General features: G+C 42.2%; 1 protein-coding gene and 1 pseudogene across 1 annotated transcript; both read right to left on the bottom strand.

The window, feature by feature from the left end:
* Positions 1 to 614: 614 nt before the first annotated feature.
* Positions 615 to 16,288, bottom strand: LOC147894833 (sorbitol dehydrogenase-like). Its single transcript, XM_087384785.1, has 6 exons — positions 16,097 to 16,288; positions 15,937 to 16,004; positions 15,602 to 15,838; positions 15,142 to 15,432; positions 1,958 to 2,145; positions 615 to 1,151 (listed from the first exon to the last, which is right to left on the bottom strand). The coding sequence occupies exons 1-6, from the start codon at positions 16,206 to 16,208 to the stop codon at positions 959 to 961; spliced, it is 1,089 nt and encodes a 362-aa protein (XP_087240911.1). The 5' UTR covers positions 16,209 to 16,288; the 3' UTR covers positions 615 to 958.
* A 3,806-nt stretch (positions 16,289 to 20,094) lies between these two features.
* Positions 20,095 to 21,179, bottom strand: LOC147894832 (uncharacterized; annotated as a pseudogene).
* Between the last annotated feature and the right edge of the window lie 39,769 nt (positions 21,180 to 60,948).

The raw sequence follows: 60,948 nt of genomic DNA, 5'->3' as shown, positions 1-60,948 counted from the left end.
AGGCAACCTAGAGAGAGAGAGAGAGAGAGAGAGAGAGAGAGAGAGAGAGAGAGAGAGAGGGGGGGGGGGGGGGGGGGAGAAGGCTTCTCATTTTGACATGTGAATTTAAAAAAAGGAGGAGGAAATAATGTTATGAAGCATATCTTTAGCTTTCATAGCCTAGGAAAGCTTTCATAGCCTAGGAAACCCACACGCATTTATAATTATCTATAAGAATTGCAAAGGTAAAGTTACAACCTTCATCTTGAGTCAAGCTTTTAATTAACAGGTGAATTTTAACATCATGAAGAAGGAGGAGTTCTCCCCCCATTGCTCTTAAGGCTGAAAGTTTAAAGGTCCAAGAGGCCTCCTATTACTTTAGATTTATTTTGTATGGGACAAGCCTTTTTTTATATTTCTTATTTTGGGCCATAGGGAGAGAGGAGGCAATCTTGCCATTGCCATAGGTATTTTCCTTGTAGCGTAGTGTACACATCCTCTTGGTTGTAGGTAGCTTAGATTCCAGGTCATAATTTTGCACCTATTTTGTACCAAGCCCAATATACATATGGACATGGTAATACAAATTTGGTTGCCTATGCTGCCATGCATACTTTTAGATGGCAACCTGGAGAGAGAGAGAGAGAAAGAAAGATATATTAATGTCCTCGGAAGACCTCCGGGGTCTATGGGACAAAATACACACACCAAAAAACTACAACATCAGTTAGCGACTCAGATTATTATAATAGCATAACATAACTACATTCAGGTATTATGTAAGAGTGATCTGAATAACATCAGTTTAAGACTGAGTCTTTAAGTTTAGGTTTGAAATCTCTTATCAGTGCTTGCCCATCTCGGTAGACCGCCCATTTACCTTCCTTCCTTGCTTCATTGAGAGAGAGAGAGAGAGAGAGAGAGAGAGACTTCTATTAGTAGTCTAGCATCGCAAAGCCAGCTTCATAGAGAAGTTAGCTCAGATGTTGAACATCACCTTGATAGCATTCCCACCTTGGGCACTAGTCTCAAATGCCTCTTCGACCTCTTTTTGGGAAAATCCAAATCGATGTGTGATGAGAGGCTTTACGTCAATCTTGCCCGTACTAAGCATATCAATGCAGAGTTGGTAAGTATTTCGATATCTGAATACACCCAGCACATCAACTTCCCTGCATTTAGCCATTAGAAGCAAATAAGTTTAGTATTCTGCATCTCCGAAATCCTTTTCGCAAGAGCACAAATTTATGAATACATTTTTTGGTGACCCCTCCCAGTTAATGTAATGCGTCACCCTGCAAGGAAGACAAATCTGGGATTGCATGTGAAGCTACTAGAGAAGAAGATATGAGAAGGGCGCCCTGGCAATAGTGACAGAGAGTTCCTCAACTACAATTGTTGCCTTAAAAGATTCTGCAGGGGAAGTTTGTGAATTGAATAAAAATTCTTCCAGAAACGCTCCCAGAATGGAGGGTAAACAGTCCAGGGGATAAACCAAGAGACGGGCCATGAATGCATAATCTTTTTTGTTTTCAGAGCCGTAGGCACAAACAGCCACCAGACAACTCTTTCCCCCCACCTTATGTATTCAGCACCATAATAGTGCGAATGATAAGAAGAGCCCAAGCCCTCAGCCCATAACTCTTTTAGAAGCCCTTTCATAACCACAATGAGTTACCCCAGGATGCTGCATGCCGTTCTGTATGCTCTATTAAGAAAATTCGCTATAAATGTCTCCACCATGTAACAGCAATTTAACTCTCAGTTTGAAACTCATCCACAAGGTTACAAAACCATCAATTTCATCATGCATAACGAAGGAAGACCTATTACATCCAATGACATATTTACAGACAAACCCGGGGATAATGCAGAGAAGGAAACAAGTGAAACCTGAGACAATTGCTCTAATTTCCATGAAACCTCTACTGCAAGATACAATTTGTAAAGAGAAGGCATCGACATTGTTGAAGCTTACCTAGCAGCAGCTGGCGTTAAAGGCACCTGCATCACCGAGTGTCCCATGCCTACCAAGCAAACTTTACCTCCAGATTTGGTAGCCTTTAAAGCGGTTGTCATTGTCTTCTCAAACCCAGCACAGTCAAATGCAAGGTCTATGTTCCCTCCCATGGTCTTCTCAATAACAATCGCCTCATCATCCACATCCTGTGCAATGTACTACAAGAATTATATGCATAAACCTTTCTTTGTAACCCTATGATTGATTTTCAGCACAACTTTGTTATAGCTTGGCGTTCTTAACAAAACTACGATGACCTCTAAAGGAGTGAAATCCTTTATATGTCTAAAATACCAGAAATGTAGCTCCTTTGGCAAAAGGTTAGGGAAGCTTCCAGGATGCCCTCAACAAATTCTGCAGATCTTTCAATATAAAAAAAGGGAGAAGGATGAAGACATTGCTTCTATGGTAATAAGTTCAAAGCTTTCCGGCAGGAAAGATAGAAGTAATCCGGAAAAGGTTCCTAATATCAGTGAAAGGGAAGATGCATTATCATGTTATATTAGTTGGAATGAGTATACGTCCAATAGGAGATGTACATTTATGCCTGTAATGTTTAAAATTATCGCACAATATTCTGACAAGAAACAAAAAAGACTATATACAAGCCTCACTGCAGGGATTGGGGGAAGAGGTGTGTGTGTGGGGGGGAGGGGTGTGTGTCCTAGATCCAAACTGTTTACCTGATCACTGGATGCTTTGTTGGAATAAACCTGTCTTAAATACAGAGTGTGGAAGATTGGAATGCTGACTGGAGAGAGAGAGACTTTTTTTTAGTGAAAACTGGAGAGAGAGAGAGAGAGACACACACACACACACAACCATAGACATTGCTTGGAAGACATCACATCAGGGGTTATGCTAACTACGGACTGATTACCCACTGAAGAGCTAAGCTAAGGCTATGAAACTGACGATAACTGGGGCTATGACTCAAGCTATGGCTATAGAGGCTAGGGGAGAACTGGCTCCATGAGAGGAGGGTCACTGGAGAAGCTATGCGGTCTGCCATGAGAGGAGGGTCACTGGAGAAGCTATGCGGTCTGCTGCTTACGGACTGAGTGCTGCTACTTGTTAGAAGAGTGGTCACTAACCCAACTGTAAGCCCTATATGTTAGTCACTAACCCAACTGTGAACCCCATATGAGGCAGACAACGGGTTAATATACCAGGGTAGGTAGACATACCTGGATCAGGCTGGTGCACAATGTTGATCTGCATCACAGCAGATTTATAGGTCTGGTACTAGAGCAACTCCAGCAACAGTTCCAGGGTCAGCAGAAGCTCAGTCAAGCTGGTTGCCTACAGGGTCGGCCAGATTTTGGGACAAGTGTATGGGGCCCCCACCTCAAACCCTCTCCTCTCCTATAAAAGAGCCCCTTTCAGCTTGGAATCTGGTCTATTCCTTGCTTTCAACCATGCTGCTCCCTCTACTTCCTCTCCAGCCCTGCTGAAGCTTCTCCACAACCCTGCTGCTGCAAATCGTCAACAGAGCAGAATCGGGCTCTATCTACGCTGCTGCCCACTGTCCAATGCTGGTCCAACTCTCTCTACGCTGCTGCCCACTGTCTTCTTGGCAAAGCAGCAGCCCATCAATTTGCAATCTACCTTGGAGGACAAGCCTGCCGGCAACCACCCTGTTTCCCTTTGGCGGATCAGTCAGTCCATGCCTGGCCTCTACCCTCATCTGCGATCCCAGGCCAATATAATTAGCCTACGGGCAGGGCCCCCCACCTTGGCCCAATCAACCGGTGTTGGACTTAAATCTGTTTCGGGCCCTAAGTCTTTAATTGTGGATTTTAAAAAATTGTTGACCCTAAGATCAGAACCTCAACACAATCCCCAAGCGGCTGATTCTTGTACAGTCAGGTTAGTTTAGCACAGGTTAGATTAGTCAGGTTCGTTTAACTAGTTAGGGTTAACTCAGTTGGGTTGGGTAGAATTAACTTAGATTGGTAGATGGTGTTGGGCACATTTAGCTCTAGGTTGGTTAGAAAAGTCTTATCTGTCCTAAAAAAGAAGGGACCTTTACAACTTTTTTGAAGGCCTTTAAGGCTGTCCAGCCCCACTTGAGCACCTTTTCGAAGCTTCTTCATTGACCTCTCTCAAGCCTCTCCATTGACATCTGCACACTATATCAGCCTCATCGTGGACCATCATCTTGAGCCACTTCATCGACATTTTAAAGCAGCAAGTTTGTAAGATTGGGACCTTCCTGCATGGAGCTAGCCTAGTGCATTCCAGGCCATGGAAATGTCATCCTCTGTAGAACACAGGGCTATGCGGCCTGTGCATGAGAGTCAATGTAGAACTTTAATGCAAACATGTATGCTGTCAGTGCGTAGCATGGACAAGAGACAAATGCAATAAAGGTTCTTGACACCGTTCTCGACAGAGATGCAAGCAAATGAGATGACATTCTATTCGGAAAGTGGAGATACAAATGCCATAGAGCAGCCAACTACTGATGAAGCTACCATGCCTAGAGCAGTTATGACAAACACTCAGCAGGCCTATGAAAATAGATGCCAAACAACTAAGGAGAATGCACATCTGCCAATGCTTGTACTGCAATTCAGCCATGTTATGCCACTCCCTAGCATGCAGCCAAACCATGGATGCAGGACAAAAATATGATTATTGTCAGTGATTCCAATTGCAAATACTAAAGGATTTTGTAAGGATAAGTGTTCTAATGAAAATAGCATCTTAAATGATGGGAATGAATATGGATAGCGAGAACCAAACACTGGCATTTCGGGAGCACCCAAGGGTACTATGAATTTACGAAAATACCTCCTAGCTTTGCAATGCACATGTTTAATGGAACAAGGGCTAAATTCATGGATGCTTATCAGTGATGCTTCAGAGCATGGCCCAAGATCAAGCCGAGGCATGTAAGTTGGCCTAGGAGGGACAATGACCATTTTTTGGGGATCCAGTAAAGAGCAAGGAGGCCTCCTGCTAGCAAGGATGATGCTCCTACATTGACTGGCCACCAGGTCCCCATGTTCACTATTCCTATGGAAGGCCAACCCCATTTACCTACGCCAATGGAAGGGACTTTGGTTGTGGGAAATTCCCATGAACAACATGAGAATTTGGCACATCAAAGGGCGATCAAATCTCAGAGGCAAAGGGCAATCAAATCTCAGATGCTTAGCTTACATGCCATGTTCATAAAGCACATCACAGAAAATAATGGTGGGAATGGAAACCAAGCCAAGCATGCAGATTTCAGAAATAATACCAGACGGCAGAGCCCCAGCTGATTCTCATATGTTCATTACCAATGGGAATACCAAAAGCTGCAACTAGGCTTAGCATGCGGGTTTCAGCAGATGACAGAGTCCTACAGCTGATCTTCATATGTTCATTATTAATGCAAATGCCAACAGCTGCGAGTACACAGTAGGACCTGAAAATGACAGCCAAAATGATGAAGACAATGCACAGCAAAAGGAAGATGGCTGTTATGACACTTTTGAAAAAGGGCATAGTAATACTGATGGCAAGCAGCCCTTGCACAACCATATCGGGCTTTGGTGCACAGCAACAAGATAATGCAGATATGCAAGATGATGAAAAAGATGCAGGGGAAGTGCTATTAAAGGAGACCAAGCAAGGTAAGGCTACAGTTGGGGATGAGGCAAATTTGCACAATAGAAGTTGGGGATAAACGCAATCAGCTTCTTTCCGAGGAAGGTGATCTCATTGGGTACAATAATTCTACATCCTTGTTGGTAGAGCACCAAGGTGCACTAGTGCATGGGGGTTTAAAGGCAATCCCATACAAGATGCAAGGTGGGCAACAAACATAATATTTATGACACAACCAGCTAGCTCCTTCCATCTTTGGGAAGCTTATTACTGAGTAGCCCACTATGATCATGATCTTGCCCAATGCCCGTGGGGAACTTCAGCCAGAGACTTCCACCAGTGACAATTCCAATGGATAATATCTTTGAGTTATGTACAGGGGATAGAGGCCGGTCTTCACTACTGCCATGTGGTCCATCCAAACCTCGTGTGGATGCTTTTGAGAGAGCTTATCCCTACAGCACTGATTTCTCAGCTAGATCTAATTCAACACAATGCCTATGAGAGGAGTTTTCCTCAAACCTCAATCAGACAAGAGGCGCTACATAGAGTCTAGATCACCTCAAATGTGGCCTGGACTGCAAATGCAGCCTAGAAAGATTTATGTGGAAGGACACCAGATGCCCAATGCACACATGGGTCTGCGGGGAGAGTGGAACATTATGTTGCCTTGTCAAATATATACCACGCTTACATGGGCCTACCATTTGAGGTCAGGGATAATTTGTCTTTCCTACATTATGGCAGGGGCTTGGTTGGACAAGTGTGTGGTAGACACTTACAACATATTATAACAGACCACAGATTTAAAGGAGAAACCAAGGATGGTAATGAGCGGGAAGAATGGCTCTCATCTTTGGAAGGATATTACAGATAATATCCACCTCAAGAGTAATCCTCGGATTAGTGGACTTAATCCAGCAAGGTTTGGGGACCCTAGGATTAAGGAATCCTAGGAACGCAGGCTAATGTGGGACTAGAGGACTTGAACACTAATAGAGATATACGGCACGTCGTCGCCTTTCCATATATGTTGGACGCCTTCGCCAGAGAATAGTGTTTGGGAGACGGTGTCCAGCATTCCTGCCTAGAACAATTGGGTCGCATGGTGCAATCAGGTGATGGGAGGACAACAAATCATTTCGACGGCTACCCTCGTTGCCATCTGGTAGGACATCATCTTTACCTTGCGCGCCATTGGGGAGTGTGGTACTCCAGGATTAAGAGCGACTACCGAGAGGCGAGAGTGTTTTTGTAGGGCTTGGAGTCTCTAACACACTTTCTGCGGGGATATCCGCTGGCTGTATAGACCACCGCCCTGGCTGTTAGCCCCTATTTCGGAGATTCCCTAGGCAGTGAGCTAGGATCTATAGACACAAGCTAGTTTCTCTTCTGATAGCCAGATTTTTCTATTTGTACTCACCATCCTTAGCTCCTCTTGAAAGCTGATTTGTATGGTGTTTGTCAAGCATGAATAGAAGCCTCCTTTTTCTAAACAAAAAGAACACTAGCATAGGGCTGATTGGCTATATTTAGCCAATATAATTTTCATGAAGTGAGAGCAAGAGTGTGCATACACACTCGATGGTCTAGTGTGGATCTTAAGGCTGAACTCCTACTTTCTACATCGTTGTGATTCTGTGCCGATGATTCCTTGGGAATGTGGTCTAGTGGTATGGGATGCCAGACCTATATGTTAGAAAACAGAAGGAAAGAATCACTCTAACCTCCAGCCAAGACCTCTCCCACTCTAGCAACACTCAACTCAGATAACTGATCACAGATACAATACTCACTCAGAGAAAACTTAGGCAGAGAGAGAATATATTCATCCACCGGATGGTGGGCAGAAAACTGGCTCCAGGAGAGCAATACAAAACTCAGCCAAGTGCTGAGACAAACTGCAGAAATTCTCTCTGTCAGAAGATGCCAAGTCTGAGTGCACAGCACAGCCCAAATCAGAGGCTTTCTGTCCTGCACTGGATGATTGAAATGAAGGGAAGTGAGGGCCTTTTATAGGCACTGCCCAGGCCTGTTGGTCTGACCGACCAGCAGGGTCGGTTCCCTGACTGGGGACCGACCAGGTCAGTCAGTAAAATCGACCAGGGTCGGCCCTGGTCGGTGGCCCTGGTTGGACCGACTGGTCCTGCAACAGGGCCCTATAAAAGGGCGCCCTGTGCAGCCAGTCCTTTGCCTCTAGGTAGGCATGGAGCCCCCCCAAAATGCTGCTGTTTGCTGAGTCTCTCTTTTCCCATCCCATCTTACCCTCACTGCCCCTTGTCTCAACAAAACGGGGGCTCACAGGTGGGAACAGTGAGTCTCTAACACCCCCCCTCAATGTCACAATTGTGGGCCAATCCCCATGCGTTTGATGAGGTGCTCCATCTGTTCTCGAGGGAGTGCCTTCGTGAAAAGGTCGGACAAATTGTCGGCGGTCGGGCAGTAGATAAGCTCGATCACGTCGTCGATGATGAGCTCTCGAACAAAATGATAATGAACTTCGATGTGTTTGGTCCGCGCATGGTACACTGGATTCTTTGCAATAGCTATGCAACTCTGATTGTCGCACATCAGCACTGTCGCATTCTCCTGACACACATCCATGTCCTCCAAAATCCACCGCAACCACAATGTCTCACAAGCGGCTGTACACGCGGCTCTGTACTCTGCCTTTGTAGATGAAAGAGATACTGTGGGTTTCTTCTTACTTAGCCAAGAGATGGCTCCAGATGCAAGTAAGAAACAATATCCTGTTGTCGACCTTCTGGTGTCCACATCACCTGCCCAATCACTGTCACAGAACCCGCCTAGTTCAATGCCTTTGGTGTAGCTGATCCCAAAGGTGCAAGTACCCTTCAGATACCTCAGCACACGTAAACCTGCATTCCAATGATTCTTCCTGGGAGAAGCAGAAAACTGACATAATAACCCAACTGCATAGCAAATATCTGGGCGCGTATTGGTAAGGTAAAGCAAACTTCCTACCAATCGTCGATACAAAAGAGTTGAGATGTGTCGTGAACACTTAGCTTCAGCCCGACCTCCATGGGAGTTAAAGCTGTTCTGCAATCCTCCATCTGAAATCTCTTCAGAATTTCTCTGCAGTGCTTTACTTCAATCCCAAGGAAGTAATGTAATAACCCAAGGTCAGTCATCTCAAACTCAGACATGAGTAGCTCCTTGACCTGTGAAATCTTCTTGACATGATCACCTGTCAAGATAAGATCATCAACATAGAGGATGAGTACCAATCGCAATCCCTTCTCAATGAACAAGTAAAGATTTGCCTTAGAAGGACTCCGACTGAGCCCAATCTTCTGAAAGAATATATCAATCCTTTGGTACCAAGCTCTGGGGGCCTGTTTCAGCCCGTATAATGCCTTCTTCAACCTGCAGACCTTTAATGGGGACACTGGATCCTGAAAGCCCGGTGGCTGCTCCACATATACCTCCTCCTCCAGGGTTCCATTAAGGAATGCGGACTTCACATCCATTTGAAAAATAGGCCACTGGAAATGGGCAGCAAGGGCAATCACTGTCCGGATAGTAACCATGCGGGCTGTGGGAGCAAAAGTTTCATCAAAATCCATGCCTTCAGTTTGAGCAAAACCTTTCACAACCAACCTGGCTTTATACTTATCCAAGCTGCCGTCAGATTTGTATTTGAGTTTGTATACCCACTTAGTGCCGATGACTTTCCGTCGAAGGGGCCTGGCCACTAAGTCCCATGTATGGTTCTTCAGAATAGCATCCATCTCTGCCTGCATGGCAGCCTGCCATTCGGGATTGTCTTTCGCCTCTGCGAAGGTTCTTGGCTCAACAATCTGAGCCACCAAAGCAACATTCACGGATGGGGTCTTTTGAAGACGTTGAGACCGTCGCAATCCGGAACTGCTACTCTCAGGTAACGAGGTGACACGAGACTCTTCCAATGTCCGGAGGTACCATTGGGGCAACTTTTTCTGCTTCTCTGTGGGAGGAGGAACGGGAACCTTTGCGGGAACATCCTGCTCTTCCTGTGTATCGGGTGGAATATCAGCTTTTGATTGGGTAACCTCTTGAATGGTCAATCTGGGACGGGGTGGGATTGGGGGTTGAACAATCTCCTCCTCCTCAATCTGAGGCTCCTCCTGGGGTTCAAGTTCTTTTTCCGCGAAGACAACATCACGACTGATGAGTATTTGCTTCTTTACTGGATCGAAGAGGCGGTAGCCCTTGGATTCTTCACTATACCCAACAAAGATACATGGTCTGCTTTGGGAATCAAGCTTGGTCCTATCTTCCTTGGGCACATGCACCCATGCGTTAGAACCAAAAATGCGGAAATGAGAAATAGAGGGCTTCTTACCATAAAATGCCTCATATGGAGTCTTGTCCTTGACGGCCTTCGTCTTGGTCCGGTTGAGAATGTGTACCGCTGTATTGATAGCTTCACTCCAATAGGCTTTAGAAAGATTTCTCCCTCGGAGCATAGCAAGCCCTGTCTCAGTGGTGGTTCTATGCTTTCTCTCAGCTACCCCGTTTTGCTCAGAAGTATGTGCCGTGGTGAGTTGTCGCTTGATCCCATGCTTGCGACAAAATGTATTAAACTCACTTGAGGTGAATTCTCCCCCCCTGTCTGTGCGAAATGTCTTGACATCTTCCCCTGTCTCCTTTTCAACTCTAGCCTTCCAGTCTTTGAATTTCTCAAAAGCCTGAGACTTTTTAGCCAAACAATATACCCAAGTCATTCTACTGAAATCATCCACAAAGAGAAGTGAATACCTGGATCCAGCCCATGATGCAGTAGACATTGGACCACAAATGTCGGCGTGAACCAACTCAAGTGGTTTGCTGGCCCGAAACGAAGCTTCTTGTGGGAACTTATCCCTGTGCTGCTTGCCTTCAAGACAAGCCCTACAGACATCATCCTTGCCTGTAATTGGTGGAAGTCCATCCACCATCTTTGACTTTGACATTTCAGCCAAGATTCCATAGCTGATGTGACCGAAGCGCTCATGCCAAAGTTTGGACTTTCCGTGATCATCATGAACCAACATTGCACTGAGACGGTACAGTCCATTCTCTTCAACACCCTGTGCCACCACTTGCCCACTTCCTTTGGATGTCACGGTGACCTTGCCATCTTGAAAAAGAACTGCCATGTTGTTTTTGTCCATCTGACTTACAGATAGTAAATTCTTGCAAAGGTCGGGTACATAAAGTACTCCAGAGATATCCTTCTCCTCACCCGCCGTGGCAATGAAAGGAATGCTACCGATGCCCTTCACAGGACATGTCCGGCTATCCCCAACAGAAACTTTGGAATCCGGGTGTGTACTGTCCATGGTTTTGAACCACGTCCTTCTGTTGGACATGTGCTTAGAAGCACCGCTGTCAACATACCAACCTTCTTTTCCTTCACTAACTGCATAAGCTGAACAATGTTCACTGAGTAAGAATAACTGACCAGTTGTCACATTGGCAGAATCACTCTTAGGCTCTTCTTTGTTTTTGGCTTCTCTTTTCCGCTTTTGATCCGCCTTCTTCTTCCGGCATTCTTTGGCAGAGTGGCCAAGCTTTTCACAGTAAAAGCACTTCATTTTCTTCTTACGTTCAGCGTCCTCTGATTTCTTGGAATCCTTTGACTTGCCTTTGCCAGGCTTGTCTTTGGCAACCAATGCCTTTTCGTCGGTTTGCGTAAAGAGTTTCTCTCGGGCCTCCTCCTGAAGTAGGAGTGGACAAAGCTCCTCAAAGTTGATTGGCTTTGTCCGTTGACCCGCAGTGACCGTAGTCACAAAACTTTTGAAACTCCGTGGCAACTTGTGGAGTGTGAGTAATGCTAATTGACTCGAGTCCACCTTCTGACCAACCGCTGCGAGCTGGTCCCGCACAACTTTCACCTTCGTCATATGATCATGAACACTGTCACCCTCATTCATATCAAGGTTATAAAGCTGATGCTGCAATGTGATGATACGAGCTGTATTATCGGTTTCATACAACTCCTTCAGTATGGTCCACGCCTCTGAAGACGTTTCTGCCAACTGGATATGAGGAATAACAGAATCTGCTGTCGTGCCTATAAGCATTGCTAAGGCCTGAGCATCCCTCTCCTCCCATGCACAGAGTTCATCTGCATCTGCTTCAGCTAGAACTTCACCTCTCTTGTCCACAATATCCTCCGGCTTTTCTTCGATACCATTGACAATCTTCCACAACCTCCGTGCCAACAGATGGCTTCGGATCTTGACTTTCCAGATTGGAAAGTTTGTACCATCAAGCTTTCCAGCTTCACCGAAATTAGGGATAAATGAAGAAGGAAGATGACTGGAGAAGGAGGAAGGACGAGCAATGGATGTAGAGGCTTCTGATCGCTGATCCATCTCGGTGAATAGCTACAGAACTTGAAAAACTGAAACAGAAATAAATGAACTGACCTTCTGTACTGAACTGAGCTGAAAACAGAGTTGCCTTACAGCCAAGGAACTCCTTCCTTCAGAGAGTGATATTGATGAGGAAGAGTCGGGAGCCTATGGCTCTGATACCATGTTAGAAAACAGAAGGAAAGAATCACTCTAACCTCCAGCCAAGACCTCTCCCACTCTAGCAACACTCAACTCAGATAACTGATCACAGATACAATACTCACTCAGAGAAAACTTAGGCAGAGAGAGAATATATTCATCCACCGGATGGTGGGCAGAAAACTGGCTCCAAGAGAGCAATACAAAACTCAGCCAAGTGCTGAGACAAACTGCAGAAATTCTCTCTGTCAGAAGATGCCAAGTCTGAGTGCACAGCACAGCCCAAATCAGCTTTTGAGGGGGAAAGCACAAGACAAGTGGTGCCTCATTTAATGAAGGGCCCACTTGCGCTAAAAGAATTAAAGGCGCCTCGCTTTATGGAGCTTTTGAAGAAAGCCCATGCAAGTGCTTGCTTTTGAAGAAAGCTCAGCTTTCTAGGAAAGCCACCTATTCTAGACAAGAAAGTAGGCCAACTTTTGGAAAGTGCTTTCTAGGTGCCTGGCCTAGTCTATAAAATTAAGGGCCTCTGAGCTCTCACTTCGTGTTGAGATTTGTACTCAGACTCTTGCTGCCTTGTGAGCCACCTTGTACAACAGATATTCTATTGCAATAAAGACCCGGGGGGGGGGGGGAGCTCTTATTTCAAGTCCCTAGTGCTCTCTCCTCTCTCTCTCTCTCTCTCTCTCTCTCTCTCTCTTTTTCTCCTACACTCTCTCTCTCTTGCAATTTGTTTCCTAGCCCCATTGTTGAGTTTCCAGCTTGTTGTTCAGAGTTCCCAGCTTCCAGACAAATTTCTTCTACAAGTGCGCTTCACTATAGGGTGCTGCGAATCGACTTTCCTTGCTTCCAGCCACTCCTGGCCTCGTTTTCTAAGGTGCAAATTCACAAGAGAGCTATGTTTTGATTATGGGAGCTGAATTAAGGTTTGATTAAGGTTTCACTTAGGCACAGCCCAGGAAACCCCAAACTCTGATTTCAAAGAAAGAGGATTATGAAAAAGCTAAGCAAGAAAATATTTGCTTGAAATGTTCAAGCACAGATCATTATGCTTGGAACAAAAAGATGGGAGTTAAAGCCTCAAATAAACCTCAAGCACATACGGTGCAAGTGTTACCCCTTAAAGGTACTGAAAAGTACACAAAAGTAGAGGTTTATCATGAGGATAGCACCCATATTTGTTGCCTTTCATCAACAATGTGACAGGCCACTTTTGGTCCTCGTGATTTAATGAGGATGCATGAAAATATTAAGAGGCAAAAAGTAAGAATAATGGTCGATGATTGTAGTTAAGAATTTGAAGTTGCCTAAGAGTCCAAGTGCCCATTAATATGTGGTCTCTCTTACAAAAGGCAATGAGAAAAATTCTAAGACAACATAATACATGGTGTAGAAGTGGACATTCAAGGCTATCAAGATGCTTTAAATTTTTAAAATTATGCATCTCGGCAAAATAGATGTTGTTGTTGGTTGAGAATAGCATGCATAGCTTGCAGTGGAGTTACTTTAAAAAGCATGGTAGAGTCTTCCAGATTCAAGCAAACATGATGTACCTAATTCTCCACTTATTTGTTCGATGAAATTGGAACAATTTCTATGCCAACAAGAAAGCGGGGTATATATTTGTGAGCTTAATTTTGTTGATGACTTTCTTTCTTGCACTTGAAAACGTAAACTTTTACTTAATCTTATTGAAAAGCATAAAGCTTCTTTTAATGATATATTTAAAGGTGTTTCTTCGTGTGACTTGCCTAATGGTTTACCTCCTGAGAGAGTAGATCGTAAAATATAAATAATCCCTAGATCTACCCTTGTTTGTAAACGCCTATAGACTTAAAAAGACAGCTAACTGAAGATCTTAGAAAAAGTCAATTTAACCAAGTGGCTCACCTTGGTCTTCACCTATATTATTGGTAAAGAAAAAGGATGGTACTATGCACTCATGTATATATATTGCCGAGCTTTTAATAAAATCACACAATTAAAAAAAAAAGGGAGCACATGATGGACTCGACAGTGCTGCCTTTTTAAACTTTTATCGAGTAGATCAATAGTCGATGTGGGGGGCAGAGAGAGTGCACGCACGAGAGAGAGAGAGAGAGAGAGAGAGAGAGAGAGAGAGAGAGAGAAGGGGGGGAAGCTGAGAATAGAAAGAAATATGAAAGTTGATTAGGAGGATGGGATGAGTGTCCAAAATTGATTGGAAGGACACTTTCTATGAAAAATGTTAGTCGAGCGGCTGCCTTGCAAAGCTACGCTAATAAATCCTATGCCTTGCATTGATGAGCTCTTTGATCAATTTGCAAGGGACTGAATATTTTACTAGAATTGATTTAAGATCTCGATATCATCAAGTCTGAATTAGAGAAGAGTATCATTTCATACTAAGTGTGCATATTATCAATTTAAAGTAATACCATTTTGATTTACTAATGCTCTAGAAACGTTTGACACTCATGGATAGTGTCTTAAGGTCATATTTAAGAAAATTTAATGTGGCACTTTTAGATAATATCCTTATCTATAGTGAAAAAGGCATGTAGAACATTTAAGTAAAGAATTCTAATTGCGAGAGACATCTCTCTTTTATTAAAAGAATCCAAGTGTGGTACTTGGGACAGTATATATCCCAAGAAAGATTCGTATGAATCCTGAAAAGATAAGGGTCATATTGGAATGGCCATATCCTACAAACCTAGAAGAACTATAGATATTCTTAGGTTTATCTATAGAAGGTTCATCCAACAATATACGAATATAGTTGTTCCGATGACGGATAAGCTTAATGGGAAGGGAAGAACCTTCATATGGGATGAACCTCAACAGAGGTTTCAAAAATTAAAAGTAGCTATTGTTGCAAGTTCTATCTTGAAAGTAGTGGATCTCAATGAACCATTCGTGGTTGAATCACAGTCCATCTTCCCTAATATTTAATAACTTTAAGACACTCAACCTCTCCGTGCGCTTTAACCTTTGGGAAAGTCTTGGAGATATATTTATATATTTATTGAGAGAGAGAGAGAGAGAGAGAGAGAGAACCTTGACATCAGTTGAAACCTGAATGACTTCATCGGCACCTAGCTTCTTTGCCATAGCAAGCCGTTTTTCATCGACATCCACGATAAGCACACGCGGGGCTCCGAAAGCTTTTGCAGACAGCATAGTCACAAGACCTATAGGACCTGCTCCTAGGACAAGCACTCTGGTGTGAGGCCCAGTACCAGCTCGTCTGCACGCGTGCACACCCACACTCAAAGGTTCACACATGGCACCTTCCTCCAAAGTTAAGTTGTCTGGTAATTTGAAACACAGATCTGCTGGATGTATCACCTGCATACAATTTACACCTATGAAACTAATACTAAAAATTAGAAACGCGTGGGATACCCGTGAGCTGCTGCGATTGAATTTCTTTGGTGGAATACACAAATGACAACCACCTTTTTTTCCCTATTTGCATGATTATAATCAACAGACTGGAGAAAAGTAGCGGCCATACGTAATTTGCTAATGACCCGTGTACTGGAGGAGTAGCAAAGAATCGCATCTCTGGACAGAGGTTATATAAGCCCTCTTTACACTGCATGCACCGTCCACAAGAGATACCCGGCTCTAGAGCTACGCGATCTCCGATCGCCAGGTGCTTCACGCCGCTACCAAACTCCTCAACAATTCCGGCACATTCATGGCCGATTACCATGGGCTCTTTCACCACAAAATCTGCACATCGAAGATGCTGTGTGTTTTGGAACAAGTCAGCAGGTGATTACTCGTGAAGACGGCCATTGCCGCTTTCGACGACCGATTGAAGAAAAAAAGCCGCAAATTGGAAACCTTTAAATAGTGCACATCGCTCCCACAAATGCCGACGGCCTTCATCCTGATTTTTACATCGTGTTCTCCTGGCAAACACACCGGCTCGGATTTTAGATTACCGGATTGCTCGAGAGAACCCAAATTTGGGCTTCTAAAATCAGAGAAGAAGGGAACAAACCAAGCGCGGGCAATTGAAAGGGCTTGATCTCCAATTTGTTGACGTCGATGAGCCATGCGGCCAAATTCTCAGCTCCAGCGACAACGGAGTGAGGCGCAGATCCCTTACCCATGGGAAGCTCGGTGGAAGGGAGGAGGAGGTGGATAAGGGAAGTGAAGTAGCTTTGGCGTTTGTTTTCTTTTGTCGGCTTTTCGAGGTTACATCGTGCTTTTCGACGTGCATGCAATCTATCGCACCACTAGCACAATCTAATGGCAGCTTCCATGGATCTTCTAGTGAAGGTATACCTCATAAATAACGCCTCCGCGACCTCAACAAGATCATGGAGGTCATTAGAGGGCCCACTAGAGGCCAATTTTGTGCTGGGTAGGTTATTTGTTAGACTAGCGTAGGCCATGGAGTGTAGGCCAATTTTTATAATACGTCTGGTTTTGGGGCTGACCACCCCCTAATTTACTCGGCATGTTCGGAAAACAAACAGAAGAAGCTCATAACTAGCGACCTTGAGAGTACAAAATGCATAACCTCTCCCACCTATTCCAACCCATTAATTAATTAATTTTGGTGTATGTAGACTTATGTTTATCTAGGGGCTTCATTTATCTATGCCTTAATGGATTAATTTATTTATGCAATAATTAACCTATGTTTCTCCATGGCTTAATTTATTTTATGCATAGATTGGTTTCACCAAATGTCCATCATCCAATTCAACTCGAAGAACATCTCCTATGTCTTTTGTGAAAGATAAGTAGCTTCCCAAGCAACATAGGGAAAACAATCACATGACAATTGGGTGATTTTGCCAAATGTTATGGAGCAAGATAGAGTAGGGAGAATATTCCTCCACTTTCTAGGAAGACAATGATTAATTAAGTTTCTCTATCACATTCTAGGTGTATGAAGACGGCCTCAAGGCGTCATAAATATAAAAAATTGTGAGAAACTAGTCTGATTCAAACTTAGCTCTATCTATAGTATTATTCATGTGATCCAATCTCCACTTGTGCCACAGCCCACCATGTGATTGATTTCTCATCAAAGTGCACGGATGGGTTGATGGAGGCCAAGTCACTTGGCAGTTACTCACCGCCTGACACCCACCCAAGCAAGAAAATGCATGGGCGAGGGTTGGGTGACATACCAAAAGGACTTCAATATAAAAAGGGAGCCTTGCATCTATTACAACAAGCTTACATGGTATAAGCTGTTGGAAAGCTACGGTTTAATACCTCATGTCATGGCGGGGGGCACCCACCCTTTTGTGCGACCAATTACAACTAGACACATGAGTGCCATGTAGGGGAACGTCCCTTTTAGATTTTGAGTGGGCGCCGATGTGTAAGTGCACTTTGTCTACAATCACAAAATCTTGACTATGTCCAAGGGGGGCTTCCCCAAAAGTTCAAGAAAATATTCGAACCCAAAACCTTCCTTTCCCCATGCCTAAGCCCTACCATTAAGCTATCAAGTAATATTATATGCTCTTTCCTTATAATAGTATTATTCTTCAATGCCCCTTATAATGGTATTATTATATGCCCCTTTCCTAATATTAGTATTATTCTTCCCCCCCTTCCCAATCTCACACATCCTTCCCTTTTTAATGCCCCTCCCCCTCCCCCCTTTATTTAATTCAAGCTCTCCCCCTCCCCTAGTGAGACTAATTATTGCTCCTCCCCCTCTTGCCTTTATTTAATTCAAGCCCTCCCCTCTTTATCCCTCCATCATATACCACTCCCCCCTCCCCCCACACCACATAATTAATTTTAATAGGGGGGTTTTTTTCTCACTAGGGGGCCCTATTCTCAAAATCATTTCATTGGCGTTCAATTTGCAAGAGAATAATAAGAAGGCAAAATGAGTTTTCATAGAGAAAACTAGTATGGCACAAGGCATGGTCCGAATTAGTAGGTGGTATCAATCTAAAGCACGACTTTGCCTCCGTTTGAATTAGCACTTGACACCCGTTTAAATTAGTCGTTCACATTCATGCAATATAAAAGTCGGTGATAGAACAAGACCCTTTTTATGTTCCTAGAACCAAAACCGATGCAGTTGTGTTTATGTATCAATTTAGTGGAATGTGAGAGATAAACAGATTGTGTGGGATAGAATTTCAGTAATGTGCTTATGAAAGCAATTTGGCCTGTTGGACAACTCCCAACCCTCCAAATTGCTTTCTTAAGCATAGTTATTTTGCCTTAATCTTTCCTCTACAGGGCCAATAGGGACTGCTTTTTATTTATACATTGCTGGTTCACTCTACTGCGCCATGGAATCCTTATAATTGCCCATACGATATTGTGAATTGCAATCTCCACCACCTTCTCCAAAGATGTATCGACCATCGTGGGCTCCGTTTCCACTTGTTCCGCTGCACTTTCAAAGTTGAGTTGTCTTGCTTCTTTTGAGGCTAGTTTGTTGCCACACTGTTATGGCCTGTGAGTGGCATTTTCCTCCTTTGTTGTCACCTTATTGATGCTTTTATACTTACGAGCCATTGTTATTGTCGCCCCTAAATTTAGGCTCTTGATGCATAGGAGTGCCACTTATGACACCCTCCACCATCCTCGACATTGCTGCAGGGGTTGGGCTTTTCCCTTACTGAGCTCACCTCGCAAGGTTCTCTACACTAGGGCCGGCACCATGGTAATTCCCTCCAATGCATGTCTCTTGGTGCTTTACAACAACACATTGGCCAAGTCTTTGACACACGCATCGTATAGATTCAACGTCCCCTTGAATCCTTCGGTAGCCAGCCAACTTGTATGTACAGGCTCAGCAAGATGTGTCGTGGGCACCATCACAAGGATGTTCAAATCAAAAACCTTCCGTGTAGCCCACCAGGCCTGAATGTACCTTTGCTATGTGGTTGCATCCTCCTCTGTTGATGCACACCTCCACAATCGGCACACGCGTTTGTGCTCATCTTGGAAGCTCCTATGCACGTACTAGGAGGTGTGTATCTATAGGCTTTGCTCCCATTGGAAAAGGCAAGACCTTCCCCAGCCATGCATCACGTTCTTTGGTCCATTACTGAAGACTGTTCATACTGCCCTCTAGTTTTGTGCCGGCCACATCTGCCATGAAGCCTTTAAAGTCTGCGGTGGGGTGCCCACACTTCTCCATGACATCATTTAGCTTTAACCAAAAAAGGATCTGAGCCTCAGTGTCCTCCTCTTTCATCTTGCACACAGCAACAGTCATCAACTCTTAGACACTGCATCAGACAACTAAAGTTAGGCATACGCATCATCCTTTCGGTGCTAGAGGGAATGTAGGAATACTAGCATTTGCCTTACCTTGGATCATATACGTGAGCAGCCATGTCCACTCGCATACGCGTCGTACATGGTCAAAACATATCCATCTATTTCATAGATCTCCACCACCAGTGCAACGCATGCAGTTCACCAGATCTACCCCCGAAGTAGGCCCTGTTGTGACATCTTGAAGATAAAGCATCTACTTTCATCATTGACCCCTTGACTGGGGAAGAGGCTCCCATGGAAAAATCTATAAGCACATCTTTGCTTCAGCTTCAAGAGTCTGAACACCATGCGTCCATCACTTTCAGTGCAAGCAGCACGTACCATATGCTTGAACCTGAGCTAGGTTGTCCATTTGACTATGTGTTACGTTGCTTCGAAGGATGCAAAGAAAACACATTTGCATGTAGTTGCCATTGGGTTGGCCCCATATGGTTTACTTGTGCCTTTGGACAAGAGGCTCCAACTCCTCAAGCATTGCCATCAACTCATTATCCGTAAGGGAGACACTCGGGCGGATGAGGGCACTTAAGACTATTTTTTTGCGACTACCATTTGTAGGTGTCTGGGACCTACTACACTAAAGTCCTTCACCATCTCTTCAACTGTGCACCTAAGGTCTTTTACGTGGGCTCTACAGGTACCTCTTTGCACCTTGTGATTATGCGTGCCCACCTCGAAAAAGAGTCTCATCATTTTGGGCCCCACCATCACCACACATTTGCATTACTTCAAAAGAATGGGGGACCTTTTGCAAAAGAAATAGGCCAAGGTTCCCAAGCCAGTAGGAGACATTCCAACAGCCGGAATGTTGTTGTTCATTTTTCCTACACCAGACGAGAGAAGATTATAACATGTAATCAAAGAGACATAGTCAACGTTCTTTAACTCAATTTCTCGGCAATGGGTGTGCCATGGACCGACCTATCCATGCAGTGCGGTTCAATAATCCATTAATCAACTTGTTGGAGCAAAGGGGGTTTGTACACTCCAATTCACCCACACACCTATTGCGATGAACTTTGCCAGGAAATGTCATTGTTGTTGACATTGGTTTCATCCAGCAATGGCCTTCATCCTTTTGCACCATGCCGTCCATTGCACTCGCTCCATGCGACGTGGGTGGCAGTTCAAAGGCAACGTTCCCATTGTACATTGTCAGAACTTCCATCAACTTCTCCACTGTGGTTGAATTGTGCAACAGTTAATGAAGTAGTCGATGACGTCCCCTAAAAGACCTGATGTACAATGACATGCTAATGACTGCTTGACGACCCTCCATTGAAGCTACTATATCATTGTCATCATCAATCAGTACCGTGCCATGGCCTCCTAATGGTTGTCCAACATGGCTTAAACTCGGCCTCAAGCTCGAGCTTCCTGGGCTAGCCATGAGATCTATTGTGGGTGTAGCTTCTACAATGGCTGCATTCCCTTGCGCTCGGAATGATGGGTCCAACTCGCATGGTCTCTGCCTCAAATTGGCTGGGCTTTGGGTGAGATTATTGTGGGTGGAGCATGGGCAGGTGGACTCTTTCCTCTCTCCAGCACATAGTCATGCGACAACTCTGTGTTCAGTAGGTACAACCGCCCCAATCCACTCGCCTGAATGGCTTCCACTTACGTAGTCTGCAGGCGGCCATTTACATGTGTGATGGCCATCACACGAATGCCCTTGCCTATCACGGGGTTGTCCTCAGTACAATGGCTCCGCCATTTGCATATCATATCATTGGCTCCGACGAGAGGGAGTTCAGATAGATCCACACTTCATTGAGGTTGCTAGACCCTGCACCAGTTCGGCCGGCCATTTCAAGAGGGATCTCTCATAGAGAGAGAGAGAGAGAGAGAGAGAGAGAGAGAGAGAGAGAGAGAGAGAGAGAGAGAGAGAGAGAGAGAGAGAGAGGATGGAGAGAGAGAGAGAGAGAGAGAGAGAGAGAGAGAGAGAGAGAGAGAGAGAGGATGGAGAGAGAGAGAGAGAGAGAGAGAGAGAGAGAGAGAGAGAGAGAGATGGACAAAGAGCTAGCGTATGGAGGAGGAGTTGAGAGAGAATGAGAGCTTGAGAGATGGGGGGGGGGGGTCTTTATATAGTTGATGTCTAACAAATAGCATTCAATGAGTATTTAATGCTAAAATAGGTGTAAGGGTGAAGATGCCATTTTTTGTAATTTGTTTGTTGTCAAATATTTAAAAAAACAGCTATACCTCCCACCTCCACCCCAAAAAACAAAAAAAGCTTTAAAAAACCCCCAAAAAATGAGCATCTTGGCTCTTGGCATAGCAATCGCAACTATGCAACAATTAGAAAGTGTAGGTGATTCGTGTGAAAGGCAAGCAAGCTTGTAGAAGAACATGAAAACTAGTAAAAATTATATAGGATTTTTACCAAACAGTAAAACAGCCATAACTTTTTCATAGCAACTCCGATTTCCAAACTTCTTAAAGGAAAATTGATGGCATAACTAGATCTAACACAAATTTCAAAAAGTTTAGCAACATTAGCCAAATTCAAAGTGGAAGGCCCTCAAAAAGGGCCGTCTATGCTAGGGGATAAAAAATGTAGTGCAAATTTTGGACTTTTTTGAAAGCTTTTTGGGGATGAAAATAACCAAAAAAAGGGCAAAGTTGGTGCCCATTGGAGGGCGCCAACTTTTCCCTCTTTTATTAAAAAAGGTAAAATTTTTAAATTTTTTTTAAACCAAATAAAAGAAGGGCAAAGTTGGCGCCCTCCTTTGGCAGCCAACTTCACCCTTTTTTGGAGATTTTTAAAAAAACTATTAAATAAATAAAAAAATATATTTTTTTATCTATTAAAAAAACTTTTTTTAAAGAAAATTTTTTAAAAAAGGGGCCATGTTTGGCACCCAAAAGTTTTTAAACAAAAAAACAAGCTTTTAAAAAAACAAAAAAAAACATGCTTTTGGGAAAAGCTACCTCGCCCTTTGGCCATATAAATCCCCCCCCCTGATACTTTTATGAGTGAGCTATCAAGGTACCCCTTGCTCTCTCTCTCTCTCTCTCTGTGCCTCAGAAAGACCTCTATCTTTCCCCCCCTATCTTTCTCTTTTTTGTCTTATAGTAATGAGGGGTTTTTGTGCCATAAATCTAGGTCTTGCAAACCCTGACTTTGTACCGTATCCTCAATCCGCATCCTAGCAAGAATGGCATCACCCATATTCAAGCGAGATGACATCGTCATCTTGTATGATGACAAATATGATCCCGTGGCTCAGGCGCGCATTCGTCAGACACATGAGTTGGAAGGCATTCGATCCGGCGACATTGGTGTCATCATATCATGCATGTATGATAAGGCCCCATTGAAAGGAATCAACAAGGATGGGATTAAAGTGGACCTCAAAGAGAACGTGTTACTCGTGTGGCCCATTGAACAAGTGGTGAGCTCTTCTATCATCTCCTTCCTTTGCATCAGCTTAGAGTGGGCTTTTTTGGATTTTCCTAAACCCATTTTACCAATTTCTTTGAATAGAAACTTGATGATGTAGCCCAACCTGATGATGAGGACATGCCTCGGACGAGGGTGCAACTTCTGTGAGAGGAAGATTGCGTGGTTGTAGGGGTGCTACTTCAATGCAAGGGGGAGGTAGACGAAGAAGAACAATTCAGCTCGATCCCTCAGACGTGCAGACTCTTATCGACACATCATCGATGGGAGGCCTGTCCTCGGAACTCCGTGGAGCCTTGGCGACATCTGCTGGGGCTACTGCCGACACTTCTAAGTGGGATTCCAAAGGAAAGAGGAGATTTGTGATGCAAGAGTTTAATTGAAGAAGAGGAGGAGGAGGAAAACGAGGATAGTTCCTCTAGCGAGCGTAGCAAAAGTGTGAGCATACCTTCTTCCTGAGGGCGACACAGCAAAGGCAGAGGTCGACGTGCACCAAAGCGACTGGCCAGAGAGGCGTCCGAGGATGATGATGAGGAGGGTGTCCTTGGAGAGATGGCACTGAGTGCCTCCTGTGAGACAAGACAATCGTGCGGGACTGCATCGAGGACCAACTACAATCATTCACTATAAGTAGTTCGGTCTTTTGAAGGTCCATAATCTCAAGGCACGGAGTGAGAATGAATGTTTGGGCTAAATAAAAGAATTTCATTTGTAGGTGGAAAAAAAATCCCTCTGCCCCCTATCCCCTTGTGTCAATTGCTCCCAATGCCCACTATCTGCCAGATCACATCCTGCACCCAAGAGATGCAGGTGGGTGTCTTCATCGTGTCCACCGCCAAACCAAAGATGCAAAAGAGAGACGTGGACGAGGATGTGAAAAGGAAGTGGAATGTGCATTGGCTCCTAAAGCACGAAGAATTTGAGGAAGAAATTAGGAACACAGAGTGGGCGTTCTTGTTTGATTCCTTATTTTACATTTGGGATGGGAACCATCGCCACACAGGGTGGATGACCGCGATAAGGACATGTGAGTATTGTAGTCCATTGATTTGGGTGATTCAACATTAGTAGCCACCTTTCATTTTTTTCAACTCATGAATTCTTTTTTTTCTTTTGAGTGCGAGCCTTTCCTAATGATGAGCGTTGGCATATACACGTCCAATGCCGTTTAGTGGAGGTGCCCTCGGAAGATGAAGGAGAGTTGTTGTCTACATTATCAAGGACAAACAGATGAGTTCGATGATTCTTGATGAACACACTGTGTCTTTAGCTACCTCGCCCTCACTAAAGGATCGTTTAATATGTTGCTTTCGATGCTAGGCTAGCACAGAAGGGGGTTGTCACCACCACTTTTTTGGACCTCATTTGCAAGGCCAGAGTGTTGGGTGTTGTATCAAATGTGGCAATCCACCAAAGATTGTCAATTGAGAAAAAAGTGTGGCTAGACGCCCACAAGAAGAAGATAGCTATGAAAGTGCATTGGTACAAAAACCCTCTTCTAGTCATCACACAGGTGATATGGAAGGTAAGGATCAATAATGAGACACTTTTCCCTTTCCTTCTCTAGTTTTCATAATATGTTTGATGGCAAGGCAACGAATGCATATGCAGGACACGTATGACAAACACTTACGCCCAGTCATGCACAGCCATGCAGCGAGTTATCGAATGTTGACTTTCAAAAGAAATGGAGCAAAGTGTACTACAATGTGAACGAGAACTCTTGAAGCGTACGCGTCGACTCCTAAAGTTGGCTGAACCTGCACTAGGGGCAAGATGGTACAAGGAAGTGAATTGTGGGGATTACATGTGAAATGACAATGATTAGATGACAAGCTTGCGTACAAAGTGATTGTTTATTGAAACCACTTTCGGTTTATAGGATTGTCACCACTCTGGACTAGGGGATGAAGCCCACGGGGGCGATCAACGAGGAGAGGCTGTATAGCCTCGCAACGTCGAGGTTGACCGAGGACAATAAAGTAAGTTCTATGGAAGCTCTGGCAAGCGACGACAAGGGGATGCGTGTCATAATGGGCATTCTTGAGCATATGCTTCAGCACACCCTAAACCCACGATGAATAGGCTACTTTGCTTTTGAATCGTGTTGTCATTTCTCAATTGATGAACACTTGTTTTGGGTGCTCTTTTACAGATGGAAGTGTGGTTCTCAGGACCTGGCTGGCTGAGACAGGAGACAGTGGTCCAAAATGCATGAAGTTGGACTCGACATTTTATAGTGTTGGAGAAATTTCTACTCAATTGAGTGCGATGAGAACAAGTTCTTTAGACACACACAAGAAACCATGCGCAAACACAAGGAGCACCTCTTCATGCACGTCCATAAAAATTTCAAGCCCGATATTGCCTTGACAGCCCAAGAAGGTGCAAAGATCGCAAGCTGGAGGCATGTGTATCGGTATGCTTTGATGACACACATTTTTTGTGAGATGTATATGTGTTTCATAGTGGAGAGACTAACTTGGCAGGCTCGGCCTTTTGGATGTGCTAGTTTCATGCCTGCAGAAGTGGTGGAACCAGGCCGTGAGCCATTTGACGAGCGAGTGTGAGGATTGGGCCATGATAAATGATCCGGACACATCAATGTATGAGGAGTTCTAGTTGGATCAAAAGTGGCGAGAGAGTGTACAAGAAGTGCCCGCTATTCTTGGATTACCCTGAAGGGGAGCACCCATGAGAGGAGAAAGAAATGTACATGACGTACAACAAATTAAGGGTGCCCAAAGAACCACAGAAGCCTGCAATGACGGTATGTACAAACTCAAGTGTTCCCCAAAAGATCTCTTCCAGATTATTTTATGTACTTACAAAGGCCTCTATGCTACAAGAAAGTGAAGCAAGCAAGGTGGGGGCACCTGTGTGGGGGTTAAAGGTCACTGTGCCTTAACCCCAGTTATGTACAATACTCAAACACATATATAAATGAATGAAAAAGAAGATTAGGGTGGTTCTGCACCCACCAAAACTTGTGTGGCTCTCTGTCTCTCTCTCTCCTTCTTCCGTTCTTGCTTCCGTTGAGAGCACTCTCAACTGGTATCAGAGCCCGGGTGATCTAGCTGAGCGTGCGTGAATGCTTGGAAGCTCAGCAACTCTATGGGAGGAAGGAGAAGCTCTGTGGGAAGCTTTGTGGGCGACTTTACTTGCATCCAAGTGTGCAGAGACCTTGGAGGAACCTTTGGAAAAGTCACTTTGGCTTTACGAAGTGGTTTTGAGAGCCTGTTAAGAGCTTTCAAAGAAAAAGTCGTTTTTTGAGCTTTTCCCTGTTCCGTTCGATGACAGAGACTCCGTATTGACTTGTAGAGGCAACTATTGCTTGCTTTTGGTGTCCACATTACTTCAGGAGCCTGGAAACACCTTCATTCTTGAATCTGGGATCATTTCATTGGATTTCTGAGTCACTGTGTCAGTTCCTGCGTTTTTTGCCCGGGTGTTGGAACTCAAGTTTGGAGCAACCATTTGCAGATCTGTCAGTTCCGGTGGACTCAGGAGGTCCTAAAACTTCTATGTTGCTCATCATTCGCACTCCGGTGGAGTTTACAGATAGCTCTGTTTCCAAAAACGTTTTTCAGTCCGTGTGTTGGACCCAGTGATTGAGGCCACGGTTTCCAAAACGGTCTGTCCCATTGCGTTCCGGACGCCCAAAAACCCCTACCTATCAGTTCTTGCGTGAATCGGTGGAGGATTTTCAGAGTTATAAATCTCTGTGTATTCGATTTCGTCTCTCTGTTATGCATTTTTCATGCTAAGGTTTTGAAACCTTAGATTTATGCCACATGGCAGTGGATAAGTGTTGACTCCCATTTCTCATTCATCGGTTGGGATTTTGGAGTTCTGGCAGAAGAGAGATATTTGCAGATTTTCTTGCTGAGTCCGATTATGCAATGGCGCCCATGTTTTGAAGCATCTCAGGTTCTATTTTCAGTAGCGCTCATTACCGTGGGACTATGATTTCTTGAGCATACCTTATGCAGATAACTCTGGTTGCAGTTTGAGCAGTGTGCGCTCATTCGTGGTATGCATTGGGTTGCAGTGGATGATTTATAGGCCATTTGGATGCATTGCGGTCCTTGTTGGATGCGCTGATAGGCCCAAATTGCCTTGTGGGATGCTATTTTTTATGGACGCTTTGCACATGGATGCTATTTTATGCTGAGGTACAGCTTTGACACATTGTTGGTGATGCACTGATAGTGCTATGCTCTCTTGGATGAGATATAATTGATGCATATGCCAGAGGACGGTGTTTATGCTTGAGTCATTTGGCACTTATTGGCATTTTCTTTTGGGCCAGATTTGCTCATATGGATGCATAGTATATGCACATGAATCAGATGCATCTTTTGATGCTTTGAGCTTTGAGTTTTGGTGATATTTCACTCTATTGTGGCATACACATTTGGGTGCACTTGGTATTTGTTGTGATTCTCTCTTGCAGACACTAGCATTTGGGATTTTGCTTTATTTGCATCATGGCATCCTCTTCCATGCCTGAAAAGGAGTTTTTCAGCATTAAAAAGTTTGATGGGACAAACTTTTCTTTGTGGAAAGAACAAATAAGGGATGTGCTTATTCAAAAGAAGCAGATTAAACCCTTGGCCGAGATTGAAGCTAAGCCTGCGGATATGTCTGAGGATGATTGGAATGAGTTGGATGCATTAGCAAAGTCTACTATTAGACTTCATCTTGCAGAGTCAGTTTATTTCATAGTAGTAAATGAGCAGACTACGGAAGATTTGTGGAAGAAACTGTGTGCCACTTATGAGAAGGAAACTGCCTCTAATAAAGTTTACCTCATGAAGAGGTTGTTTGAGCTGCAGATGAAGGAAGGGGTCTCCATTGCTTCTCATTTGAATGAATTCAATATTATTTTCAGCCAGCTTCAGGCTCAGAAAATGAATTTTGATGCGGAGACTAAGGCAATATTTCTCTTATGTTCATTGCCATCCTCATGGGATACCTTCCGTACAGCTGTCAGTAACTCTGCACCTGGTGGAGTACTGAAATTTGATGATGTTGTGGGTAGCTTGTTGGCCGAGGAGATTAGACGGAAGTCTATGGATGGCAACAAGCAGGATGCAGCCTTAAATGTGCAAAGGGGCAGATCACAGTTCAGGGGGAAGTCCCAAGAAAGAGGGAAGTCTCGTAGCAAATCCAGGGCACGGAACATTGAGTGTTACCATTGTGGCAAGAAGGGCCATATGAAAAAGGATTGCTACAAGTTGAAAAGAGAGCAAAAGGATAAGAAAAAGAATGCAAATTGGGGTGCAAATCAAAAGGAAGAGAGTCCAAGGGAGGACAAAGGAAAAGTGAAGATCGAGGAGATCAATGCAGTCACACGTGATAGTGACAATGATGTTCTCTTCATGTCTAGTTTATCTGCAGAGTTGCTTACCACTTCAGATGATGCATATTCCCAGGATTGGATTTTGGATTCTGGTGCTTCATTCCATGTTACTCCCCATAGGGAATGGTTCTCCACTTATGACAGTGGAAAGACAGGTTGTGTGCATCTTGGAAATGACTATGCATGTGACATAGTGGGAGCAGGTGGTGGGAGCAGGTGACATAAAGTTTTCTTTTGCAAATGGGTCTGCATTTGTTTTGAAACATGTGAGACATGTGCCTAAGCTGACCAAGAGTCTTATTTCAGTGGGTCAGCTAGATGATGCTGGTTTTCACACCACTTTTGGCTTTCAGAGTTGGAAAATTCAAAAGGGCTCTATGCTTTTGGCCAGGGGTGCCAAGTGTGGGACTTTGTATCCCTTACATGTATCAGGGGTATTTGATCATGTTGTTGCAATAACCGAGCAGCCAAGCACTTCTTTGTGGCATTGTAGGTTGGGGCACATGAGCCAGAATGGAATGAAACTCTTATGCCGTTTGGGTTATGTACCGCATTTGAGTTTCTCTGATTTTGAATTTTGTGAGCATTGTCTCTATGGGAAGCAGACTAAATCAGCCCATAAAAGAAGGGGAAAGAAAGAGTTTGAAATGCTTGATTTGGTGCATTCAGACATATGTGGTCCCATGCCTACACGGTCATTAGGCGGGGCCGAATACTATGTGACATTCATTGATGATGCAACTAGGAAAGTGTGGGCTTATGCTATAGCTCGGAAGAGTGATGTATTCCAGGTATTTCAGAAATGGCTGGCCTTGGTTGAGAATCAGTCAGGTAGAACGCTTAAATGCCTACGGACTGACAATGGTGGAGAGTATCTCTCTCATGACTTTCAGCATTTCTGTGATACTCGTGGGATTAAGAGGGAGCTTACATCCCCTCGTACTCCAGAGCAAAATCCAGTTGCAGAAAAGATGAATCGTACCATTCAAGAAAGGTTGCAATGCATGCTTTCCAATGCAAGTCTTTCTGGTGGTTTTTGGGCTGAGGCAATGAAGACTGTAGTGCATGTGATCAATAGATCACCTAGTAAGAGTTTGGATGGTGGTATTCCTGAAGAAGCATGGAGTGGCAAGAAGCCCTCTTACTCTCATTTGCGTATCTTTGGGTGTGAGGCATATGCACATGTGCCAAAAGAGCTTCGAAAGAAGCTAGATCCTAAGTCTAGGAAATGCATCTTTCTGGGTTATGGTGAAAGTGGAGAGATGGGCTATCGTCTCTGGGATCCAGAAGCAAAGAAGATCATACGCATCCATGATGTGGTCTTCAATGAGAAGAAGATGCATAAGGCACCCATGAGGGATGTGGAAATGAGGAGAATCACTTTCCAGGATGTGAATCCACCTGCATATGTTGATAGGCAACAAGCTGTCCATGCACCAAATGTGCAAGAAATGGTACAACCAAGTACTCCCACAGGTATACAATCAAGGGTAGATGATGGATCATCTATTGGTGGAAATGATGAGCCAAATGTGGCTGATATGCAAGTGGGACAGCAAGCTGAAATGCCCTTGAGAAGATCATCTAGAGTGTCTAGACTGCCTGATAGGTTTGTTCCAGGGGTAGACTATGTGATGCTTACTGATTGCGGGGAGCCTTCTTGCTATAGAGAGGCTATGATGCGTGAGGATCAACGCAAGTGGGAGTATGCTATGCAATCAGAGATGAGTTCACTTATGAAGAATAAGACTTGGGACTTGGTTTCTTTGCCACATGGAAAGAAAGCATTGCCATGTAAATGGGTCTACAAAATGAAGGTCACAGGTGATGATGTGCCTAGGTACAAGGCCCGTTTGGTTGCTAAAGGGTTCAAGCAAGAGAAGGGTGTGGACTTTGATGAGATATTCTCTCCGGTTGTGAAGATGACCACACTTAGATGCATGCTTGGACTAGTGGCAGTAGAGGATATGGAGCTTATGCAAATGGATGTCAAGACAGCTTTCTTGCATGGGGATTTGCATGAGGACATTTACATGGTGCAGCCGGAAGGCTTTGAAGAAAAGGGCAAAGAGCATTTAGTTTGCAAGCTGAAGAAGAGTCTTTATGGTCTTAAGCAAGCACCTAGAGAATGGTATCAGAAGTTTGATGCTTTCATTCGGTCCCAGGGTTTTAGGAGGAGTGAAATTGATCACTGCCTCTACACTAAAAGGGCTAAGGATAATAGCCTGATAATCTTGGCACTATATGTGGATGATATGCTATTGGCTAGCAAGAATACTTATGAGCTAGATGCATTAAAGGCCAAGTTGCATGAGGCCTTTGATATGAAGGATTTGGGATTTGCAGGTCATATTCTTGGTATGCGCATCACGCGTGATCGGAGTAGGAAACTCCTTTGGCTTTCACAAAAAGAGTATGTTACAAAAGTGTTGCAGCGTTTCAATATGGAGGGGGGGAAGGCAGTGAGTACTCCATTGCCTCCATATGTGAAACTGAGTCATACAGATAGTCCCAAATCAGATGAGGAGAGGGCCATGATGGCCAAGGTTCCTTATGCATCAGCAATTGGGAGTCTTATGTATGCTATGATAGCTACTAGACCAGACATTGCATTTGCAGTGGGAGTTGTTAGCCGGTATATGGCTAATCCAGGAAAGAGGCATTGGGAGGCAGTTAAGTGCATCATGAGGTACATGAAGGGTACCAAGGAGATGTGCATTTGCTTTGGTAAAGGAGACATGCGTGTACTTGGGTACACAGATTCAGACTATGCAGGGCATGTGGATAGTAGGAGATCCACTTCTGGTTATGTGTTCACCTTTGCAGGTGGTGCAGTGTCGTGGATGTCTCGTGCACAGAAGTGCGTGGCTTTGTCTACCACAGAGGCTGAGTATGTTGCAGCCACAGAGGGTTGCAAGGAGGCTATATGGCTTGATCGGCTAGTGGGAGATTTGGGGATTCATACAGGTGTACCGACATTGCATAGTGATTCCATGAGTGCTATTCAGCTAGCACGGAATCTGGTCTTTCATGCAAAGACCAAACACATTGAGGTCAGGTACCATTTCATCAGGGAGGTACTTGAGGACAAGCGCATAGAGCTTGTCAAGGTTCATACAGATGATAACCCTGCAGATATGCTGACGAAGAGTCTACCTAGTCAGTGGTTTGAGTATTGTCGTGTATTGATGGGCATTGGATAGTATGCTCACTGGTTGTTCTCCCTTAAAGGCACATTGTCCTTTAAGTGGGAGGTTGTGGGGGTTAAAGGTCACTGTGCCTCAACCCTAGTTATGTACAATACTCAAACACATATATAAATGAATGAAAAAGAAGATTAGGGTGGTTCTGCACCCACCAAAACTTGTGTGGCTCTCTGTCTCTCTCTCTCCTTCTTCCGTTCTTGCTTCCGTTGAGAGCACTCTCAACCTGCATCTACTAGAGCAGGTAAGAAAGCGACTGAAAGAACGAGGGGGCAGAAAAAAAGATTGGGAGGCTAGATAAACCCTGTAGACTTGGACAATCTCACACCTAAAGGTACGAGACAATATTGTGACAAAAATCGAGTTGGATTAAGAGTCGCATGGACGTTGTTTTTTATTTTTTGAGAGGGCCTCAAATAATTGGCAATGTATTAGCTTCTGCAAAAACAGAGCCACTGACAGCACAAGTTGGAAGCACTGGAATAGGAGCTACAAGGGGGAAAGCTCAATGTGGAGATCAAGGTGAGGAGGAGTTTCGTGTGGTAGAATTCCTAGACACTGCAAGGTAGGCACTTGACGAATTACCGCCGACATAAAGTAGTCAAGTTGGATCGTTGATAGTTGGCCCTCAATCCACCAGTGCAGGTGGGGGTACAACTGCGTCCACACATCCAACCCAAACAAGTAAGTAGCATGCTCCTTTGTTTTTTAATTATTGTCCTAAACGACATTCTAAAACATAATTTTCATTAGCTGCTACAGCAATGGTTGATGTGGCCACAACTGCAAACATACAAGCATCAAGTGGATGCAAAGAGAACGAGAAGCAACAAGATCCATGCAAATCAATAATCCATTGTTGAGGCACTTGTAACTATGAGTTTCTTGAACACAGCTAGGGGTGAGGAGGTCCGAGAGGGGCATGTTGATGTTGCATGTGAGATGTCTATGTGCATGGAGACATCCACCAAAATGGCGGGTTGTTATATGCAATCCATTCCAGGCAGGAAGTTTGCTATGGAACGAGCAAAATTACGAGAACTTCAACTAATTATTAGAGTCTCTAGAGGAGGTGAAACACACGTAGTGTCCAGAGATAGATGGTTAGAGCATAGATAGCTCATGCAAAATCATGGTGGTTCACCTCCCTAATGCATCGACGATATTTGGACTAGGGGATGCCGTTCAGTGGTGGAACGGTTTTGGACAACGTGCTTGTAATGCATTCGATCTTACAGATCAAGTGCTTGTAGACAATGGTGTCCTTATATTCATAGGGACAATGAAAGGATTGGAGGCCCTTCTCATAAAGATCGGGGAGGATAGTAGGCGTCTGCATGAAGAAACAAGACACCAAAAGTGGATGTTTTTTTGCTCGCAGGTGGTGCACTCAGAAACCACAATATGTGTGTGAGGAAAGAGAGAGGTACGTGCTATAATCATGAAAGGGTTTTTCAATGCATATGTTACACATATTCTGATTTGTTCATGTATGTGTTGTATGTAGGTCCACATGATGCATGTAATGGTGTACATGCGCCAAGGTAAGGAGCATAGAGTCACCCCCTTGGATGACTTTGTGGAGGATGGCATTAGCATCGTGGAATGGGTGCACAATGCGAATGATATCCTCATGTGAGGTACTGCTTAGCAATTGTGTAATAGCATAACCCTTGGATTATGGGGAATCCAAGGGTTTTAAAATGGACAAGTGGCTCCATGAGGATCTAGAATACTGAGAACCTTCTATAGGTTGTTTTGGATAAAGAAACATAAAAGCAAAAGGTTGTTTGGATTTTCGAATCGACCAAAGTGTTTCATACAAAAATGGTAGAGAATGACCAAACTATTTTATGCAAAAATGGTAGAGAATCAAGGCATAAATTGAATTAGGGGGATGTTGAAATATAAGAGTTTAAAAAGTACTTAAAAGTTTTGTTACTAATAGACTATAATCTTCAAGTTAGTAGGGCTTGGTTGACAAATTTTGAATATTACTTTGGCATTGCATTGCTAGTTTCTTTGTCACTAGATTTTTAAATTATGTCAATTGTATTGTCCATTTTGTAAGACATGATGTGCAATATGCAACCATAGCATATTGATCCAATATGAATTGTGCATCGATGTTTGCATCCCATAATGGTGTTGATGATTTAGCAAATGGATTTGTCCAAGAATCAGATGGCTTTCTTTTCAAAAACAATGTGGGCCATCTTTGATTTGCTCGCAAACATTTAATGTATTTGTCTTGCTGAGTACCGATCTTGCTAAGAAGTCTTGCGAGCTCTATGTTGCACTTGAAATCAAATCATTTAGCTCTTTGTATACATTTATCAAGGTGGCTTTAATTTCTTTAGCCTTCACTCTAGTAGAGGTTCTAAAATAGTTGTTTCATCCAATTGAGGTAGGGGTAATGAAATAAAAATATTGCTTTTCCTATTTCTTGACATGTGTGAGTATGTTTATGGTGCTGTGCTTTTTACAATGGCTCAAGAAGTAGTGTTCTACCAATGTATTCATCAACAAATTTTGCTACTACTTCATTTGTTTCCATGACAAACATAGGAGCTCCTTCAATCCATAGCAAAGCATGATCATGCTCACTCCCCCAGATTTGAAATTTAGTTGCAAGGTAGTAGTCCTTGACTTGTCTTAAAAATCTCTTATCTACCTTTAAGAGCTTCCTTAGCCCCTTTATATGTGATTGTAATAGCACGCACAAGTCATAGGATCATCATAGACCAGTTGATGCATTGGGATACCACCCACACTAGAAGCTTGTGAAACCGTGTATTTTTTTCAATGCATCTAGCAAGGCCACCCTATCACTCTCTCCACTTGTGAACATTACCAAAAAAGGTTGGAGGAGGTAATTGTTGAACCATTATAGATAGCTTTTACTGTTGATGTTGCTAATAATGCGGAGAAGTTCTAATGCTTTCAATCGCTCGATAACCAATATTTGATTTTAGGATCAAGTTTAGAATTGGCTTATTTTTTAACATCCCTTACAGCTATGGACTTGCCATTGAGTAGTGCATTCTGTATTCGAATCCATGTTAAGCTAGCAATGAAATGTATTAAAAAATTTACTACCTTTAAAAAAAGATTTTGGATATGCAATGCAAACCAACGATCTTTGTGTAAAATTTCCCACTAAGGAATTTTTTGATAGGTAAGTGAAGCATAAGTTCATGCCTTAGTTGTCCAAAAAAGAGTGTTGGATAGTTTACATCGTAATAATATTTATCTCTATATATACTCATTGGTTTTTGGTTTTCACTTGGGGGGATTGCAACAATAGCTAAGGATGCATCAAAAAATTCATTTGCATCAATATACCCATGGACTAATGCATCAGTAAATGGGTCATCATTTTCTTGTTGCTATTCTAGGCTCGTGTCTGCTTTGTTTGGTAGGAAATGTAAGTCTTCTTTATTTTGCTAAGTTTTCATTCATAGCTGAGCAAATTGAGACATGCTCTTGCTATACAAAGTCGTTTCAATGAGTCAATGCATGCTTTCATCACTAAATTTGGCCAAACATTACAACTTGTATATGGAGTTTGCTATTCGAACTTTCTTTTAATTGTAATTCCAAAGGTCATGCCGTCATCTATCTAATGCAACAAAATTTCTGGACATTGTTTAGAGTAGTAGCAAGATTGGCCAAAGAGACAAGTGTTGACGTATTTGGGCCAACATGGCACATGGCCAATTAGCCTTTCTTCAAGCTTTGAAAAAACCCGCACTTGTTAAATTGGCTCATTCATTTTCATGAGCCTTAGTGATGCCAGAGTAGGGAGTTAGCCTTGGTCAAGTTGGCATTTACAACATGAACATATGGCGTTGCCATGAGCCTATTGAAACAGGCCATACAGTATGGGCTGTACATCTAATGTACAGTTGGCACATGCAAAGGTACATCATGGTACGGACTAGCAGAGTGGTACGGCATAAGTACAGATTGTATAGTTATACGGAGAACATGTGTGAACCAAACGCTAGGAAAAATAGCTATACGACGATGTACATTGTATGGGCTGGAACACAAGTGTACAGCAAAGTGCAGTTGTACGGTGAGCATAGCAATTGATGTGCTATTGTACGAATGGGCAACGGCAAGAGCTATATAGTTGTACGGCAACTATGGTTAGATTGACAAAATGGGCTACACAGGCTAGAGCAAGAGCTGATCTGGGAGCTGATCAGGCTTTAATACCAAATGATGGAAATGGGGGATCCCTTACCCCATGCAATGTTTGTAACAATTCTGGTGCTAGAAATGTCTTTAAACACTCTCGCTTTTGGACAACCCTGGTGCAATGCATTTCTCAATTGATTTACTTTTGTTTGATTTTGAACCTAACAAATACCTTACAATCATTTGGATTGTCGCAATAAATCTCGACTCGCTTCAAGATATTTTGTTGCAATAAAAAATCTATTGCCTTGAATTGTTCAGCCAGAGAATATTTTTCTTGCATGACTTTCCTTCTTGCGATTTTTTTCACCCTCCTTAAAGATGAAACATTGGATAAATCAAACACATTAGCAATATATTTTTCTTACTTGTTGTATTGATCCACACAATTGGCTCAAAATGGCTTGCATGCATTGGACAATCATCATATGTAAAGGATCCATAGAAAAATTGTCACCATACTTTGCATAAACTCTCTTGTTCAATAACGGCCATATATAGATTGGTCTTTGCAAGTAAACTGATGCCCATAGAATACCAAAGTGAGCTACCCATAAGCCACCTTGTGATGTAGAAATGCACATATGTGCAAGGTATTCATCACAAGTTTGTACACCATGCAAGCTATGCAAAAGGCTTTTGTAATTTTTATCAAGACGTAGTTGTTGCATATATGAAGACAATGTGGATTGATTCATTTTTTTCAATACCTACTTGTAATGATGTCCCTATGGATGTTCCAAGGACAACAACGAGACACCAACAAAACCAAAAACATTGAATGGAATAGCAAATAACGGATCTTTGGTCTTGGTAGCTTGCAAGATGATAGCAGTACCTTTCATCATGTATGCAGATCCACGGGTAGATGTTATAGGTATATCAACCATTGGTTTACAATGAGCACAATTCACAGTCCTATTATCTTACAAAATTTACAAAGAATCCGAAGTATATTTTTGCTCACATTGCATAAAACTTGTTTTACTAATTAAAGACCATAAGTATATAGGTAAACGCTGATTGATTGTGGTGATTAATTCCAAGGTTATCTTATGCTTGAAATATTTCATTACTATTGATCGTGTGAATCCAAGGGAAGAGTAATTGATCGGGTGATGACATCTATCAAGCATGATCCACCATATTTTGGGCACATAGGCGCAACTCCAGTGATGCGGGGATGAATAAGGCTTATGCCTAATTTTTGATATTACAAAAGCTTATGTACATATTTGAATTTTGGAATATTAGTGGCTTGGCTAAGTGTATAAACTAAATTAGAAAAAGCTTTATTTTTAGAAAAAGCCAGCTATTCTAGAAGGTGGATGGGCTTTTTGTAAAAGGGTGCATGGAGGAAAGCATAGAGGCTTTTGTATGATTTTTGCCCGGAAGATTTTTGGAGGAATATACATAAATACATAGGAGGTGTGAGGAGAGCACCACTCCTATGGGGGGAGATTGTACCTAGCATGGTTGTTCTATCTCTTTCATTTGTGAGTTTTGAGAGTTTGTGCGTATTTTCAAAGAGTATTGCTGTGTTTTTCAAGGATTTGCAGGTTCCGCGAGCATTTCCCATCACATCCGCACTTTTTCATCATTTCACTATGAAAAGGGGTGTTGTCTTGTCTTCCACACAAATTTCCTTTTCCCTTGCAACTCTGGACGGTTCATTAAACTTGTTTTACCTATTTTTTACATTAATTATTTTACTAATTCTCTTCTTGTCTTTTCAAAAGTATTCCTGGGATGCTACACTCCAGTCTAAGTCTCTTAACAGCCCACTCTTGACTCCTTCTCCTACCTCCCAAGTAGTAGTTTCATGTTTCCACCAATGTGAGCTCTTTTCCTTATTAGAACTCACGACCTCCAAGCCCTTTTAAAAAACTCACCGCTACTCATTAAAATTCTCTCCCTTAATGACTTGATCAAACTCCTTAATTTCCGGTGTAGCAAAAGTGATGGCACCCTCACCAGACTTGAAAGAGTTGCCTCAAACCTTGTCGCTATTAATCTCAATGATACTAGTAGAACGAGTATCATATTATCATCCTTGGCCTCACCAATGACATCCTTGTTCTCAATGGTGCCTTTCCCCTCCCCATCCTTACTGCTTTAGCCCCCTCCAATACCAGTGTTCATATCTTTATTAACCTTGATCTCTTATCCCCTGAAGACAAGGCTTCCTTTGAAACCCTCTCCCATCAATCTCTCTTGCAACCTCCTAAATCTCTTGACAGTAGAGAACTTAAGAATTTCACTTCTTGTGTACCCCTTCTCCCTCCTAGACACATTGAAATGAAAGTTCCTTTTGTCAATCATAAGATTTGGTGTCTTGATAACCTTAGCTCTCTAGCACGCTTTTCCATTCAGTACCTTGCCTTCATTTGCAACCTCTTGTAAAAGAGGTCCGTCAATGCAAGGAAGATGCCTATCAAGGGCGTCCACATCTTAGCTCAAACTACTTCCTTCAAACCCACTTTTTCCTACACTCTATTGACCAATCTAAATGTGGCCTCACCAAAGAAGTGTTCATTCTTTTGCTAAAAAGGTGTTAATTGTAATGACGCTAGCTCTTCAAATAAAGATGACAATTATTATGTCAATTCTTGGTGGAATGTCTTTAGGCCATATATAAAGTGTACCTGCCTCATTAAAAGACGAATATGTCTTGCTAATCCTCTATCCTCTGATTTGATCATGTTGTCTGGTACATACTCACTGGTACATACTCAACCATCTAGGCATTTTTTCCCTTATTGGCTCCTTGTAAGCCAAATTCTTTGCCTTCTTAAACTAGATGTCACTGCTACCTAAAGAGGTCATCTTCTCCCTTGTCACCTTTTATCACTTCAGGATCCTACTCCTTGAAATAGCAAAGTCCCTCTCCCCCTTAGTTGACTACTCCCTCCCTTCCTCCTTTCTCAACCTCTTAGGTCCATCTTTAGCCATCAACATTCTTTCCCTTTCCTCTACTTCTAAATTCTCCCCCCCTCTTGGACCACCAAAAGAAGACATAGCTCCCCCCTTAAATTCCAGAAAGAATCCCTTCTTCCCTACTCATCAACAATCCCTCTCTCACCTCTCATGTAAAATATTCCCGACCAGACCATGAAATCAAGACACGCTCTTGCCTATACAAAGGTGTTTCAATGGCCTTTCATCATTAAATTTTATCGAACATTGCCACTTGTACATGGAGTTTGGTATTCTAGCTTTCTCTTAGTTGCAATTCCAATGGTCATGTTGTAATCTATCTGATGTGGTGGCAAAACAATTTGGACATTGTCTAGATTAGTAGCAACATTTATAATATTTTCCTTTAACAAGTATTGGCCAAAAGACAAGTGTTGACATATTTGGGAAAACTTGGCACACAATGCGATTAGCTTTTTTTCCAGCTCTAAAAGTACTTGCACCTATTAGATCAGCTCAGTCATTTTCATGTGCCTTGGTGATGCTAGGTTAGGGACTTCAAGCTAGCATTTACAATATGAACATATAGCATTGCCACACACCTTGGCAGAATTGTCATTAATGCCCAAATCTTTTACCAATAGTGTAGTGATTTCTTCAGTTATTGTTTTTGTTTGATATTTAAATAAGGATCTATCACAAATAGCAACAAGAATACATAGGTGTGTTAGTAACTATCGATAAGAAAGCTTGTATGCTTTGCTATCTTTCTCTCCTAAGTGTTCTCTCTCCTCCAAGAATTCTCTACAAATTTTTTTTGTTTATTGCTAGTCCAATTTATTTTCAAGATATTAAAGATGTCGAGCCATTTGAGCAACTGTCCTTTCTTGTATATTTAACTATGCATAAAAAATCATTGCTACTTCAGCCCTTAATAATGAAGGTGCATCGAGCACAACAGATAGCATTTCCATATCACCGTATTTGGGCTACCCCATTGATCTTCCACTCGATGTTTGTTCTTGGATATTTTGTGACAAAGGCTTGGCAAGAGTTTGTGTTTGCATATTTTCCTAAGGTAGTTTAGATGCTCCATTATCTTTTGCAAAGAAATACCTTACTCATTATGAGTTCCTTTGTAGTTCTTGACAATCACTGTAGCTGATTCATGTGGCATGCTATCTTGAATTTTCTTATGCATGGCACCCTCAAACATAGTCTTAACAATTTTCTTACGCATGGCACCCTCAAACATAGGTTCCAAAAGCCTCCCCCTCAAGATGCACGATGTTGTTAGATGAATGTTGCCCAAGGTTAGAGTACGTGTGCGATCCTTGCATAGCAAACAATATTTGTCTCCAATAATTAATTCAAAGTGTGAGACTTGGTTTGAATTATCATGGTGTAGAAGTTGAAAGGGAGCTAGGGCAAAAGTTGCACCGCATCAGCAATATTTTTTTTGGGGAGATAAAGACCATACATAGATTGGTCTTTTAAGATATTTAGAAGGCCAAAGAATAGAAAAATGGTCACTCGAAAGCCCATTCTATGATGCCATCTTGCTCATGTGTAGCAAATAGTCTTCACAGTTTTATACCCCTTGCAATGTTCTTAACAATTTTGGTGCCAAAAATTCTTTAAACACTCTATTGCTTTTGGACAACTCTAGTGCAATGCATCTCTAAACTGATTTATTTGAATCATCTAAATAATAGCTTCTCTAGTAATACACAGTGCCATCCAACAATTATTGTTGCCAATCAAGTAATGGCTCTTAAGCTAGAGTGTTCTTCGATACCAATGTCGTCATCATCTTCAAAATTTGTTAGCAGTGTATAGGCAGTCAAGACTTTTGCAAACATCAGCCCAAATCATCCATCGACAAGTTTCTTGAAATGTATAGGTAGTCAATAAGTTCCCAAACCTCAGCCCAAATCATCCATCGACATGCAACAAAGTTGATTCGGCATCCAAAATCCCTTTCATTTTTATTGAAATATTCATCAATACTAGTATTTATCCCTAGCAGAGGAGATATCTAATGGTCTTTTACATTTTACCAAACCTTGGTACCATTCCCTAGTTGTTGAAGCCACATCTTTTGGCTTCACCTGATGGCCAAAATGCATACATCTATAGATATTCTTGCCTATCCTTTGCAAACTCGTTTGTCTTTTGCTAACCAAACATGTAATAGAAAATGTATGAGAAATTTGCATGAATGTTAACTCACCACAAACCTACAAGAAATGGGCCACATAGTAAAGTCAAACAAAGTTGCAAATTTAATAGATAACATTGGAAACTCATCAAACACTGCCAAGCATAAGATAAAAGACAACAATGTACTTCTCATTTACAATTTTAGTGCTACTGTGAGGCCCCAACTCACTGCACTCAATATTTTCTTCCATAATCATGTTCCACAGATTTGATATATTCTTGGCCTCACAACATTGATGACCATTTTTGTGAGGGAAAAAGTATGGGAAGATAAATTCTTTTGGGAAAAGTTTGTATGAGAGAGTTGTAGGCTTTTAACAAGCTATAGTTTGCTACATTGCATTTTTCATGACTATAGTGACCCAAAGATCAAGAAAAAGCATTAAATGCTTTTTGTGCTCAAATTTACATGCAAGATTTTCAAATGTAGATTTTTTTCCTAAGATGGTGGATTTTGGCAGAAAGTGATGATGACCAAAGTGATAGGAAATCAAAAGATAATTCAAAGTCATACTATTGACTATTTCTAGATTCCACACCATTTGGGAGATACAAGTCTCCAAATAGCATTGATTTTCCAATATTTGTGTTCAATAATCAATCGGCTTTTACAAGGGCACATGCTCCAATTTAGTGCATCGCTACTACAAACATTGATTGTCTTGGATTTGGTTGACAATATGCTGTAATTATTTCAAGTACGATCGCTATGATTATTGCACTTGATGTTAGCAAAAGCTTGTGCCTATATAGGAGCGATGTGCTCCATCTTATCAAATGCAGCGATTGCAACAAATCTCTATGTTGATACATTTAGCATTCATATTTACAAGTAGTGTTCACTCAATGAAAGCACTTTTCTATTGGTTGCAAGAGCTGGTAAGTCTTAGCCATGTCTTTTCCCTGGTCATTTCTTGTTTGAGGAATTGGAATTTCTATTGGTTGATACTTTGAGCAATCATGATGTGTCACATCTATTATATTAGATGAGTCTATCAATATAGCACTATTGAAAGCTTAGCCCAGACATTGTTATTTGCATTTGCAGCCATTTCATCAACTTGTTGCTCAACATTTTGCCAAACCTCAGCATTTTGATCATTTGAACTTATGCTAAAGTTGAATTTGCTGCATGCCTTGATAATTTGATCTAAATTCCCAAAGTAGGTTGATTTCCATGTCTCGGTTGTTTATTTTAAGCTCTCTTCTATTTCTCAAAATGGAACATAAAGCATTAGCTGCTCTTGGTAATAGTTTTCTAGATCAGAGTGCTGATCAAAGTGCAAGAATTGAATTAGTTATGGGTTACTTTTTTTATATAAGTCTTCTTGTTATACTTAGACACAAACTATGCAAAAGATACTAGGTCAAGAATATTCAGCCGTGCTATGTAATGGTCAATACTTGAAGCACACATAATACTAGTTGAGTTATCTGGTAGCATTTGCAATATCTTATTAGGTTTTAGTACCATTGTGCACTATTGGAACCAAGGAGAAAGGAGAGAGGTGGACAACAATCACATGATCGACACAAGATTGAGGCAGAATGAACTCAATGTTGATTGATTCTTTAGCAAGTACATAGGGCCTCATATATAGGTTGGGTAGCCTTCTCTTTTTACAACATAGGTAAGGTCACTAGACCTCCACCTCACACACCTAGCTCACCTAACTCTAGGACTCTAAACACATTCAGACCCACACAATTGTAGGACATCCTAGGACTCTAGGACACCTACTCTCACACACTCCCAACATAGGACTCCTAGCCCTTAGGCACACACCCATACATCAATTTGAATCTACATACCCCCCCACAAATTGATGACCTCATCCCTTGACAATAGTACATGGGATGCTTCATGATGGCCCCTACCAATATCTCACTCCTTTCTTGGTAGTAGTATGTGGGATGCTCCAAGTCATGGCCCTAACCAATACACTCCTAGGACTCTTGGTTTCTTATGTATCTTGGGGTTTTTTTGGTAAATTGACTAAGGATATAGACCTAGGACCTAGACATCTTAAAAACACTCAAAACCCAATACAATCATTTTAGGAGGACTATCCATGGCAAAGTACCATTATTTGACACATACACCACAATTTATTTCATTCTTTTTATGCATAATGCAAGGGCAGAGCACCGAACCTTCAGGAACCAAATAAAAGTTCCATTTTGTTCCACAATCCATGTGCAGTGGAACCAAAATCCAAATGGTGAATAACTTGATCAGCCAAGGTAGAACCGATGAGGGCAAGAGATTTGTTGTTGAGATATTCCCAAGTTACAATTTCCTCTTCTTCATCAGAGGATGGTTTCTGGTCTTTTCCTCTTACCAAATTCCATACTCCTTCTTTGATGAGAAGAAGCCTCATCTTGTTTTGCCAAATGAGAAAGTTCTGACCAGTAAGCTTTTCAAAGTTGTTCTTAGAGAAATCCATGGTAGCAATTTGACTTTGGGGAGCTTCAGCACACGAACAATTGAAGCGTGCAAAAGAGCTTGAAGTTGAAGCTGAATGAATCTGTTGAAGGTGCAATGATTGGAGTAGAATCTTGCAGCTCCTCTGAAGAACAATCTCGAGCAAAGGCACGGGCTACTAAACGGTGTTGAGACGAGGGTAAAGAAGGCAGATGCAACGTGGACAGCAAGTGCTACATGGGTTGCTGAAGTGAGTGGAAGTTTGGAGCAGAGAGAGGCTGGACAAGGTGACGTGGGCATTAGCGTTGGCGATGGAGGTGGCAAGCCAGTTGATGAACGAAGCCTTTTGCTTCCTGCATGGTCATTGGATTGAGCCCGGCCGGTTCTGTAGTGATGGAAGCTTGCTGGAGTTCGGTCGTCATAGCAGTGGTGTTGCCTCAGTTTGTTGAAGGCGGGGCTTGTGAAGCTGCTTATCGTTGCAAGCTTTGGAGAAGTGGGGAAGGCGAGAGCTGGTGTTGTGCCATTGTATGCAGGCCATAGAATAGGATGTAGGCACTGAAGAAGAGTAGAGCATTCTGAGCTACGTGGGCAGTAGGAGAGTTGCATGGGCAACAGCAATAGTGTGGGCTACTAGATGGTCTATTGTAGATCACAGGTGCAGCATGCGGGATCACAGAAATGGTGGGGGGTTTTGGAGCAGTAGAAGCAGCTGGAATAGAAGAGCTCACGGTGGAAAAAGTGGTGACCCCACTCTCTGCTTTTGCACTTACCATGCCAGTAGACATTTGAGAACCCTTCTTCTCGATAGTAGCTACGATCTTTTCTCTCATCTTTCGTAAAAATAGACATTGTCTTCCTATTAAGAAATGGACCTTAAAAAAATATTTGAATTGACAACGTATGTTATAGATGGAGAGGGAAGCACAACAAAAATAAGATCAACATAAAGAAACTTGCAAAATAAAAGGCAGTGCCATTTTCAAATATAAGACAATGAGACAATAAACGCAAACAAAAGGCCTTAAAACTAAGAGCAAGTGTTTTTCCTTGAATAAAAATACACCCAAAAACATATTGAACAAATGTTTATGCTTTGTATAAGGAAACACAATTATAATTACAAATTCCTCAAACCAAGTCTTTTGCAGAGCTCCTTGCTCTGCTCATTGTCATTGTCTATACAAATGGTAGCACCTAACATATAATCATCGTCACTTTTTTCTAATTGCACTCTCCTTTGTCAACATGTTAATCACTAGAGGCAAGAATTGATATTGTTGCTGCCTCATACTCCCTCTAACTAATTTCCTTGCAATTTTTATTGATTTAGAATCGGGACCATACAACTATATTGAAACCGTTTCCTAAAACTCCATGAAATCTAGTACTTTTGTAATCCATGCAACATTTCTTAAAGCCATTAGCAAACCATGCAGATAGCATTCCAATTTATTAAATGCGATTTCTTCCTACAGACCACACAACCAAGCGGCCAACATGCAATAGCAACCAAACAGTGAAGCTCATGATATTTAAGCTCCTAACCAAGATGTAGCACCATGTGCTTCTCCAACTATGGTAGATCCATCATAGGAAAGTGCAGCTGTACTTATTTTTTGAAGCTAAAGCATTGCTTTCCGTGCAATGAGCCAATGCTTTGATCTAGGCATATTTCTAAACCTTGATAACATAAAAGCATATTATACCGATAACAATGCATATTTCTAAACATTGACATCATTGTATAAATCACATGATTATAACAACTTTTTCTTTGCCCAAAAAGTAAAAAAATAAAAATAATAAAAGCATATTATAATAAATTAGGCCTATACAAGAAGTCCAAATGCACCACTTATGCAAAATTGCTATGTATTAACCATGCTTAGAGCTTGACAAGTCAATAGAATGTACAAAAGCCTCTATGTATTCTTTGAGCTGACCTACCCCCATCTGTCCATTGTACTCTAATATTTAGGAATCTATGAGAGACATCATGATCTTTTAGCCCTTGAATATAGCCTTTCAAGTGCACAAAAAGCTCATCTAATTCCTCAACTATTGTGCTCACTAAGTAAAGCATAGGTTGAACAATGAAGACGTCAAGAATCCTACCATTCCCTTTCTTAGCATAAAACCTCGGCACCATAAAGCTTTGGATAAACTCATTCTGCATGAAGAAATCTTCTAAGCAAAATTTTGGGGGTGTCTTATCGAGGCATGGATGAGTTTTATAAAAAACTAGAAGAAGAAATTCCTAGGGTTGAGAAACCATGCTCAACATCATGTGATCATATGTGCATACCATAACCCAATAGAGTGCTATAAAAGAAAGGGTTAGATGCCCTAACCCTAACCCTAAAACAGTTTGTATATATTCTACATTTTCAACTAAATCTAGTGTATAGTTAGTCGTTTGTGGTGTGCTCTCTAGCTTTGCCTCTCTTCTCATCTCCACTCTTCTCCTCTCCCCTCTTCATATTTTGTCATGGTATCAGAGCTGCCTTGCCTTTGGTTGAGGTATTACGATCCACATGATCGAGAGTGATAGATCAAGATTGATTAAGTGCAATTGAGTGAGCATCCGAGGAGCATCCTTTCATTCTGTTCATGAAAGAGAGAATTTCTTCCATTGAGAGATTTTCTATGCATTGTTGTTGTCAGAAAGAGATAGGGAAAGAATGAAAAGATTTCTATTTGAGAGAGAACGAGAGAGACCTCTCCTTTTGAGAGCTTCAACAGAGAGACATTTTTTGAGTTTTGTAAGGTACCCTGATTGTGTGAGAGATAGGGAGAGATCTTGTCCTTCATTTCACGAGTGCTTGAAAGGTTTTAGGACTAATATGCAGGTGAGGCAGCAAGCTGAAATTACCTTGAATGTCTAGACCGCCTGATAGATTTGTTCCAGGGGCAAACTATGTGATGCTTACTGATTGTGGGGAGCCTTCTTACTACAGAGAGGCTATGATGCACGAGGATTAATGCAAGTGGGAGTATGCTATTCAATCATAGGTGAGTTCACTCATGAAGAATATGACTTGGGACTTGGTTTCTTTGCCACATGGAAATAAAGCATTGCCATGTACATGGGTCTCTATAGGATGAAGGTCATAGATGACGATGTGCCTAAGTAGAAGGCCTGTTTGGTTTTTAAATGGTTCAAGCAAGACAAGGGTGTGGACTTTGATGAGATCTTCTCTCTGGTTGTGAAGATGACCATACTTAGATGCATACTTGGACTTGTGGCAGCAGAGGATATGGAGCTTATGCAGATGGATGTCAAGACAACTTTCTTGCATGGGGATCTCCATGAGGAAATTTACGTGGTATAGCCCAAAGGCTTTGAATAAAATGGCAAAGATCATTTGGTTTGCAAGGTGAAAAAGAGTCTCTATGGCCTTAAGCAAGTACCGGTCTCAGGGTTTCAAAAGAAGTGAGATTGATCACTTCCTCTACACTAAAAGGGCTAAGGATAATAGCCTCATACTCCTGGCACTTTATGTGGATGATATGCTATTGGCTAGCAAGAACACTTATGAGCTAGATGCACTAAAGGCCAAGTTGCATGAGGCCTTTAACATGAATTTGGGACCTACAGGTCATATTCTTGGTATGTGCATCACGCGTGACAGGAGTAGGAAACTCCTTTGGCTTTCACAAAAGGAGTATGTTACAAAAGTATTGCAACGTTTCAATATGGAGGGGAACGCAGTAAGTACTCCATTGCCTCCGTGAAACTGAGTTAGAAAAATAGTCCCAAATCAGATGAGGAGAGGGCCATGATGGCCAAGGTTCCTTATGCATCAACAGCTGGGATTATTATGTATGTAATGATAGCTACTAGATTGGACATTGCATTTATAGTGCGAGTTGTTAGCTTATATATGGCTAGTCCAGGAAAGAGGCATTGGGAGGCTGTTAAGTGCATCATGAGGTACATGAAGGGTACCGAGGAGATGTGTATTTGCTCTGGCAGAGGAGAGGTATGTGTACTTGGGTACACAGATTCAGACTATGCAAGGCATGGGGATAGCAAGAGATCCACTTCTGGTTATGTGTTTACCTTTGCAAGTGGTGTAGTGTTTTGGATGTCTCGTGCACAGAAGTGCATTGCTTTGTCTACCACAAAGGTCAAGTATGTTGCAACTGCAAAGGGTTGCAAGGAGGCTACATGGCTTGATCAGCTAGTGGGAGATTTGGGGATTTATACAAATGTATTGACATTGCATAGTGATTCCATGAGTGCTATTCAGCTAGCACGAAATTTGGTCTTTTATGTAAAGGCCAAACACATGAGGTTAGGTACCATTTCATTAGGGAGGTACTTGAGGACAAGCGCATAGAGCTTTTCAAGGTTCATATAGATGATAACCCTATAGACATGCTGACGAAGAGTTTACCTAATCAGCGGTTTGAGTATTGTCGTGTATTGATAGGCATTGGATAATATGCTCACTGGATGTTCTCCCTTAAAGACACATTGGCCTTTAAGTGGGAGATTATGGGGGTTAAAGGGCATTGTGCCTTAACCCCGGTTATGTAAAATAATCAACCACACATATATATGGATGACATAGAAGATTAGGGTTTCTACACCTACCAAAAACTTGTGTGGCTCTCTTTTGGCACTCCCTCTCTCTCACCCTCTTCCATTCCGCTTCCATTGAGAGCACTCGTAGAGATTGCCCATCCTCATTTTCAATTGTGTAGGGAAACTGTCTGATTAGCCCATGCATTCATTGATTTGCATGCCAACCACAACCTAATCTCCTATGACATGTGCACCATGGTAAGTCAATTTAATGTTATGCCAACAAGTGCCATGGATGAGCAGGTAATTCTAGGAAAGGACATGGTGTTGGATAGCCAGATTGACTGGTGAGAACAAACAATGACCCTGACTAATGATGGTCACACATCGGTGGTCTTGATCAATGACAAGGCCTCCATTATAACATCCTCTGAAGTAAGAAAGGTTTTCAAGCAACTGATCGACCTCGCGGTTCCATAAGTTGTCCCCACCATAGCTACAACTTCTAGATGTGGCTTATTCTTAACATACCTCATGGCTATGGGCCTACCATTCAGTTGAGCTTTTTATATTTGAAACCATGATGAGCTAGCAATGAAATGTATTAAAAATGTTATTGCCTTGAAAAATAGAATTTAGATATGCAATGCAAACTAACGATCTTTGTGTAAAATTTCCCAATAAACAATCTCTTGATAGATAAGCATATTTAGCATAAGTTCATGCCTTGGTTGTCTAAAGAAGGTACTGGATAGTTTAGCTCATTATTTATCTCTATATATACTCATTGGTTTCTGGTTTTCAGTTGGAGCAATTGCAATAATAGCTAAAGTTGCATCAAAAATTTCCTTTACATCAACATACCCATGGACTATTATGTCTGTAAATGGGTCATCATTTTGTTGTTTCTCTTCTAAGCTTGTGTATTCTTTGTTTGGCTAGAAATGTAAGTCTTCTTTACTTTACTGAGTTTTAATCTTTAGATGAAAATGTGGAAGCCACAAGTGTGAAATTGAGACACGCTCTTGCCTATATAAAGGTGTTTCAATGAGTCGATGCAACACTTTCATGACTAAATTTGGTCAAACATTGACCCTTGTTATATGGAGTTTCGTATTCTAACTTTCTATTAGTTGCAATTCCAATGGTTATGCCCGGGGGGGTCACTATGTAAAAACCCCATATAGCACATGTGATTAAGGGGTATTAAAAAAACTATATACACCCCATATAGCACATGTGATCAAGGGGTATTAAAAAAACTATATACACACCTTTCATAAAATTTGAGATGATTGGACTATATACACCCCTTTTGTAAAATTTGAGATGATTAAACTATCCCTTATGTATGAAAATTTTCACTTGTTGAATAAAAAAACCCCTTATATATGCATATTTTTCGTAAGTCCATAAAAATATGAAACCCCTTCGATTGATCGCATGTGTTATCTTACATATTTCTTAGTGACCCCCCAATTGTCATCTATCTGATGTAGCAGAATAGTTTGAAAATTTTCTAGATTAGTAGCAACATTTACAATATTTTCCTTTAACAAAAATGGCCAAAAGACATGTGTTGATGTATTTGGGCAAAAGTGGCATGCGGGTGTGATTAGCCTTTCTTCGAGCTCCAAAAGTACTTGCACTTATTGGATCAACTCATTCATTTTCATGTGCCTTGGTGATTCCAGAGTAGGGGCTTGGCCTTGGTCATGATGGTGTTTACAATATGAACCTATAGCATTGCCACGCACCTTGACGGAATTGTCATCAATGCCCAAAGCTTCTACTAATAGTGTAGTGATTTCTTCAATTAATGTTTTTGTTTGACATGTAAACAACAATCTCTCACAACAACAATAAGAATACGAAGAAAGCTTTTATAGCTTTGTTATCTTTCTCTCCTAAGTGTCCTCTCTCCTCCAAGAATCCTCCTTGCATTGTTTTTAAAAGTTACTGGTCCAATTTATTTTCAAGATATTGAAGACACCAAGCCATTTGAGCAACTTTCCTTTCTTGCATATTTAAGTGGACACACATAGTCATCGCTACTTCAGCCCTTGATAAGGAAGGTGCATTGAGCACAAGAGATAGCATTTCCATACACTATATTTGAGCTACACCGTGAGCTTCCACACAATGCTTGGTTCAAGATGTGTGTGCATTGATTTGTTTAAAATGAAACAAAATATAGGTCTTGTGCTTTGGAATGAAACCAAATATGGATATTTAGAAGTTTTTTGAGTATTTTGTATTTGTGGATGCATTCACAAAATCTATGGTGCATTTTAACAAATATCTGTGCCATGTGCTTTAGAGTACTCTCGTGGGGGTCAGCTCAGATGGCATACGGAAAGTGTGAGGAATTTGGTTAGTTAAGTGTTTGAATGTGAGTTTAAGGGGGGGGGGGTGTGTGTGTGTGTGCATGCATTCGTGTGTGCATGTGTGTGTGTGTGTGTGTGCGCGCACGCGCGCGTGTGTGTGTTTTAGACTTGACATGACCCCTTTCCATAGTGAGATGAAAATAATGTAGCTCAAAAGAGAGAGCAATTGTCATTAATGAAAAATATTGAATGCTTATGTTTAGTCAAAGGGTAAAAAAATTGTAGAATGCACAATTGTTTAAAAGGTTGCACTTTGATAAGTCGTGGCAGGCATCACTTTTATTGAAGAGGGGAGTCTGCATATCTGCCATCGTCCAACAAGAAAAACATGGTGAGAACTATTTAAACCTTAGTTGGGAAGACAGGTGTCATAAACACCCCTCCCTAGTTATTGGAGTCACAATAAAAATAAACACTTAACCATTGACTTACAAAGCTAGTTGAAAAAAATTATAAATGCATGGAGTAATGGTGTGATCACTAGGAGTGTGAAGAGTTATGTTAAGGTGGTGATAAAGTGGGGGTACAATGAAAAAATAGACGTAAGCAGAGTGAAAGAGAAATTAAGTTAAATGGACAAATTGACAGTTATAAATATATAGAAAATAGGGACAGAAAATAAGTTTTTGGAGAGACCATTTAGAAGAGATTAGGCTAAAAAAGAAAAAGTTTTTCAATATTGAGCAAAGGAAAGGGAAGGGAGAAAAAAACCCATGATAAGGTTTAGAAGTAAACTTTGCAAAATTTTTTGTGTAACAAATTAGAAGTATAAAAAGGAACTAATGGAAAATTTTATGAGAAGAAATACAAAGAATAAAAACAATGCTAAATAATTGTAGCGGGGATTAAAAGGGAAGGGTTGGAATTGGAATTTAAGAAGAAGGACTACTATTAAGAGAGGAGAGTGACTAATATAAAAAGAACTAAAGACTAAGAAAAATGACTAATATAAAAATGACTAACATAAGAGAGGAGAAAGAAAGAGGGGAGAGAGATAAGAGAGAGAGAGGAAGGGGGGGGGGGGGGGGCGAGGGGGGGGTAAATGGAAAAGTAAAAAAATAAAGAAGGGACTTGAGAGTCCATGGCAGGGAAAATAAAAAATTGGAAGGGAGAGGGGTTAAAAACAATTTAAAAAGGGGGGGGGGGGGGGGGGACGAGAGGACTTAGGGTGGGGTAAATGACGATTTAAGAAAAATAAAAGATAAAGCAGAGGGCGGGGAGGGGATGGTTGTGCCAGGTATTTAAGGAAGATAAAGGGTAGTCAGGAGAGTAGGGACACGAGTGTTTTTTTGGGAGGTGGGAGCATCGTTATGCAGGTAGTTAGTGTAGTTTAGAGAAGAGGGTTTTAAGAGGAAACGTAGTTAGCGGGGGGGTTTGCCTAGGGAGTAGAATGTAGTTAGTAGGGGAAGGAGTTATTGCAATTAGGGTTAGTGTATCTAGAAAGTGTGGGTCAATTGGGACTTGAAGAAGTTAGGTTTAGTGAGGGTCAGTCTGGAATTCGAGAAGTGTGTAGAAAGGCGATAAAACAAAAGAAGGGGAGGGGTGGGGGGTAGGGGAAGGGGGGTTAGGAAAATTAGAAAAAATATATAGGAAAAAGGGAAATTTAAGCAAAATTAGGGGGGGGGAAGGGGAAAACTAGGAAAGAATTAGAGAGGGGGTGGGGGGAGGGAAGGGAAAAGGAAGGCGGGGGGGGAATGAAAGATGGAAGTAAATAGGGTAAAGGGATAAAAAGTAAATTGAATGTAAAGTGGGAAAGGGATAGTAAGTGTGTGTGTGTGTTTTGATTTGTCTAGGGTGAGACAAATATGGGTCTTGTGCTTTGGAGTACCCTTCCAAGGGTTTGGTCAAATAGCATGGGGAGTTTGTGGGTCATTTAAAAAGAGTTAGGGTGTGGTTGTGTTATTTTTTGGGGAATAAAGTATGTACATTTCCTCTGCTTTGGAGTATTCCAAAAAGCGTTTTCTCAAATGGCATAGGAAATCTGTAGGGCATTTGTTCTGGTGGGCACTTTTCTCAAATATATGTGTTGTGTGCTTTGGAGTATTTCCGTAGGGGTTTGCTTAGATGGCATATGGAGAATGTGAGGAATTTGGTTAGTTAAGTGTTTGGATGTGGGTTCAAGGTGTGTGTGCATTGATTTGTTCAAAATGAAACAAGATATGGGTCTTGTGCTCTGGAGTATTCTTGCAAAGGTTTGCTCAATGGCATAAGAAACAAGCATTTGTTTGTGGTTATTTCCAGGGAAATATGACGCTTGTATTGTTGTGGTTATACTAGAGATTTGCTTTAATCAATTTAGTGAAGTTGCATTTATTTACAAAGATATGTCTCTACTATTTGGGCTACATGATGTTGTGTTTATCAATTCTCAAGATTTTTGTGTTTGTGGATCAAATGGATTAACCACAGAATGTGAAGTGTGTGGCCTTTCATTAGGCATTGTATTGAAACCATTCTTGAGGGAGAGCCCTTGTTCTTGAGGTTGCATGGGAGCAAATTTGGCAAGCTCTTGCTTGGGTGTGACTTTGCAATGGCTTGCATGCATTGATTTAATGGGCTTGTCTTTATCGTGGGCCATCGGATTTTGGGGTGGCCTCCATTTTGATTTTCCATCCTAGCTAGCCTGATTTCAATGACAACAACAATAATGGGTTCAGTTAAATTAAAGCATTGAGGTGCCAGAGCGGGTGGACCTATTTAGCAAGACAAATTATGGGGATGGTTTTAGACTTAACTTTTTGGGGGAATATTCACAAAATATTTTGGGGAGTTGACCATATATGTTTGTGAACTTTACAAGGACATTGAAAAACTAGATGAAATGGGCTTATCTTTATCATGGGCCGTTGGATTTTGTGGCAATCTCCATTTTGATTTTCCATCCTCATTGATTTGATTTCAATGACAACGATGACAGTGGGTTCAATTCAACGTGGGTGGGGAATTATAGTGTTGAAGTGCCAGAGCAGGCAGACCTAATTAGCAAGACTGAGCAAGACAAATCATGGGGTTGCTTTTTTTTGTGGGACATTCACAAACTGTTTTGCGAGCGTAGGTAGTGGTCTAGTACTCTATGTTTTCTCTTATTGAGTCATTTTTTATTTGCTCTCTATCACGTCATCTACCATCATGGCAACCATGTTCTTGCTCCTCCTCCTAATTTCCATGAATTAAGTTCCTCTCTTGTCCAGTATAGCCTAGCAAATCCAAGTTCTAGAAAGTAACTAGGTGGGAATCATGGCCCCAATCTCAAGGAAGAGGCCATGCAAACATCCACAACTCCAATAAAGAGGGTAAGCCATCTTTTACTTCCCCTCCTTGAGGTAGAAACCGGCTCCAAAGTCCATCTTCTGCAAGGCACACAAGGAGATGAAGATATGCTAACTATAAAGTATCCCTCGAAGATAAGCTCTTCGAATTCAAAAGGTACAAGGTAGAAGATCAGCCCCAAGTCTTGCTGTCTTGGATCTGAGATCTCAAGCACTTCTTTGAAGGAGACGAGTATGAAGAGAAGACCAATCTCTAATTTGTAGCCTTACATCTGCAAGACCATGTTTTACTTTGGTGGGCTGCCATGCAAAGCGCATGCCTATACCTAGAAGTGCTTCAGGAACAAGCTGCAAGACCGCTTTAAGAAGCAGCTGCAAGACCACTTCTTGCCCAAATAATTCAAAAGGGACATGATGATCCAATGGGACAAACTCCACCAATGACAAGAAGAAAAACTGAGAAGTTAGTATGTTACTTGTTTTTCGGATACTTTGTTGAAAGTCCAATCATTCAATAGAAAGGATAAAAAGGAACAACAAAGAGCATTATATGCTAGACGAAGATTTACCATTCAAAATGAAGTAAATATCAAGGGTGCTACTTCCCTGGAGGACACTATCAATGCGTCTTTGAAGGTGGAGAAGAAGCAGCTCTTCTCCAATAAATGCAACCCCAAAGATAAGAAAAAGTTCCAAAAATTCTCTTCGAAGAAGCTGAAGGGGAGAGATTACCCAAAAGAACAGAAGGGGGGGTGCCAACCTCCTCCAAAGAAGTCAAAAAAATCCTTTAGTACCCTTTCTCCTCAGCAAAATCAAAAATGCTACGTCGAGGGAACTTTACTTTAAGTGTGTAGCGAATGAGGCCACAACTTCTATGAATGCCCAAAGGTCACCAAACCTAGCCCCAATAAAGAGGCAACCCAAAACAAGAAGACTCCAGTGGTCAACAATATGGAGACCACTCCAGAAAAAAAAGGTGACACTGGTGCCCAAAGTTTGCTCAAAACTTGGGGTCAGGTAAAGGATCAACTGTTCTTTCTACCGGATAGTGGTGCTAGTCAATTGATGGCTCCAACTAAAGGCGTTGACCAATGTGACTTGTGTGCGAGAAAAAAGGCAACACCTCTACATTGTCGGAGTGTTCTACTTGAGCTATCACGAGGGCGTGAGTTTGAACTTGCATGGGGTAGGCCTAACCTTGGAAAACTAAGGGACAAGGTCCCGATGTGTGGATGTGCAAATTGTCCCCTTGGGGCATTGTGCCTTCAGGGTAAATGAGAGGTTTAGGCCCAAAAGGGGGTCAAAGAACCTTAAGATCCAAAGTTGGCCATTGGTTGGGTCTTAAAAAGGTCCCACTAGAGGGGGCAAGGGGCGAATTCATTGGTTAGGTCTTTAAAAACGTCCCACTAGAGGGGGCAAGGGACATATGAAGGGGGGAATGCCACATGGTATTTTCCCAAGCTACAGGCGCCATACGGGAGCTGTAGGAGAAGTTTTGGTGGCTGTTGGTGACGATTTTTGGTGCACGGATTGCCTCGAGGACTGCGTAAAGTAACTTGGGTCTTTGTGAGGCTATTTGGGGGTCCGTACAAAAGGCTAAACTTCCATTTTCAGCTCCGTGGGTTGCTGGTACAGAGAACAGCTAGCACAAGAATTGCTTGAAGGCTGGTTGCTTCAATGCTTGAGGGCATGGCTACTCACAGGGCCTAGTAAAAAGGCCATGAATTACTTTCCGAAGGGGGCTGATCTCTTGTTATTGTCTCTTTCTCTTCTTTTTCCTCAGCGATTGTTGTTGTATGAGCAAGCTAAGCTGAATTACAGATAGAGCAATGCATAATTGGGGCTGAATTACTCAAGCTCATGTATGAGCTCGAGGAACATTCAATAAGCCGAAGCCTAAGAGGCACCCCTATCCGCCAAAACTACCCAGACTAGCTGTGAGGGGCCTAGGGACTGCGTAACCCCTCCCACCAAGAAGCAAGGACCGTTAACGTCAATCTGTACCGTCAATCTATACAATAGCAGCTCCTCCTGTCAGATCAGCTGCCTCATCCATGTGAGGCTGATCACCTGAGAATGCAAAAAGTAGCCCAGCGCCTTTGCTACGAAAAGGAAGAGTAAGGGGACAAGGGGACGAGCCGAGCTAGAAAGAGAAAGGCCCTCGCCCCATGTGTCCCCCAATGATCACGTGACTGGAACTCCTTGCATAAAGAGCTGAGACCCCTCTGATCCACCTCTCTGAGAAGCCCAACCTTTGCACGGTGCCCTCCAAGAAGGACCACTCCACTACTCTGTCATGCGCCTTCTTGAAATCCAATAGGAGCATAAAAAGAGGCTGCCTGGGCCAATCCACTGCCATGGGTCACCTTCCCACCTGTGAGCCTCCGTATGAGGAAGTCATAGGGGAGGTGTATACCAGTAGCAAAAGAAGGGACAGAGAGATGCCAAAGAGGACGGCTGCCATGGGGATAGATCTGGGTGCTGTAGCAAGGCTGTCACATGGGCAGCATGCAGGCTGCCATGCTAGCAGCAGCAGATAAGTGTCTGTGTGGAAGGACTGCCGCAGGGCCGCAGCAAGTACAACATGTACAGGTGGCTGGGGCTGAAGGCGGGCAGCTTTGGGACTGCTAGATGTAGATAGGAGACTGCAGACAGAGGTGGCAGGTCCAGAAGGTAGTAGGAGTGTTGAGATATCAAGCTCCACTCGTATATGCCAGGGTGACTGTTGTGTATTTATGTCACCGACTTATTAGCTGCAGATGCGGTTGGTACACCACCCACGAATAATAGCTGGATGACAGCTATCCTTATCTACTCTAGTTCGTGGCTCAGTTAGTATGCCACCTTAGTTAGTTGAGTTTGGTTTGAGACCCACATATAGGGTTCTTCTATTTTCTTTGTACAAGAGTTCTTTTGGCTTTCACAACTAAGAAGAGAAAAACTGTTTTCAGCCTCTGTGTGTGTATTCCCCCATTGTGTATGTGAGAAAGCCACAAGTGAGACTCCTTCCCTCTCTCCCACTATCTTCACATGGTATCAGAGCCTTGTTCGTGGTAAGGAGCTCAAGAAAGCAAACCAAGTTCGCGGTGTCCTAGTAAGAGGACTAGTGTTGCTTTCCTTTTTCGAGTTTGGGAGCAAATCTCTACAAGTAGCACAGCCAGACGTGCAAGAGTGCACTGTCTCAGACTGAGATGCCCTTTGTGGTGTGACGTTAATTTTCTGATTCGAGGCCATTTTGGGGCCCGTTTTGAAGGCGGAAGTTCTTCGCAGGCACTCAGAAAAAGGCCCTGTTTTTGCTGTGCGACCACTGCTCGACTGGTCGGTGAAAAGTTACCGCAGAAATTGCATCGTATGCCTGTGTGCAGAGATATTGGGAGTTGCAGAGTCATGCTTGTTGCCTGTTGATGCAAAATCGTCACTAGGAAGTGACTGTTTGGTCAAATACTACTTTCGTCAGTTTTGCAGATCTGCCCGTGTGAGGCAAAAGCTTTGTTTTTTCCAGTGACATAATATTTTGCAGTGTCTAGTAATGGCGTCTGATTCTCTTTCACAGATTGTCACTGGAAAGCTTGATAAGAACAACTTCCACACATGGAAGTTTAGAATGACGAATTTCCTTATGGGAAAAGGCTATTGGGAGTTCATTACAGGAAATGAAGAAGAACTTGTTCTTCCTAATATTCCCAATCAACAGGAAATGCAGGCATTTAAAGGATGGCATGAGAGAGCCAGTAAAGTTATGTACTGGCTGTCTATCAGCATTTCGAATTCTATGATTGTGCATATTTAGGATGCAAGTACGTCAAAGGAGGCATGGGATACTTTGGTAAAAATATATAGCACAAATACGCAAAGAAAAATGTAGCTCAAACAATGTTGCAGAGAGAAAATTTGAACATCAATGACTACCACATGAAGGTGAAGAAAATTGCAGATGTACTTGCTTCCATTGGGTCGCCAGTGGAAGATGATGATCTAGTTTTTGTGACCTTTAATGGTCTAGGAAAGGATTATGCACAGTTCTGGACATCCATTGCCGTCCGTGAAAAATTTCCTGATTTTGAAGAGTTGTTTGCTCTTCTAATTTCTAAAGAGTAGAGAAATGGGGGTGCATCTTCTTCAGGAGGAACTTCAAAAGAAACTGTCTTCTACTTAAATGCTGGAAGAGGTAGAGGCAAAGATAGAGGAGGCCGATCTGCAGGCCATGGTAGAAATCAGAATATGCAGCAAACTCAAGAAAACCAGTCCTATGGAGGAGGACGTGGTAACTCTAGAGACAGGGAGAGCCAAAGAGGCCGTGGTGGATGGCAGAGAGGCCAAAATGCAAATAACAATGTTGAATGCTACTACTGTGGTAAAATGGGTCATATGGCTAAGGATTGCTACAAAAAGCAGAATGACATTATGAATGAAAAATTTCTGAAGAGCAGAGAAATGGGGGTGTATCTTCTGCAGGAGGAACTTCAAAAGAAACTGTCTTCTACTCAAATGCTGGAAGAGGTAGAGGCAAAGGTAGAGGAGGCCGATCTGCAGGCCGTGGTAGAAATCAGAATATGCAGCAAACTCAAGAAAACCAGTCCTATGGAGGAGGACGTGGTAACTCTAGAGGCAGGGGGAGCCAAAGAGGCCGTGGTGGATGGCAGAGAGGCCAAAATGTAAATAACAATGTTGAATGCTACTACTGTGGTAAAATGGGTCATATGGCTAAGGATTGCTACAAAAAGCAGAATGACATTGTGAATGAAAAATTGCAGTAAGGCAATTATGCATCTTCTAGTAGACAGGGTGATGACAGAAATGAGCATCTATTTATGGTGCAGCACATGACCAATTATGTGACAAGTGCAGAAGAACGAAATGATGTGTGGTATGTTGACTTAGGTGCGTCAAACCACATGACATGTCATGCAGAGTGGATGCAGGATGCAAGGAAAATAAAAAAACCAGGATTTGTGGAGACTGGTGATGATACTGCACATCCTATTGTGCAGATTGGTAAAATTCCTTTGTCTATGCAGGATGGAAAAAAGAAATACCTGTCTGATGTATTTCATGTCCCGAACATCACCAAGAACCTGATTTCTGTTGGTCAAATGGTTAAGCAAGGCTTGCAAGTCAGATTTATTCCTCATGGATGCTTTGTTGAGGATATGAAAAAAAACGGTCGCTTGATAGCAAAAGGAAAGAAGAAAGGCAGGATGTTTACGTTAGATGCGGACATGCCTGAAGTGAGTGCAACAATGTTTGCACATGGGACCGGTGTAGTTACAGATATTGATATCTGACATAAACGCATTGGTCATGTTAATATACAGCGACTTAAATCAATGCAAGCCCAAAATATTGTTGCAAGATTGCCTAAATTCAAGGTTGCAAAAATGCATAAGGTTTGTGAAGCCTGTCAATTTGAAAAACAGGCAAGGAAACCATTTCCTAGGCATGTTCAAGAGAGTAAAAAGCCATTGGAATTAATCCACTCTGATATGTGGACTACTAAAGCTGCATCTATTGGAGACTGTCACTATTTTGTCACTTTTATTGATGACTTCAGCAGAAAAATTTGGGTGTATTTTATGAAAAAGAAAAGTGAAGTGTTTGGGCACTTCAAAGCTTTTAAAGCTATGGTTGAAAAAGAAACAGGCCTGCAAATAAAATGCCTAAGGTCAGATGGAGGGGGAGAGTACCTCTCAAATGAGTTCGCAAGGTTCCTGCAGGAGCATGGTATAAAGCAGCAATATTCATGCAGTCATACCCAACAAAATGGATTTGCAGAAAGGAAAAACAGATATATTGGAGAGGTATCTCAGGCCATGCTAAATGAAAAAGATCTACCAGATTATTATTGGGCTGAAGCAATTGCTACAATAGTTTACATAATGAACATGACTTCCACTGCAGCAATACATGGCATGACGCCAGAGGAGATGTATATTGGTAGGAAACCAGACATTTCTCAATTGAAAATTTTTTGTTGCATTGCCTATGTTCATGTGCCAGATGAGTTGAGGTCCAAGTTGGACCCAAAAGCTGAGAAGTGTATCTTTATTGGTTATTCTCTGCAGCAGAAATGATATAGATGCTATAACTCTTCTACTCGTAAGTTTACAGTGAGCAGAGATGATGTTTTTTAGGAGATGAGCAACTAGTATAAACCAGTAAATGTAATGATTGATGTAGATACACAAAATGGTAATGCTGCACAGAATTTACAGCAGCAATCACAAAATATCAGTGGACTTGCAGTGTCCTCTAGCAGTGGTTCACATACTTCGCCATGGATAGACAGATTGAGATCAGAAGAATCTCCTCAAAGCAATGCAGATAGTGGTACGCAGGTATCACGAAAAGGAAAAGAGAAGGTAGATCAGTCCATGTTTGATGTGAATGCAGGTCACTCTTATGTGGATGGTGAATCCAATGGCTTAGAATAGAGCATTGATGATGAGTTGGGTATTCCTTCTGTTGTTAAACCTGGAGTAAGGAAGACCAGGGATGTTTTGAGAGCACCTGGAAGTGAGCCTATTTTGCGCAAGTCTACCAGAGCTAGGTATCCTGTGGATAGGCTGAAATATGATGGATTTACAGCCATTCACTATGCCTATATAGTCAAAGTGATACAGGAACCAGAACCCACTTCTTTTGAGCAAGCCATGGGAAATGAAAAATAGGAGAAAGCCATGGATGAAGAAATGTATGCCTTGGAAGCAAATGATACATGGGAATTGGTGCCTTTGCCTAAAGACAAGAATGCAATTGGCTGTAAGTGGGTTTATAAGATCAAGCACAATGCAAATGGTTTTGTGAATAGATACAAGGCAAGATTAGTTGTCAAGAGGTATGCACAGACATATGGCATTGATTATGAAGAAACATTCAATCCGGTTGCAAGGATGGCAACTGTAAGAGCAGTCATTGCTATGGCTGCATCAAAGGGATAGTCTTTACATCAGATGGATGTAAAGAATGTCTTCTTGCATGGTGATTTGCAAGAAGAGATCTTTATGGAGCAGCCACCAAGTTATGTTCATGCTATTCATCCTGAGTTTGTTTGCAGGTTGAAGAAAGCCTTGTATGGCTTGAAGCAAGCACCTAGAGCATGGTCTGATAAGATAGGACAGTATCTTGTCACTATTGGCTTTCATATTTCCAAGGCAGATTTCTCACTCTATGTGAGAAAAACAGAGAAAGGTATTATGCTGCTTATCATTTATGTTGATGATTTGATCATCACAGGTGATAGTGATGAAGATATCCTTCATGTGAAAATGCTATTGAAGCAGAAGTTTGAGATGAAGGATTTGGGAGAGCTGCGTTATTTCTTGGGCATTGAGGTGATTAGATCACCAAGTGGGATACAGCTCTTACAGAGGCAGTATGGATTGGACATGCTGTCCAAATATGGGATGACAGACTGTAAGCCTATTTCAGTTCCTTTGGAGCAGAATGTGAAGCTGAGATAGATGCAGGTGAGCTTCTGGAAGACCCTACTATGTACAGACGCATAGTAGAAAGTCTGATTTATATGACTATTACCAGGCCAGATTTAAGCTATGATGTTGGATTGGTAAGTCAGTTTATGCAGGCTCTAAGGAAACCGCATTTGGATGTGGCTAGACGCATACTCAGGTATGTGAAGTCCACATTGCAGT

This window comes from Dipteris shenzhenensis, chromosome 14, assembly GCF_047967505.1.
Source record: "Dipteris shenzhenensis isolate YYH24624 ecotype China chromosome 14, Dip_SZ_1.0, whole genome shotgun sequence".
Lineage (NCBI taxonomy): Eukaryota > Viridiplantae > Streptophyta > Polypodiopsida > Gleicheniales > Dipteridaceae > Dipteris > Dipteris shenzhenensis.
The sequence above is the reverse complement of the archived record's forward strand: the minus strand, read 5'-3'. Positions and strand labels throughout refer to the sequence as shown.

Bases quoted from the DNA above. Each gene is read 5' to 3' on its own strand.
- LOC147894833 (XM_087384785.1), bottom strand. From the start codon at position 16,208: ATGGGTAAGGGATCTGCGCCTCACTCCGTTGTCGCTGGAGCTGAGAAT. The intron at 16,005-16,096 runs GTTTGTTCCCTT...TGTGTTTGCCAG, and splicing joins CTTTCAATTGCCCGCGCTTG to GAGAACACGATGTAAAAATC. The intron at 2,146-15,141 runs GTTCTCTCTCTC...TACATTGCACAG, and splicing joins AGGTTTCAACTGATGTCAAG to GATGTGGATGATGAGGCGAT.